Source organism: Cygnus olor, chromosome 7, assembly GCF_009769625.2.
Source record: "Cygnus olor isolate bCygOlo1 chromosome 7, bCygOlo1.pri.v2, whole genome shotgun sequence".
In the NCBI taxonomy this organism is placed as follows: Eukaryota; Metazoa; Chordata; class Aves; order Anseriformes; family Anatidae; genus Cygnus; species Cygnus olor.
The window spans coordinates 36,942,060-37,014,148 of record NC_049175.1 but is presented as its reverse complement, the minus strand read 5'-3'; the positions used below and the strand labels follow the sequence as shown (position 1 = coordinate 37,014,148).

The window sequence follows — 72,089 nt, the reverse complement described above, 5'->3', positions numbered from 1 at the left end:
AGCGCTATTATCTGAAACAAGAAATTAGTATCCTATCTTGCTCTCCTGAGGGACAATATTTCAAATAGCAAGCTCTTGAATAGGTTATTTTTGCCAAGAGAATAGCACGTCCAACAGAGAGGATGCTGCTCTGAGAATTGGGAGACCTACACTGAGCCCTTTGCTCTGCACGTATCCTTCCGCGTGCCTTTGACAAACCATTTGGACTGTTTCTCTCCGTGCTGCCACCTCGTTGCAAGGAGATGTGTGTTTGTCAAACAGGGCAGCTGCAGGACCCCACGGACAGGCAGGAGGACAGCTGTCCACCCTCACGGGTGAAAACTTATGGCAGACCCTGAAGAAAACTGGGAAATGTTGTGACCAACTGCAAACAATGGGAGAAAAGAAAGTCACATCATCAACCCCGGGCATTTTCCCAAAGACAAAAGGAGCAGGACCATAACCAGAACTGCTGTGTAAAGCAGTGATAAGGTCTCTTCTGAAGACAATCTTTAATCTCTGGTCCACTGAGCGGTGACAGAGCCAGGCTCTGCAGCAGGAAGGTGGACAGCAAGGAGAGGCTGCCCCCTCGTTGCAGGGATCTGCACACCCTGCCTCCTGCCCTGCCAGTACCAGACACACAGGTGCCTCCTGAATTTGTGCTACCTGAGTTAACGATCATTACTGAAGTCATTCTCTAAGGTACTGAGGTCAGCAAAGTCTAGGAAGAATCATGGCTAATGAACAGGACATCACTACTATAAAATGAATATTGCCGTAAGGCAGCAAAGAGTAAAATATTAAAATTGGCCATAAATTTGCAACTGCTAAATGCTATCTCATTTCATTATGGATAAAATTTTCACTTCGGTTGTTTTTTAAAGACTAAAGGCATATAGCTCCTGAACTTACTGCAATCATCTGCAAACACATTCTGAACTCGGGCTAATAAATAAATAAATACCCATTGCAGTTCACAGCCAGTTCTGGAGTGCCAACAGTTGAAAGGATTTTCCTGATATTTGTATCCCAGGATATACAGGCTCTCAATGCACTTTGTTCCAAAATGCTGCCTCTCACCCACCAATCTCCCCTGAATGTAACCACCTTGCTTCATGAAAAAATAAGCCAGGAAAGGTGAAGTAGTATGTCTGTTTTATCAAGCATGCAAGTTCAGTTTGTAGCATCTAAAATGGTAATAATCATCGTCATCATCCAGGAAGCAACACAACTGACATTTAAAAGACTTCGATGCTTAAGCCTGAGGGAAAAACAACATGGGGTTTCAGAAGGGGTACGGATGCTACTCTGTAAAATAAAGATTTTGAGACTTATAGGTCTTAATCCCAGAGAAAAAGAAAATGGAAATACTTCCCAGTATTTTTGACTTTTTTTTCCTCTGCAAGAACAACAAAAACAAACAAACAAAATTAATGCTATTGAAGATGCAGCCTCGAAATGGTAGGAAACCTTAACAGCCATAAAAATTTTGGCTACAAAACAGATTGTCTCCACAGTAGTATAGGATTTAAAACAAGCACATTTCATCAGTGGATTTAGCATGATGAATCAGGTAAATTGGAGGCTGAATCATCACTGTATCCCCAGGCATCTGCAGTGAAATAGAAAGGGAAGGGAAATAAAAAATAAGAGAGAAGCATCTAGAGGATGCTCAGAAAATCACAGGTACAGACAATACTGAGTGGGGAAAAAAATCACACTGGTGTGGAACGTTTGCAGTATTTTTTTGAAATGATAGGGAGCATTCATGAGTTATAAAGAGTCGAGGGGCTTCTGAGCCTTTCATAGCAGAGGCTAAACCCCACAGGGATCAGACCACCACAAAGCAAACTCGGGAAAAAAAAATGGAAAGAGAGAAAGGAAATCTCTTTCCTTTAGAAAAGGCATTAGAGCAGGGGACACCATGCTCATCCTCAGCAGGGGAAAGCATCTGCAGCCACCCAGCAGATGCTTTCATCGCATTTCTGGTATGCTTAGAAACAGCCCTGATGAAACATCCACTGGCAATGCCTTCTCCCGGTGTCCTCCCTCTGCTTCCAAAACATGGCTCTTCTGCCTGATTTTAGGGGGCAGAAGTAAGAAACCAGCCCTGCCAAGCCACAAGGCAGTCAGTGAAAGCTGTTCTGCTGAGCAGACACTGCAGGGACATGAAAGCACACCCAGTGCTATCCATGTGTGGTGTCCTCAGGAGGACTTGTGTTTTGACAACAGAGACACCAAAACCCCACACTGCACTAAGTGAAGCTGTGTGATTGTCCAACCAAGGGTTTCCAGGTGTCGTCCTTGTAAACTTTCTTAAACCAGTTGTTTTAGATGTAATGCTGAACCCATCCTGAGCATTACGTCAGAAGTGACTGCTGGCATCCAGGAAGCCTGTGGATAAACACCAGTTGGCTGTCGGGTATTAAACCTCTTTCACTTCTTGGTGTCATATCCATGTGGAGCTACAACCTCCCTCTGTATGTCAGCATGGACAACTGTGGTTATGCACACACAAATTTGGGGTCCACACAGGGTTATAAGCAAGTTTCCATCACCACCAGCCACCACAACATGCTCCACATCACTTGAACCCCCTAAAAATGAACAGGTAGGAGAACCTTCATACCTGGTCTGGGGTCAGACCAGAGCTGGCTGTGGACTTGAGAGTACATCTTGGAGATGGTACGGTTGGAGCTTCCCTCCTACACATTTCAGCAAAGCAATAGACTAAGGCACATAGTTTTCATACAGTAAGTTGTTTTGACAATGCATTATAAGTGTGTACTGTAAAGCACTTTTATTTATTTGAAAAAACTGTTTTTCTTCTTCCCCTCTGAGATTCACCTTACACATCTCCACAGCCGCAGTCAGGCCGCACACCCAGGCCTCAGGGCTCCTTACCAGCGCTGGAGGAAACCTGGGAAGCCTTCAGCACACCAAGCGATCCCAGGGAGATTTGAAATGTCCGTCTCCAGAGCGTTGCCCATCACCCACTTGTTGTCCATTCACACGGCTGCTCTGAATAAACGTCAATTATTGTACAGCTTTTGTTCTGTCTTGATTTTATTTTCCTGCTTCATCGCCAGAACAGACCACGAGAAGATCAGAAGACCAAGGAAGCTTTCTGCTTCTGCTGGCTGATCAAAGGCAGCACAGCGCTACCTGCAAGCCAGCATCGCTCCCAGCCTTTTAACCTCTATCAGAGGTTAACCTGTATCAGAACAGCCCTTCTGCAGCGGGCACCTGGAAAGCGCCCAGAACCCGCTCTGCGCTCGGGGAATCTGCACGGCAGGGCCTTTTCCTTCTGCCCATGCAGAAACCAGCTGCTGGCTGAGGAATGGTTAACTCCTATCATAGAGGTTGGTTGCTTTCCTCCAGTAAACTTCAGAAATCACTTTCAAGCAATAATGTATCCTGCACATTTTACACATTGTGAGGGTCAAATGGAAGAGCTGGGTGGCAGCACGGCCCCCGGTAGATCTCATTTCAGTTCTGACTCACTTATGGGGTGCCTTGATTTTAACTTCAGTCATTTCAAATACTTGCTGTTGGAATTCATCATCTGCATTTCAGATCTGCATGTCGTCAATTTATTGAAACTTTTGTGCCCAGAATAGAGCACACAGGACTTCCAAAGACCCTTTTTGGGAAGGACTACAGGTACTGCCCTGCCATTCACAGGCAGTCACGTTTACCTGTGCTCGTCCCCGGGAGAAAACAGAGCTCTGCCTTCAAAAGAGCCGGTCAGTAATTTCACAGATCCGACTGTCAAAGCACAGCTGCCGCTTGGCTTAAAACAAACAAAACGCAAGTTTGTGCCGTTTGCATAACAGAGGGAAAGCAGAGAGAAAACTTGCTCAGATCTCATGTGTTTGAACGCAGACTTCAGTGCAGCTCTGAAAACGTGATCTGAGGTTGGAGCCTCGCTGAGAAAGCAAAACCAGCCGGAACCCGAGGAGAGCCAGAGCCGTCCTCGGCATGGGCACGGGGCGAGCGTGACCAGCTGCGGGAGGGATCGAGTCCTGGCTGCCACCAGCCACACCGCAGAGGTGCTGGCGAGGCAGCACACATACGCGGGCACGTTGGTTTAATGCTTCCCTGTGAAGCCTTTCAGCCTTCAACCAAACAGCAGCTCATTAGCGATAGGTCATAACCACACGGCATTTAACTTCGGATTAAATATCACTCTCTTTCTCGGTGGGAAGCCATGGCATTAACATATGTCTTGTCGTGTATTTTACCTTCCTGTTACATCTGATTAATTAAACCTCTTTCTGAAATCTTTCCTTAGATTTGATGTGAAGTGAAAATCCATCTCAACGGGCAGAGGACAAGCCTCAGGAGAGAGACGGCAGTAGGAAAAATATTTCTTCCTTTTCCCCAGAGCTCCGTCCTTGCTTCACTTAGGCTGCAAGGAAACCCAGGGAAAGATTTTCTCTTGGTTGAACACACCTTTCCTCCTCCTACAGACTTCACTGATGACAAAGTGAGTCCCTAAATTTACAGGTTTCTCTGCTTCCCATATTTGCCATTTCTTTTTGCATATTACAATAAATATTGTTCAACTTGCTGACAGAATATTCCAGAATTCTTAAGTAAAACAAAATATTTTATCATTCTGCTAATGCAGAAGCACTAAAGCTCTCTCATGTTATGTTGAAAGCATTTTGACTAATATTTCCATGTTAGAAGCGCTGATTTTTCTCCTAGGAAGTTAGCAACATTATGGATGCAGTCGATGTCCACACACAACACAGTAATTATCGTATTTATCAAGTTCCATCCTCAGATTTTGAGGTGCAATAGCTTCTCTTTGAAAATCTGTTGGATGACACCAATTTATTTATTATCATTATACCTATAGAATAAGATTTGCACATTCAGCAATAGCTGAAAGGAGTTTTCTCAGCAGAAATAAATACTCCACAGGTTATCCAAAAACACTTTGAGCTAGAGATGTTCACCTTCATGTTAGAGTGGTAAATGCAGGCAGCAAGGTCAAACTATGCCATGTGAGAGGAGAAAATAAAAAAGAAGGAAAAAAAGCATTTCAAACAAAAAGCAAAGCAAGGTCAGGAAGCCTGCAAACAGTTGCCAGCCGCTCCTAAAGTCACCCACCTCAGCTCACACAGATCCAGGCACAAACTGCTTCCACGTCCGTAACTCACGGAGGATACAGAGGCTCTGCCTCCACACCACGCCAGTCCTTCAGGGAGGGTGCCCCTCATGACATGCCCTGGGGACAGCCTGCCACAAGTTCGCTGCTTAATACATGCTGCTCTCCTCCTGACTGCAAAACACTGGTGTAGAGATTCTGTATCTGGGGAGAAAAAAAAATCCACAAGAAAACATACATTCAAAAGTGGAAAAGAACTAGAAAGTGGAATGAAACTAGACTATACAATATTTATTATCTGATAATATTGCTGTTATTGATATATAACTATATTCATATATTATTATATTAATTTTATTATGATAAAAATATTATGTGTATATACATATATGTATAAATACCTACACTAAAACGTATTACTGCAGAGTATACAATATTTATTATCTGATAATATTGCTGTTATTAATACATGACTATATTAATTATATTAGTGTTATGATAATAAAAATGTTATATGTATATATACATACATATATATACATATAAATACCTACACTAATATATATTACTTCACAAGCAAGGAGTCAGAATTGGCAGCTGGCACAAAATCCAAAAAATATCAGCCAAAATAATGAACACCACCTCTTCCACCACAAATACTGCATGGCAGCTCGCACACCCTCACAGCACCTCCCTCTTCATTTCTGCTCTGCGATACGCGTGGTGCAAGCCCTGCTTACCTGCAGAAGACGTGACGCTGCCGGCGGTGCTGTTTTATCCCCCAGCAATCTTTAAAAAAAACTCCTCTCTGGGCACGTGTCAGCATGTGTGTGTGTGTCAGTCCTCATGTGCGGATGTAATTTAAGAGCGGGTGCCTCTGTGGTGGGTTTTAGAGGCAAACCCCAAGCACAACCATTTCCGCAGGCACAGCAGTGCCCTGCCCGTGGAAGTCCGGGATTTCACAGAGAGAAGAGCTTTATGGAAACCAAGGCTTTGTGGATTTTGTGAGGGGGCTTATTACTCCAGTAAACTGTCAAATGCAGGAGTATCACAGAGATAAAAGAGATTTCTAGGTTGTCAGAACGTTCTTTCAGGGTTTTTGAAATGGCCCTTGAAGGAGCAAAGATGTGTTCATGGCTGAGTAGAGGAGGTAGGAGGGGATTTTATCCCCAGTAATGCACGGCAGCTATTTATCAGGCACAAAACAATACTGAAATTCATAAAAGTAAGAGGCTGTATTCAATACCAAGCCCACCACAAAACCCGAGTGCTCTCTAGACTCCAAAACCGTCTGACACCATTAAAGTTTTCTCCTTTAATTCAGACTACAGACAGTCCTGGAAGGTCTCTGATTACATTAGCGGCTCCCGTCTATCACTTAAACACAGAGCCACTCTTTATCATCTCTGTGATCAGAGAGTAAATGAGCCTGACAAAACAACTTTATTTTTGATGTCTTTCTAATCTTTCTGTTATTACTGAGTTCTGGTTTTGGCAATAGCACTGTGATTTACAAGTTATTACTCTGGTTAGTGAACATTACCTTACGCAGCAACCACCACCACTTAATATCCACAGTGGTGCACGCATGTAAGCGGGTACAACTTTAGGAAGATTTGTGTTTTACAAACAAATGCTGCCGCTAAGAACCAGGCTGTTCCGCTGTCGGGCTCAGCTCAGCGGGGCAGTGACAGCTGGGGAGCAGCACCGCAGCGCCCACAGATGCTACAGCTCCGCACCAGCGCCCGTTTCACGCCGATTCCCTGCTGCTGCTCTCTCTGCTGCCCCTTCACAGCTTGTCACTGACAACCAGTGGAGTGACTGACCCAGCTCAGGGACCACTGGCTGGTCCATCCTCAGCCCCTCCAGACCACCAGGGCTTTGCTGTGCTGTTGCTTATCTCGCCACTATCTCCACTGCCGAAGCCGGTGCCGCAGCCTGGCCACAAGAAGGGTGGGCTCGGCTCCACTGCAGCACGCCACCACCGTCACCGCTCCAGCAGGAAATATAAAAAACATAGTTACCCTTTTATAAGCCATCTCTTTTTCCACCTCACATTCCATAAACAAAACTGTGACTTGCCCTGCACCAGTCTCTAGCCCGCGCTATTTGTCACTTCAAGGAAAGATGTCCCACCGGGGAGGAAAGGTTTTTGTGGCAGGACCTTTCAGGGGGTCACAGTACAATTGTAACACAGAGAACTGAAAAGCTTTTAACAAATAGTCCTTCCAATCCCCAAAGCCATCAAACTCTGCACCCTCAAAAATATCTTTACCAAACACTGTTAGTTTTCCTGTGTTTTATTCATTTTATATATAGGCAAGGTAGAGCCTGTTTTTCACCTTTTTTCACAACAGGAAGACTTTTAGGACAACTGCTGAGCCTAACACCCCAGGAAGCGCTGATGGCACAGTGAAGAGGGATCCTCAGCTCTCGTGTACCTGTCCCACGGGGCCCCCCCCTCGCTGCCATCAGCAGCGAATGGCCAGGAATCGGCAGCAGCTCCGGCACTCCGTGGCCCCACCGAATCCCAGCTGCTGCTGAGGTCTCTGTGCCAGAAGGAAGACCAAGTACTGGCTGACGAGCAGGAAGCTCCGCATCTCTTTATAATGCCCTTTGATGTGCTGAGATGTAGCAGATTACTTCACAGTCAAAAGATTTGGGGCCACGAGACAGCTCTGGAGCATTAGAGCTGTGAAAGCACAGCAGCTTCTCTGGCTTAAACTGTGAGTTAAAGAGAGCTCCCCCCCTTCCCTGCGCTCCTACTGACTTCCAAGCATCCTTTTTGCTTCTACATGCCAGCTCCTGCTCAAAGAGCTTATCTCGACCCAGGAAAGCTGTTCCCTGAGCTCATACTCCATTTTTTCCAGAGAGCAATTATTTTTTTTTAACTCGCATCTCTGATTTACTCTGTATCCCCTTTAAGACCAGTTGTGCTTCATGCAATGATGTCTGAATTTAAATGATTGCTTATCTCACCTCACACAATCTATAAAGATAACTCATTTTAAAAGCCCACTATTTTCATAGCACTCTCCAAAGCAGAGTGGCTTCTTTAGACAGAAATAAAATTATTGCCATAACTTTTTTTAGTGTCACTGAAGTTTCTGGACCTTTTCTTTTTTTTCAGGTCCAAATAAAAAAGAAAAAAAGAAAAATGCTGTTGTGATGCTAAAGCAGATTTCTTATGTGATGTTTTTAGTAGAGAGATTAATGTAGGTGCTCATACAGTTTAGCTGCTAGTCTGAAAGCCAAGATTAATTACTCCTCTAAAGTAACTGCGTGTAAGAAGTCCATCAGCATCAATACTCCAACGGCAGCAGCCCTTTGGTGGGAAGGCACTAACAGATTTTGCTGGATATTCTCCCTTTTACAGCTTAAGTAGGTGCAAACTCTAGGAGTTATGTAGATATATGACATATTTTGCTACAGAGCACAACGTGCTGGGTAAGTTGGCCCCGAGGAATCCGTAGCCTTCCCCCGCTATCTGCACAGTGGGAAGAGCCACTGCTGCGAATGTGCTGTGTGACAGTTTATTAAAAATAAATCTCACACCTGGAGGAGGAATATGGAACACTATTATCACATCACGCAAACAATTTTCAAAATTTTCTGTCAACAATGTCAATTCTAATGACACTGTAGAAGCTGAGGAGCAGCAGAGAGCAAAACGTCGGGCTCGTTCTCATTAAAAAGGAAGAAAAGGCAAGTCTCTGGAGGGTAACGCAAGGCCTGAATCCCGTGTCACATCTGCAGATCAGTGGCTGATCTTGTATCGGTGACACACAGCCCAAAGACAGCTTTCCCTTGCGGGCAGCAGGGTGGGCTGCCCAGCAGGGGCTGGGGTAAGCCCTGGTGCTCCCGTGCACCAGCACCCTGCTGGGAGCACACTGGTGCCCACTCAGGGTGGATATTTTTGGGCTCCGACCCAAGGAAGAGGATCTGTGTATGTGAGAGCACACGTACACCCCTTGTAACCCGTCCTGCTCCCACCGTGCGGCTGTCCTTGAGAGGACACGGCATCAGCAGAAGGTACAGCCAGGAAAATGAATTAGCACAGCGGGCTGAAAAAAAAATCAATTAATTGTTACAGGAGGGGAATAAGAATAGAAGAACAACCAATCCCCTTCATTTTCAAGGAACTTGAACACTCACAGGCCATGGCGTGACCCAACTGCTCTTCAATGCATCTAAGGACAAGGCTCCTGCAGCGGGACAGATTTTCCTCAGCTGGACACCTCCACCAAAACACGAGCTTCAAGATGGAAACCCTGCATGTGAAATGCATTCAGGAGCCTCTGATCCCATCTCCCAGTGAGCAGGGCCACTATGGGCATGTCCCAGGTGTGGGTGCAGTGGGGGCACCCCATGGGCTGGCCTGGCAGGGGCTGTGCACGCTGCATGGCAAAAGGGAGCTCGAACTAGACTGCTTTTGTTGGAAAGAGACACATTTTCCATAAGTTCTCCTAAAATTAGGAATGCTTTGTCCTGAAATCAGATCCCTTTATAGAAAAAGTAAGCAGAAAAAAATAAGGATAGCTTTTCATGGATAGGGAAGCAACCTTGTTATTGCAGACTATTATAACATAGAGGTTTCTATCAAAACCTTCTCTAAGGGAGATAAATATCACATTAAACCACCCATACAGTCCCAGAACGCCTACATTTTAAAATTGCCCTGGAGGTCAGAGGCATACACAATTATCTCTGCATCTTACTCTCTCTTATGAACTTTAATATCAAAAAGGAGTCGTTATTTCATTCAGGGTTAGTCTGGCTTCAAGAAAGACACAGTTTTAGCAGGAAAGGTCTCACAATAGAAACTTTGAGAGATGGGGTGGGTTTTGGTTTCAGACAGCAGTATCAAGGTTACACTTACATTTTTTAATGTGGCTCCTGCGATAGTTTAATATCCATCACAAAATGCATGTATTAGAAATACTATTTCTATTTGTGCTACTTGGATAGGTTTAAATACACTTTGATTTCAATCTCATTTATAACAAGCTGCGTTAGACTGAGTAGATGCCTTCATCCCTCTGCATATGCAGTAAACCTTTAGAGACAAGAGACAATATTGAAGAGTACAGATCAGGGTTGGTTTTGTTGTTTTGTTTTGGTTTTCCCCCAAGAGAGTTTAGTACAACGAATACTTGATTTACATTTTTGAAGATCATCCAAAATAATTAGTATTTAAAAGATCAGGAGCTAACATCTTGCAATATATTTTGTTTTAAGCAATGTAAAATTTGGAGGAAAAAGAAGATGGAAAAACACTTTTCCAATTGGCTTGTTCCTGACCCAGATGTAATTTTTACAGTTACAGCATGAAACTCCTTACATGTTCTACATTTCTGCTGATTTTACTTCCTTAGAATAGATATGGAGCAAAAAAATCTCTGACAGAAGTCTTAATACTTTAAGATTCAAGTTGTATTGACTCAAAGCTCTGATGTTTTTGTTGAAATAACACGAATACAACGATCCTCTTATTTTCTCCTGTAATAGGAGCAGACAAAATGCACTTCTGATTCTGTAGTCTGTCATGCAAGTGTGCATAACTTGCACTTTCCCTTCATGCATATAAACAGTCCTGTGATTTACAAGGGGTGATTGGAAAGTTGATCATTCCTGTTGTCATCTCATTATTATTATTATTATTATTATACGCTCCTTGTTGCAAAGGTTCCTGATGAAGTACCGCCATATCTTTTCCAAAACCATTACATTTGGATGGCCTTAAAAAATGCGATAGCAACGAGGTTTCCTTAGAAGTACAGGAACATCCTTTTGTAGCCAAAGCTCACTTTGTTCATTTATTTCTATTCATTCATTCCTATTTATTTGTATAACCAATTTTCCAACCTAGTAAGAGTTTCTGCACAGATCCTTTGGGGGAGGTCTGAATTCCAGCTTGCATCACCACAACAAGAGAAGCGCGGTGCTGGCCAGCTTTGAAGAGGCCAGCTGGGTATCAGCAGCAGTCTGGGCAGGAAAACAGCGAACAAGACCCGCGTTAATTTATGCTTACAGAAGGAAAAAATTGCCTTGTGCAGATCTGCTGCAGTTAGACTGCCTCTAATATCCAATTATCTCCATGTTTTGCTGAAGATTACTGGACAGAGTCTGGAGCTCTGACTTCTAATTCCCATTTTTACTGAAACCGTGTGCTGTCTTTCAAGCCTGACATTAGCAAGTTCCGTGCCGCAGTGGGAAGGGAGTGAGCAAGCATTTCCTCTGACGTGCAGTCCCCGTTGTTTTGACCTGTAACTAAGATTTAAATATAAAAGACAACTGAACAAAGGAATTATTCATATAGCCACTCTGATTCTTATTTCACTCAGCTGAAATTCTCTGAAAGACCGGAATTTTCCTCGTGTCACATTTGCAGCTGATAGCAATTAGGAATACAAGGCTAAAGTTGCGCTTGCACAAGGAGTGCTCCTCCTCGTATCTCCCGCACTCTGTCCTCTGCTAGCTCATTAATTAGTGCAGCCTTAGTAATCAGGGTGAACATGACACCGCAGATGAGGGACAAGCCCAGTTCCTGCTCTCCACAAGAGACCGACAGAGGAGGCCAGTGCACAACACGCAGGCAGAACAAAGCTCCCTGTTCTTTCAAGTCACCATTCCAATCCCTGCAATACCCATTCCTCGAGCAACCCGAACAGCCCCACAGCCCTAGCTCAGGGCACCCGGACACCGGGGCCGTGGGGCAGGATGAGGCCATCCGCAGCATCCCAGAGGAGCTGCTGCTGGCCGAGCAGAGCAGCCAGGGCTGGCAAGCGATGCCAGCTGCCCCCAGCTCCCCACCTTTCAGAGACGGCAGAGCCCCTGCTGCTGCCACTTTGCCCATCTCCCGTTCCCCAGGACCTCAGATTTTCATCTGCGTTTATCAACACCAACAGAAATCACCTGCTCAAAGACACACAGCTAGGCCTGTGTCCCATCTCGTTGATATACCTTACTTTCCTCAAAGATCTTCAGAATTTAATTGTGCTCTTCACTCAAAGCCATGCAGACATGGTCCTGAGAGATTCATTACCAGCTCAGATGGAGCCTTTACAGCACCCTGCTCTGCAAAATGTGGGTGAAGAATTTTGTTTTCAGTCCTGGCCCAGCATCCAGGCTCACTGGCAACACCTCACAAAGATGCAGAGCAACATTTCTAAGGATTATATTGTGGGTATTTGTCTCTATTTTTGTTTACTCGTGCTTTTTAAACTCAAAAAGCCTTTTGAAATTTTAATGCGATTCTCTGTTAATCACTGTTAGTTTTTTTCCCATCATCAGATAGAAACTTTTCTATCTCTAGATAATGCATTTCTAAGCTTTTTCCTTCCTGTTGGTGTTTTCCAGGATTAGTTTCTATGGCATTCACGATGGTGAGAGGGCAGCACAGCCTCCCACACCACAGGGCACGACGTGTGTGCCCCTCACACCAGCCCGTGGTGGCTCTCGCCCCCCATCTCCTGCCCTTCGCTTCTCCACCCCAGGTCTATACCTGTCTTTATCTTCCATGCCTCAGAGCTCCTGGCACCTGAATGGAAACCCTCATCTCAGGTTTCTCGTCTAACCTAGGTTTCTAAGCACACACACTTTAATATAGCAGGAGCTCAGAGAAACATCAGTTTTCCTTAAGTGGGGGTGAGGTACGTTACTTCTCCACACCAGCAGCAGAAAACAAAACAAAAACAAAACAAAACAAAAAAAAGTAAAAATCCCAACCACAGCAGACTGCATGCCAGAGAGGATGAATCCAACAACAGAGCCTCACAGCCTCCCAACATTCATCCCCACATCAAAAGCTGAGGACCCTCAGAGGAATCACAGGTGGTTCCAGGTGCTGCAGGGATTCACCCCCCACAGTGGGGTGTGGGAACACCCCGTGACATCCCACTCCATCAGCAGTTCATTAAGATCTGTTCATCACAGGCTGAAAATATCTATCTTTGGAAACAGTGCTAAAATCGTGGCACTTCTGTCTTTACATCCAGACTTGGTCCTGTCCCTGGAACCAGGCTCTGCATTTTCAGCCCAAACAAAGATGCGGCAAGCACTCAGCTTCCCAAACCCCGCTTCCTCCATTCGGTAGCTGCTACCCCAGCCCGCCCTCCGTGCCCGTCACAGAACTGAAGGCTTCTCTTTCCACAGCAATCAATACTGAACATTTCATCATTTCATCAGTGCGTAGGTGCTGGTGTTCCTTTTTTTTTGGTCTAAATCATTACCTCTGTACTTCCACATCTCAGAAATAATAGGAACTATATGCTGGTTTGGTGTTTTTTCTTCAATTTCAAAATTACTTCTAAATTGTGACCTTGAATACCTAGATTTTGCCTAAAGCAAGGTTTTATGGCCATGTTATCAACTCCAGAAAATAAAACCCTCACATTATAAAATGTAACAGACCTTTAATTAACCATAATGATAGTTCTGGGTACCATTATCACACATTTTAGCTACAATAAAAAGCTTTTAAGAGAGCCGACAGTAAGTTCAGCCCATATTTCTCTCCTTCCCTGTGCCCAGACTTACGGAAGGAGGCAAGCTCTCAGCTCCCTCCACAAAAAGCAAAATTCGGAAACATCTCAGACAGCTGAGCAGGTGTGCTGTGAGTGCTCCATTAGACTTGCTCGTGCGCCAGGGGAAACAAGGGGCAGCTCCAAGACTGGTGCTCCCATGAGCCAAGTGAGCAGCAGGGGGCTTGTGCTAAAGAAAAAGAAGATAATGGGAAAACAGCTGGGAGACAGGGAAGAGTTTGGACCGAGGATCAAAAAAAAAAAAAAAACACTGATAAACATTTACCTCAGTATCCTGAAGACAAAATGGCTTCAGGAAGGGCAGCCCCAGGGGAGCTCTCCTCCTCTCCACATCGTGGTTCTGCTTTCTCCTTAAGAGTTTGCAGTAATTCCAGGCTTTATTTCATGTTTCTTGGGAGAAAAAGTTGGGTAACAAGTCACATCTCACATCACCCTAGTTGCAGCAGACAAACCTCTTGAGAAACCCTTTTACTGAAAGCCATTCCAACTTCCAAATGTCAGATTTTCACACAATCGGGGAGGAGGGAATTCCTTGCCACTGGCTTTCAGACTTTTAAGCTCCCAGGTCTGCATGCCAGCCACAGAGAAGTTGGTTTCCCTCCTTCCTCCACAAGTCTCATCAGAGCACGTTGGAAAGCATCGACCATGCGGCCAGGTTCCCACCTGAGAACACAGCATCCACCACATGTTGTGAAGGGTCTTCACTTCCCAAAAAAACAAAGGCTGGCTGGGGTTGGAAGGGGACCCTGGCCCAACGCAGTTCCTTGGGTTGGAGGAAATGGTCAGAGGAAATGCCCTCAGAATACATCCTGCAGAGAACAGCACTTTTATCCACTAACATTTAAGAATATCCATTATCTCTTTTGACCACAGCCAACTCCATCACAGGGCGCTGGGCAGTATCCCATCCATACCCACCTTGGTTGCTTTCCAGGCACAGCATGCAGCGTAATGGTGACCTTCAAAACAGGAAGCAAATCTAACAGTTTGCCCACAAAGGCAAAGCATTTTCTGTTGTTTTTTTTTTTATTCTACCATCAAGATGGTTAGTCTGCAAATTATAATTTGTGTCAACATTTTTGCAAATTGCAGTTACATGGCATGAAATGTATTTACATGCTGGTTTTACTGAAATTGCAGACCAGTCTCAGCTTTTAAATGGACACAGTAAATTTAATGAATAAAAACTGAGAATCACGACAGCAATATCTAGCACACAAAACTCAGTATGCTATGGAAAGAGGAAGCACTGGGAAGGACTGTTGATGAAAAATACTTGTGTGCAGTTAGAGCAGCACAGGACAAAGATCCAATAATGTAAAATAACCTCTTAGTTTTGTGTCTCATTATCTGCACTTACCACATATCAGGCAACTCTGCAGTCACAAGGGAGCCGGCCCTCAGCTGGGACCACTGCTCTGCGGAGTTATCCTGGGTGGCTGGTAAGGACCCCAGGTCTGGGGTCCCTGCCCCATGGACCTGCTCGCCCTGCTGCATGGTTCTGGGGGCTGCGTTTTGCTGAGGCCATCCTCCACGCATCGGTACTAGTGCAGGGTTTAAAACAAACATTTAATGGACAAGCCCATTAAATCTATTTTTGGTTCTATTTGATTTCTTAAGTTAGTTTGTCCCATTGGTGAGAAATCTTCCCTGAGAAATAATGTAAAATGAACAAGGGAGAGGGAAGAAAGCCAAGAGTTCATCTGGTCCTTTCTGTCCCATGCTTCCCTGAATCCTCCATCACGGGAGGAGGCACATGGGATTCTTCATACAGAATTCTCCACACAGATTTTCTCCAAGATTTCTACAGTCCTAAAATGTAGCCAAATCTTTCAGTAAATGAATTCTAGTTGAGACTGCTTTAACTTCTACTGAAAGTTGCTACAGAAGCCATGCTGACTTTAAAAAGCATTTCTTGTCCTTGTATCTCCACTTTCTGTGATTTTTGTCTTAAAGGAAGCTTACCCTTGCATTTGATTTAAAAAAAAAAAAAAAAGAATAAAAAAAGAAAACAGCCAGAAACTATTTGTTCTCAATGATGTTAGAGATGTCCTTCACACCTGTGTTTTTTATTATTTTTTAATAGAAATAAAATATTATGGTTTAGAAAACTGATGCATTTTTTAATTTGGTTTTCCTAAGTCACTCTATAGCAAGTAATAATGATTACTTATGTACTTTCCCAATCAGCTGGACAAATAATCTACACAATATCCAAGTAGACAGTCGTTGGAAGGATTTTAACCTGTATGGTTTTGGTGCTCCCCAAACGTAACAGCCCCATCCCATGCCACATAACAGCTTCCACTGCAGTGCAGGACAGAGGTTATGTTGTTACCCTGAGCCAGAGCTGCTTCGGAGCTCACCTCTCAGTAGCTATTATTGCTGTCATTAGAGTAAGCAACATCAGCAGTAATTTATTTTCTTCATCAACTGCTTCCAAAATAGAAAGAATGAAATTAGATTTTTAGCACTCCGAGATTGTTTCAGCATCAACAAGGAGAAAACCCCTGCTAGTCTTGAAATCAATGTTTTCATTCTCTAGCAACCCCAGCATCTTAGTCGGGGGAAATAACAGAGGTGTTAATATAAAATACAGTACTTGACCAGAAGGAAAGCATTTCAATATTATGTAGAAAAGTCTCTCAAAGGGCACACTGTGATAAAATATATATATATGGTTAAAAATGAATTGTACTTTAATATGTTAACCAGAAACAGAAAAATCAATAACAGCAATATAAGTTTGCAACCAAGAGAAAAAGACATGGTTGGGTGAATGTTCAGAGTGCTCCACTTGCTGCTCGAAGTGCTTCATTAGATATTTTTGTATGCTTGACTTAAATAGATATAAGACACAGGATTTCAAATGGATAGAAAGAACCCAGAGCTCTGATCAGCTTTGCTTAGGCCACATATAGCTACACCACATTACTTTTGATAGTAAACGGTGAGCCAGATGAGAAGCACTTTTATTTGTACCCTTTTTTAATTTATTTTGATGCCACCTCATTTAAGCTCTTTAAAGAACTGGACATGTTTTGATGTTGTGTTTTATGCCTTTTTTTTAAAAGCCAATTAAAGAATTTGTAAATATTTCTGCTTTAAATTCAGAACGTCAGTAAAGGCACTCAGCTTTCCTAGGGGACACTTAAGGTATATCATTGCAAGTGGCAAACACAGAGCGACTGCCTTTCACCTTGTTGAGCCCTGTCACTCTAGGCAAAGAGATGTCTTCTCCTTGGGAACACTATTGCCCATTCTGCTTTCTCCAGCCCTCAGCTCACTGGGTCCTCGTTAATGGTGTGCTGTCATATTCACCTCTCTGCGTTTCGTTGCCTTCCCCCACCCTGGTCTTCACCTTGCTGTTTAACAGAGCTACTTGAGATGAATGCTAGCAGAGCAGCAGGATCTAAATTTGCCTTTGACTTTTGAACCCAGACTATAGTTAACACATTCCATCAGAAAACAGACATAGATTTTTCTTGATATCCCACACATCGTTATTTTTTAAACAGGCTGAGAGAGCACTGTATGAAGTCACTTCTCCAAAGACGGCAGCAGGAAAATAAAGATGATGTTACTTTTCCATGGGCTAGGCAGGGCAGAGCCAATTCCTTTGTGACAGAACGGAAGGCTGTTTCCAAACCTTGCAGAATACAAAGAATGAAGAAATATTTCTTCTAATTGAATAGCACAAGTGCCAGCTGATACAGAGACTATCCCTCAGCAGCCTGAAATAAATTCCTGCTAACCAAGGTGATCAATTCTGACTTCAGAAAAAGCCAAATACTTGGAGAAGCAGCATGAAAGGTGGAGCCAATTTTCTTGTAAAAGTTCATAAAACCAGGCCTCAATGATAAAGAAACCCCCTGGAAAAATTATTCCATGGTGTTGGATTACACAGAGAGGCACAGCAACACCTGCAAGCTGGAAAGGGCAAGTCAACAACGTGGAACAATCAAGACTATATTATTTGCTGAGTATCTTAGAAGTATGCAAGAGAGAGGGGTGACAAATTAACAATACTTGTATTTCAAGGCAAGGCCATTGCTTCCTTACTCCCAGCATTTTCTGTTATCTTAGTTTTCCTTAGCTAAAGTAAGTGTTCTCCAAAAACACTGATAAGAGACACAAGACTTGTTAAAGATTAAGCATTCTCCAACCATCTTTGCCTAGGAGCAAAGAGAGACCTTACTGATATTATCTTTGATAACTTAAATGATCTTGATAAGTCAAATCTGTTTAAAAAAAAAAAAATGAAAGAAGTTAACTGGGCACCAATTGCTGTGATGAAGGAAGAAGTTGCAGTGAGTTAGAGGAGGAGGGGCAAGGTAAACTTTCTGGAAATAATTAGGCTGTTTCTGAGTTAGTGATTTATTCTGTATTTTTTGGATTCTTACCCGTATCAGTGGCAGCTTACACTGCCTGAAGACCTGTCCCTCAGACTTAATGTGTATTACTGTCTTTAAAATCGGTAAAGTGCTTGGTTCTGTGGTAGAGCAGAGGGCTACTCTTGCATGCCCCTGTTATTAAGAACTACATTTTTGTTCTGTTTTGTTTTTTAAAAAAGTAACTTCTTGTACTATACGAAAACTTATTTTCCATTTTACTACTGACACAAATAATTCATTAGGACACAGCTAAGTCAATACATGATCCTCTGATGTCTGGCTGAAGTAGGTCTTTTCCTCCAGCACTTTTCCAGCCTTAAAATACTCATGTTGCAATGTATTTCCATAGAATTCAATGGTGAGGGCAAGCATTAGAAAAAGCAGAATGTCAGAAGGCCATCAGTGAGTTTTGCTGCAATCAACAGCATATTCCAAAACCAGGTTTTGCATGGAAAACGATAAATAAACATCCCAGAAGCAGCTGAGGCGCCATAGGAAATAAAAGGCCAGGACTCAAGGAACACTACAGTTTAAATACCCTTACGAAACAATGCTATGTTTTTTTAATGGTTTGGAGAAAAATATTCGTAATGAACAGCTATAAAACATTTAAGGAGGCACAAGGGAAGAAAGAGCATCACATGAAATGGACTGGATGAGGAGGAAATAATTACTGCTGCAATAACACACAATGTTCCAAAGTATCTTCTAGGTCTATTCATTCAGTGGGGCATTTTGTTCTTTCTACTTGTCATTTGCACTTTTTTCTTCCTTTTTATCATATCACCTATATTATCATAACCCTCTGTGATACATGACTTGGTTTTACAAAAGTCTAGCTAACTAAATTAAAGAATGAATAATATAGTATTTAACTATCCCTTCAGTAAGCCTTCTGGGCAATTAGGAAATAATGATTGTAAGTTGAATACTTGTCTAAGTACTATCCATCTCAACAAGAACTGCAGATTCAGCTACTAAGATTAGATTTTTAAAAACACACTTTCTTATCTCTTAAAGGAGAAGAAAATATCCAGAAGAAATTTCTAATGGAAATTCCCCACAGTTACCCTACCTTCCTTTAGGAGAGGACTCATCTCCAAACTGTTGTTCAGTTGATGTGCAATTGTTCTGGGGTAACCAATGTGGGTAACAACTGCCCACAGCTTGACATGCTCCTCCTCTTCACAGTGTAAACTCCCCACAGAATGGATAATATGCACCTCTTTTGCAGAAGCTACTTACTAAAACCCGTAATTCTGTTACTTACTCATGTTACTGACAATTATTCCTAACAAGTACACGTGTCATGTTGACATCATGCACTGAGCAACGAGATATACTCTGCACATAAATAGCCTTTCATTTCCCCAAGGTAAAGTCAAACCATTGCAAGGGGACTCTAGATAACTTGGCCATGAATGACAAACACATCAAAGTACCTGATTAACACTACCGAGGTCAACCTTCAGTATTTCCAACACGGCAGTAGCTTTACAGCTGAAGGTGTCCCCCAGCAGTACAGCACTAGTAACACAACTTCAGCCCCTTGCTTACACCTACCAGGAGAAGAGACTCTGAACCACAGTACTTTAGTTTGTTGCAAATTCATTTAATTGCTGCTTTCTCTACAATTACTTTTCTCCCCAGAGATTCAAGTGAAGTTGCTGGTCAGAAGCACTATCAACTCCAACCAAACTCTTCTTGATCCAAGGCTTCCTTTTTGAGTGAATATGTCCAGCTGAGTGACGTCTTTCCAAATTGTCCTTACAGTAGGAATAATAAAAATTAACTGACGTCAGCAGATGTGTACTCTATAGTACTTCACTTCTATTTCTACAGTTTTACCCAGTTTAAGAAATAGTGAGAAAAAATCTTACAAAGACAACTCGGTAGTCCCTGATGGTGATCCAGACCTACAAAGTCTAAAGCAAACTGAAAATGATTTTACATACATTGGCAACAGCACGGTATATTCTGAGGATGGTTCTCTTACTCTTGTATGTACAAATAATTATTGAAGAATTAAGATACAATGGTCATACAGAATTCAATAATGATTTTTTTACTTTGAAATGTATAAAAGAAAAATGTAAACCCCATTTATAGAATACCAAGGATCCCAAACCTCATCTGCCTTTCACAGCCATATTACCAAAGTTCTTTGCCGCACACATCTTGACACGATCTATAGACTTATGAATCAAACTTAATTAGCATTTATTCTAAGAAGAAACAGGTGCTTTTCAACATATTACTTCAAGACCTCCCACGTTACAGAATTTGATGTAGGAAGAATTAGATTTATTATGTTCTCAGGAATTATTCCACTATATTAACTACCAGTATCAAGTGATCTCATTGGAGACTATTCTCATACAAGCACTTTAGCATCTGCATGATGCAACATATCCCATGCCCTTAGAGAGGTAAATAATTGATAGGAAATGACTCATTTTTCATCTTTGCAGCTTTTTCAAATCCTTTTTTAATGTACATCAGAGTATTCCTAGGACACCACAGTGCTAAAGGAGGCAACTTTTGTTCAGGCAACTTGCTAATCAGCACTATAGCAAAAGCTGTATCACACCTTGGGTGTTTTGATGAGTGTTTAGCAACATGGTCAAAGCTGGTTTTATTATTATAGCATTTTCCAGAAATACTATGTGCATTGTCAAAGCAGGAAGTTGAATATTGGGTACGTACACCAAATCAGGAAATTACATGCAAATCTCTTTGATGAGGGTAAGTCTACTGTTAACTAGGACACAGCATGAGTACCAGCATACAACGTACTGCAAAGGCAGGTCCTCTGATTAGGGGAAATATTGAGGTTTCAAAAGGTTTTCAGAGGTTTTTCTGAAAAAAAAAAAAAAAAAAAAAAAAAGAAAGAAAATGTGTATAATCACAAAAATCAGGAGCTGGAAAGATTTTCTTCTCCTCCTTTCCCATTGCATGACTTCTTGGCATTCTTCTAATGTCTGGCTACTATGCAGTAAGTATTTGCAAAAGTAAATAAATAAATAAAAAGTAAAGAAAAATAAGTGAGAAAAGCAAAAGAGGTGAGAGAAGATTGAAGGCCACATAACAGAAACAGAAGGAAGTGACTGACCAAATTTCCTCTAGTAATTTTTGTGAAGAAAGTATAGTGTTGTATAAAGGATCAACCAGACTATCTGCACTTCTGATCAACCTGCCCTTCAGAGAGACTACAAAAAAAAAAAAATCATGCCATTAGCAATTCACTCTGTGCTCTGTAGGAAACCTAATTACACACACTGCTCTAAAGAAAGCTCTCTCCACCCATCATAACCAACGAGCACTGAATCTCCTCCTTGCATGCAGCACTTTCCAGAAAATGATGCATGTGGCATGATTTACAGTACATCCAGAGTGACTTCCCGTGGCCCTTTGAAATGCACATAAATCATACATCTCAGCTTTCTCCTCTTTTCTTGCTTCAACAATAAATCTACTCCTATAAAGTTCATAAAATCTAGTTGGGGGAGGGAGGGAGTGAGGGAGGGAGGGAAAAGGGCACCTGCATGACCAAAGTGTTGGCTTCCTGAATGATAATTAGTGGCCTTGTTTACATCCTAACCTGTGCCTTGCCGGATTCCTCAGTCTGATACAGCTTTCACATTACTGGTTCTCATCACCCTGCTCCTTTTTCTAATTCTCTCCTTTTTCAGACATTTTCCTGAGCCTCCCCTGGTGTTGTGCAGAAGATGGCAGGCCAATGAAGAGCCCCAGATCTCAGGCTGACAGGAGGAACATTGCTTCTGCATGGCCCTTGACACCTTGAAGGTTTCGAATTACTAAGGGCCTGAGACACCTCGGCAATCTCCCCTACCCAAGAGCTAGTCAGCTCTCACCCAAGTGTTTACAATCCAGCAGGAATTCCCCTGCACATACATTTCCCTCTGCTCTTTGCCGCATGTTTCTGAGCAGAATGGATGCAGAAGAGCCAAAGCCCTTCTGGCAGGTCCCCAGCCCCTCCTGCCTGGTCCTACTGGTAAGTCACAGCAACTCTCTCCCCTCCTACAGCCGTTCCTGAGCTTCTCCTGTGAGAAGGAGGAGGAGTATGTATGTACAGATGGGGACAAGTGTGCTTCTTGTTACTCTGCCCTTCTCTGTCCAGGTAAGAAAAACGCCTTAACCCTCACAGCCCTGAAGATCTTCATAAGTCTCCAAGAGAGAGAAACAAACCAGTAACAAACAAAAGGGTCAAACACTAAAATTCCCTGAACTCACCGCTACCTTATTTTTTTGTCATTCATATCTGACATTCAGTTCCTTTGCAGATCTATTGCAAGTCTTTTATCATGAATTATGAGCAAATGTGCATGGATCTCAGGAGTTACAGTAGCTCCCTACGTCGCTTTTCCTCAACTCAGAAGCTACATAATTCTCCACATCAATTAAGGGACAAGAGTGTATGACCTATTTTTGTACTTTCTTGAAGTCTGAGGTTTTAGTGCCTTTCAACAGAAAGGAAGAATAAGTAGAACCAGAATTAAACCTCTCAGACAATTAGACAAATGAAATTTCTCTCTCTGCTGTCAGCTTCTCTGACCTTTCATCAAATATTGTCAAACACAGCAGCACGTCTTGCATGCCTGATGCAAAGCACCCATCACTCAGATTGAACCCGAAACAATAGAGAAGGAAAGTGTTTAGTCTGGTTAAGACTGGGTCGTACAATTGCTAGGACTTCTGTACTCTACCATAAAGTCTAATCACATGTTCTCATCCCAGATGATAAATTATACATTTGTCAGCTTTATGAATCAAAGCTACCATAGATAATCTGTTTTGTTCCCACAATACATCTTTCTTCTAAATAAGAAACCGTACATTAGTCTACCTCTAAAATCAGATCTACTTCTCTCTGTATTGGAGAAAGAAGACAGATTGCTCATAATGGTGTCTAGTATCCTATTACAAAAGCCCCAGGAGATGTGAAATGAACAGAATTATATGTAACCAAAGAACACATGGAGTACGTTCACTAAGTTGAAAAGAATTAGAGAGAGGCTTCTTGATTTATAAAATGATAGGAGCGTAAGGCAAAAGAAGAAAGTTAAGTCATGAAAGGAAGATCCATCTAGTTAGGATAAATTAATTAAATTTTGCTGTCTTCTAATAATTGGGAATAATATATAAAAGTCTTAGATATGGATGATATTTCCCTCCATCTAAGAAAATAAGATGGAAAGGAAATGCAAAACAGAAATAGAGAGAGAAAATCTAAATACACTGAGGTCAAGCACACAGTGACAAGAGATCACCTGCCCTGTAGGGAACACCCAAATCAACCAGTGGTAGCAGTTACAAGCGCAGAAAAAGGTTTGCACTCACATCTCCAGATGCCTTTATTCACACACCTACACACCACGAATACAATCACAGAAGGTGAACTCATGGCCTTTCAACAGTCAGTGGTAAAACTACCCATTTTAGTAACTATTCCAATGCGAGGTTCCATTAACGCGAATTTGTACCAGGTTCAGACATGATGAGATTAGGATTCTTCTCGTATTTTTGTCTTTTTAGTTCACTAAAGCTTGTCCTTTGTTCCACTATTTCGCTTGCAACTGAAAACAAGCTATTACCTATGCCTTCTCCTGTAAGGCAGAAGATATATTTGAATCCTTTCTGGGTATGATTCTGCAAACAGCAACAGCAGCTTGTGCAGAGGCATGAGCAGGATGCTACTGGGCAAGGTAAGGCTGCATTTCAAGAGAGCAACAGTTAAGAGAAAAAATAATAGGAAGCAATCAAAGTTGCCTGTAAGGTACCTGACCTCAGCAGCCTATAAATGCAGTATGGAGGGAAAAAAAAAAAAAAAAAAAAAGGTGGTTTTCAAGCCTGACTAAATATAGCTTGCTCAATCTTCCTTATAAAGCCTTTAAAGATAGGAAGTGACAGCAGAAATGAGAACTCAGGAAGTCCAAGCTCAAACCGCAGAACGAATGAGGCTGGAACAGACCTGCAGAGATCACCTGGTCCAAATAACATCACAGTCATATTTCAGTCTATAACTCAAGCGAACATTTATTTTCTCATTTCCTTATATGAACACTTCCACTTTTGGATTGTATCAGCTAGGAAGTTATTTCCCTTCCTCTACCCCCAATCCAGACACATGCTGAATTTTCTTTACATCTTACCCATAGGTGATTGGAGCTGTTTTCTAAGGCAATGTAACATCTCAAGTTCTATTTATAGTTTAAAATCCTATATAATTTTAACGGTCTCTTTCCTTTCATTTACTGTGCTTTATTGCTCATTTATTATTGCAAGTTAAGCTTTCTAATATACACCTTCTAATATACAGCTAATTAATAAAGTTTTTATTATGATACCGCACCTAAAAGCTCCCACCCCTACCCCCCATGTCTTAAAAAGCTGAATTTTGGAGGGCTTCTCCAAATGTCTTTAATCACAAATGGGCAGTAGCTGGGCAGTCTTCTGTTACCAAAATCCAGAACATGGGATAACTCCCACAGCAACTCCAGCTCCATGTGCAGAATGAGATGTCAGATCCTGCTTCGTGCCACGCAGGTGTGCTGTGCAGTCCCAGAAGTAAGTGGATTACTGCAGGTGCCGTAATCCTTATCCTACGTTAATGCAGTCTTTTATCACCAGAAGGACCAGGGAGAACTCTGACTGTGTGTGCATGGCTTATCTCTGGAGCACTGCTCTGCAATCCGGCAGTTTACGTGCCATTAAAACAAATCATTAAACTGCAGAAGAGAATTCTGCGTCCGGGAACGACACGAATCCTCCTTTGTAGTCCGCCTTCCATCCCCAGGTGACGATGGTTAATTCTCACCAACTGCAACAGCCGCCAGCTCCGACAGCACCAGCATCAGCCCGGGAGGGTCAGAGCGTGGTCCCACACCCCTCCTGCACGCCACGGGCCCTAAGGTAGCTACAAGGGATCTTTCTGAAGGAGGTGATCTGCAGAGGAACCTTCTAAAGGTTCGATAGCTGTTCTCCAAAAAGGTTTATGAAAAAGCAGCTCAGAGACGTTCTCCATATTCCCAAACATCACATCCAACTCCAGCTGTCTCTACATTTTAAGGGAAAAGAAAGCACTGATATTTAGCTCTGTTCTTCCAAAAGTAACGGCATTCAGTTCCACGTGGCCTGACCTCAACACGTGCTAACTGCAGAGCCCTGCCGCTGAGCGTGCCGCTGCTCCCACGGCTGGGCGCCGAACGGGGCAGGCAGGCGCGTGTTACCACGGAGCACAGCAGGGCTGCACGGGGGACCTGATTTCTCATTTTTAGGGGAGATTTTGTCTCTTGGTTATTCGAATGGTGGGTGACCGGTTTTGTTTCCTGGAAGAAGAACCGGTTCTCAAAACAAGGAAGTTGAATCTTGCAGGTGGGTCTTGCTGAACACTAAAAAGTTTTCCATTGCTTCATCGGCTGTCAGTGAGAGACTTTTTCCTTGATTTCAACCTAAGCCAGCCCCAACTCCTAGAATTTACCAAAAGCCTACCAAAACCACCTGGACACCGCATGAAACCTAAACCCATGACCTCCCCAGAGCCCTGCCCCGCCTGTGCCCCGTGCCAGGACGGTGGCATTAGCACGGGAGGCTCTCAGCTGCCCCCCGCTCGCCTTGTCCACCACAACCAAAGCCAAGTGCTCACAGCCCTTAAAGGTTTCTGTTCGATTTTGCTTTCCAGTACATTTTTTACCCAGGCAAGCATTAAGAACAGGGTATCCACTCAGTTCTGTTTCCTTCTACAATTAAATACGATTGGATTTGTTTATTAACACAATATGTTCTGTTTACTTCCATTTGAATACTCACTCACTGCAATCGTAAGCACGTGGTAAAACAAACATGCCAAGAATCACTGCATCTTCCAGGCTACTTTCAGCAAGTTGTCTAACAACACTGTTTCTCCTTTAAACATCTTTATATTTTGGTACACTGATAAAATTCCCCCTCATTTACTCAGTCTTGTCGCATACATTCTGCTTTGCGCACTCCTGCATATTTGCAACTGTGCTAATCATCTCAGTCTATTCTCCTTTAGGCTTGAATGAGATGTACTACATTAATCAGTTGATTGTTATTAACCCAGTTACATTGTATCTTTGCATAATGCTGCTCCATCTCTAAATCCATAGTCTAATCAGGTACTAAGACATTTAATTATACTACTTGTGTACTTCACAATAATCCTCTGATTAAGTGATCAGGGTTTTCTGGTTAAAGCCTTATGAAATTTCAGCAATCCAAAGCACGGCAAGGATGGTTTATGGGTCAGGATCAGGTGCTTAACAGGTACGGCTGCTCTGTATTGCAAAAGAATACATGCATCATGTTCCCAGAAGACAGAAAAATACCACTCCATCACTCTTTATTACTATTTCCAGTCCAAAACAAATAAACATCCACTTTGATTCTGTTTAAAATAAACCTCAGAGGTTACTCACCTGAGCAACAGCCCAACTAACAGTGTCCACGGTCAAAGAAAAAGGCAAAACCACACGTTCACCTCCTACACCCACCAGGAGACAAACAGGTCCATGTGCCAGCAAACATGTGCTATTTGCTGGAAAACACATCAGGCACTGGAGACAGAGACAAAGCCCCAGGAGGCAAAGCCACAGGCAGGAGACCAGAGAAAAGCTCTGCAAACACACAGGCTGTGAGCTGGAAAGGGAGAGAATGCAACAAAAGATCACCCTTTGAAAGCAAAATAAAAATACCTTTATTTGCCAAAGTCTGCACTTACTGTTGTGCAGTGGGGGCTCACCACTGCTTATCCCAGCTGGAGGGCAGGAGGCCTCCAACGATGCTGAAGGAGCTGGAAATGTCTCAGCTCCTTTCCAGGCTCATGGAGACCAGGGGAGCCTCCCCAGGGCTGGAAAAAGGCAAACATTGTTCCAACCCCAAACAGGGCGAGCCCCACCTCAGCCGCTGGGGAGACCGTGGATCTTCAGAGCCCCACAGAAGTCATTTCCAGGGGCACGAAAGGCGAGAAGGGAACGGGGATGGCTTTACTGCAGACACACTGTGCCCACCCATGCTGAACTGCTGGGTGAGGTGACTGGAGCAGTGGGCATGGGAAAAACAAGGGATGTTCACTTTGATTTCAGCAACGCTTTCAAAACACGTATACCAATAACCAGCGCTAAAACAAATCCATGGTGAAGTGGGAGGATAAGCCACAATGATCACCAGCATGTGAGCCACCAAGCAATGCCCTCCGGAAAATGGCACGTATTGGAATTTCAAACATACAGCAAGAAAAACAACATATGGTGCAACTAAACACCGAAGGAGCAATAAAAGCTTCAGCCACAGACCAAGGCATCGTCGTCTTCCCAGCGGTGAGGTCGGGCCTCCCCACAACACGAACAGCCCGATTTAACTGCTGATCACAGCTAAGCCGCAGATACGCCGTCGCCTAACCGCAATCAAGATCAAGTTGTGCGCATGTTATTCCTACTCCTCTTTTATTTCAATTTTTATCTAATTATGCAAATTTTGAAGCACATAAGCAATTAGAGTCAAATAAACGCATCTTGATTGGGATGGTTATTCCTCAGCATAAAGTTACACGTCTGTGCGTGAGTTTCTAGGATCACAGTCTTAAATAATTGATTATTTGGACCAGATAAGTGTTTTCCTATGCGTCTTCCCATCATATCCAGACATACTTTTTGAAAAGCCCAAATTAAGGGTTTAGTATTTTCATTTGCTTAGAAGTGCATTGCTTAAAATATGCACGGCTCTTTGCAGGATTTTGGCATATACAGACAGCCATAACCTAGTGATACATTTTGGTATTTTATATTTATATACATTTTACCTCGTATCACAGGGTAAGTGAAAATATGCCATCTCAATTTTCGTTCTTTTTTTTTTGTTGTTGGTTTTACAGTAGACAGCCCACAAAGATCATTTACAGAAGCAGACTATTTTGTCAGTGTGTGCATTAAATATTTTGTTTTTCATTTTTATTGCCTGCAATTCTAATCAGACTTTTCATGGTATAGAATCTAATACCAAATAATTTAGCTACCAGACATCTTTATTCCCACAAAATGATTTTAGGAAAATGCACATTAAGTGACACATTAAAAAATGTAGTTTACAAAAGAATTATCTTTATGTGCTTTTCTGCAAAATATGCAGTTGCTGTGAATACCAAAAAAAAAAAAAAAAAAAGTGCTAAACTTGGGAAAAGGATTTGCAGTACCTACATCAACCTTCTCAGAGTCATTAATGTATTTTAATAACCATTGCCACATTAACCAAAGGCGCACTACACAACGTAGATGCTGCTTAATTATTAACATGTTTACAACAGTTTTGCAGATAATAAGCTAATTACTACAAGTATGTATTTTTTAACTGTCTGAAGCTGCTCAGCTTCATTTTCTGCACGGAGGGCGGATGCCCTTGCTGGCTCCATGCTCCCACCCCGAGCACAGGCCCGGTGGCAGGACGCAGAGGGACGCCCAGCCCAGGGGCCGCGGGGATGGGCAGCGGGTGCCGCGTGCTGCCGCGCACCCGTGCAGCCGGTGGGAGCTTGCTCACGTGCCTCGGGCAGCAGGCAGCTCCACAGCATTCAAAAGCTGGCCTAAGCTGGCGTACAGTCCCTGCAAAAGCAGCATCAAAGGCTCCAAAGGCTGCTGTTTGTTTTTGTTGATCATTGATTTTATGCCAGGATTTAGTAGGAATCCGTTTTAACTGACGGTCTCGTAGTTCATCCCCGCTTTAAATTATTAAGGAGCGCTGTGTCTCAGTCACCTGCTTGCAGTCCTGCAATGTCTCAGAAGTAGCCAGCTTCAACACGTAACTACCTGAACACAGACTGACATTTTTCACTGCAGTGGCTCACTGTGAAACTTCTGCTACATCTGCACTGCTGTAGCATGAGGAAACCCTGGGCTGCTATAAATAAGCGAGATTTAGCACAGGCGTACGTGGGTTTCCTACTCTTCAAACTGCTACCGTGTCCTGCAGGCTGCTATTAAAAGGACAGCTGTCAACATTTTTTTGCATGGACTTAAAACAGTAGTAATAAGACTAGACTTTAGGTGAGCCAGGTGTAAGAGATCCTCAGCAACCTTAAAGAGAAGTGGAGGAGACAGATTTTCCCAAATAGTCACGATTACCCACTATTTACTATTAAGAAGTGCCAACACCTGATGAGGAGGACAGTCTGGGCAAGGTGGACAAGAAACGTAACTAGGCCAACAGTAAAAAGCTTGAGCAGAAGGTAGAAGTCTCAGGGATGAGCATTAGTGAGACAGCCATCAGGATTTGCTCTTTGATTGACTGAAGGAGATCTGAAGGAGATGCACATAAAAAGCCTTAAGTAGACGAGTGATGTAAGCAGCCCAGTAACATTTTATAATCTAGAAGAAACTGATCAATTAAAAATCCATATGAATGCAGAAGACAAGAATTGTTTGAAAGCATTACCATTAATGTGAGTACGATAGAGTCCTCTTGTACTGAGGGAGCTCGAAAAATACAGATGAAGTGATGTTGGTCTGCTGGGATGAAAGTGTAGCCTTTTTGGTAACCCATTCCCAGGGAGCCAGATCAAACATTTTCCAAAGAAATTGATTAATGAGATAAATAATATGAGGACATAAGGATACAACCTAGTAACAGTTTACCCTTTTGAGGAAAATAAGCAAATGAAAAGTTGAATGAGATAAACAACGTTTGTTCTTGGTAGACATAATCAGTTAGAGAAGAGCAAGCAAGGATGAGTTCAGAAGTTACCTCCCTCCCTCCCTCCCTCCTTCCACAGCCTGCCCCTTCAGCAGCGATGGATCTGGAGATCAGCAGCATGGCCACGTGTCATTTACGCCACTGGAGGTGTGAGATGTGCCTGGCACCCCCAAAGCCAGCCTTTAATGACCAATTACTTTCTACTGCTGAGAAGCTCATCATGCCCCTCAGGGAACGAGAATTATCTGAGTTAGGGAAATAAAGTGTGATATAGTTTCATTTTGATGCAAGAAAAGGAGATATTAAAAATTTGGAAAAAAAAAAAAAAAACCTCATTGGTTTCTCATATCAAATTAGGGATACAATGAGAAGGGACAACTGCAGCTGGTGCACGGCTGTGTCAGCACCTACCACCGGGACTATTGGCCAGAACACTCGGTCTTCAGCTACAGGGGAGTTTCGGTCCCCACATGGCACTGCAAGTTTCATAGCAGCAGTTTGTGTCAGAAAATGCAGCAAACTGGCTTGGGAGCAGAAACGGTCGTTAGGACCATAAGGTTCAGTAGTAAAAGGCTATTTGCATGAACAATGTCCTTACCCACAAACCGAGGGTAATGACGACAGTAAATGCGAGAACTAGGAAGTGGGGTTTTTGCCTAAGTAATTTTCTTATTATTTGAATTGTTTTTATTAAGATACACGGGGAAAAATATAGTTCAATCTAAAATGGAATTCTCATTACATTCTCTGGACCAATTCTTTGTAACGTTTAGAGCAAAATTCAGCAAATAGCCAGTAAATGGACCTGTTCATTCTGTTCAAGTTTAAAGCCGATAAATACAGTTTCATAAATTCCAGAGGAATCTCCAGATTTTTATTCCAGCTGAAAAGACAAAATCACCAAATCAGTATGCTCATCTCTACAGTTTCCCACACCTTAACCATTCACTAGCACATCTTCACGTTCGCTCCTGAACTGAACACAGGATCGATAGTTTAGATTGCCTCCTCGCGTGTATATTCCACGCTTGCCGTACCTGCTCTGCACTCGCAGGATTGCGTTAGTACAGAAGACGCCGCGTGCGCCAGCCTGGTCCTCCCCCAGGCCTTCTCGACCCAAAGCTTTCCCCCTCCGTTCTGACACGATGCCATAGGTCTGTGTAACTGTGTTTGCGGCTTGTTTCTGCTGTGAGAAAGGGAGGCTGTGAACCCATAGCGCACCTTTACACCCATGCCTCCTCCCGCCCCGGAGGACAGGAGGCTGAGCCCCTACAGCACTCCTGCATAGGACGGAGGCAAAACCTGTGGGGCTCCAATAAGCCAAGGCAACACACACAGCCCAACCTCTGACTTCTCATGCTTCCTACGAAACCTTAAGAAAAGCAGAATCTCAGTTTGGTTTCCCCAGCATATAAAGCGTGCAAGCCTGAAGGGCTCTGGTGACCCCAGAAGACATTAGGAGCCCTGAGCCCATCAGGGTTGGACAGACCCTGCATTGCCCAGCGCGGCTGGAGAGCACAGCAGGAGGGTGGCGGCCAGCATCCCAGGCACCGAGCGGAGCAGCAGGTCCTCGAGTTTGAAGGGAGACTATTTGCAAAACAAAAATTGAGACTACTCGATTTCAAATTTGAATACTAGTTTTAATACTAATGCTGTAGATAAACATGCTTAACTTCATTCTTTGTCCATCAAACGCAGAATAAGCTATGGCAAGACACACTATTTACCAAGACCGTTCATCAGCAAGCAGATGGCAGATCTGCAAACAGATTCTCACAGGTTCAGTAAAAAATATTGGGGCTTGAAACAAACATTGCCGAGCATTTTGTTAGTATGAAGTTTATTATGAGTCCTGTAATTTTCAGGGATACTGTGTTTTCTCTGGCTGGAGAAAGTCCTAGTACATGAAACAATTTGTCCCTATGAACATTAATTGTTTAACATCAGATTTTAACGAGTTTTCAGCTTCAAAGAGAGAAAAATTCCACCCCTGGCAGAAATAACTGTCTATTTACAGGGAATGCATATTGCCAGAAGAGAACGCTGAAGGCTGAAATCGTATTTCCTTAAGCCAATGATTTTCTGAACTTTCTGAACACGGCACACAAGAGGATTTTGGCTGCTGTTGGCTGTTTTGTTTTTGCACTTGGCCAGTGCACTGACATCCACTGTCCCCGCGCAGGCTCTCGGTGCCAGCCGTACTCCCTGCCCAGGGCACAAGCTGCCAGGCAGGGACACAGGCTCCAGCCCGGGAATGAGATCATGATTATTTCAGTGCATGTGCACCACGTTTCTATTTTAAAGCATTCCAAAGAATCTAAAGTCTGCATTCATTTCTGTGCTTCATCCGAAACGTGGCTGCAGTGCTGCACGGCCCTGCAGGCACAGGTGACACCGAAGTTCAGCCAAGAGGTAGGTGAGTGAAATCCAGATCTGTCACTTGGTGGAGAAACAAACAAGGTACTAAAATACCAGCTTTCCAACTCAAAGTACTGAGAAAAAAAAAAAAAAAAAGAAAAAAAAGGTAATACAGGAGTTACCATTGCCCGCTAGAGTCCATAGTGCCTAATTGTCTCATTAAACGCACTTTGCACAGATAGGAAAATATGATTTAATCTGAGCTCTCAGGAGAACAGAGGAAACAGAGAATGCCGTGCACTACCAGGATGCTGTGTTTGAACCCTGTGTTGCCATTTCATGTTTTGCTTCTCCCGAGCATCAATGCCCACTGTATTGTATTTGTTTTAAGAATTAAGGTTTCACTAATGTGAAATGCCTTTTCCCTCACGCTGTTGGTTTCCTGTCTCCCTTTTCTTCTTCAGAAAGCCACGTCCCACAGACGCACACCACAGCTTCCCGCACACCGCTCCTCGGACGCTTTAGCATGCAGGCACGGCTCTTCCCTGGGGCTGGGAAAAACTTTTCAGGTGAAGATTGTTCCTTTGGAAAAAGTCATTTGAGGCGGGCAAACCTGTTTAAAAACTCAAAATAGATTTTCAAATAGTTCTTAGCTAAAGAATTTGAGAACATTTCCTGAAAGACAGAAATTGTAGTGTTTGTTCTCAACGTGACTGGAAATGAATTCTGTATAAAAGTTAAGTGAGGGGAAAAAAGACACCTTTCAAGAAAAAACATTTTTTTTTGAAAATTTCCATTTCAGGGATGAGATTGTGTTGCATTTGAACTGAAACTAATAAAGTCTCTGCTCAGTTATTTGGCTGTCCTACTGAACTAAACCAGCCTCTTATTCAGAAAGTTCTCTCTTTGCACTACCTTCGCTGAACAGATACATTGCGTTAAGCCAAGGACAAAAAAGATGTGAAAAAGATGGCAGATGCCATCCAGATTCCAGATGCATTCCAGATATTCACCCTAATGATACATCAACCATTGCAAGCCTAAAATCGATTTGCAAGCCATTTTCACACAAAAATTAAGGCGTAGACTTTAAATATGGACATTCAGGAAGACAAGAAGTGGGAAGCTGACTTTGTCCCCCCCTCATCACTTTAAAAGCAGCTCCTTGCTGGCACGTTCAGACCGCAGCATTCCCCAGCGATACCCCGAGACAGCAGGGACAGAGACCTGCACCTCCTCTGCTTATCGGGAGCCTTTCACAGGGTAAAGGAGACATAATGCAAAGGACGACTGGGAAGTCTGAGGTGTTCAAAGATGCCTCCAAAGGCATTTGATAAAGTTCCTACCTACCTAGAGGCTGCAAAGGAAACACGGTTACCGCCGGGTGAACGATCAAGTCTTGTCATGGATTAAAGCAAGCTAAGAGATAGGAAAGAGAATGGAAATAAATGGCCAATTCTCAGCATGGAGAAAGGTTAATAGTGTAGTGCCCTAGGGATCAGTCTTCGGGCTGCTGTTTTTCAATATATTCATTAACAGCCTGCAAGAAGTGGCGAATAGCAAGGCAGCGAGAGCACCTGACAAAATTGTTTTAGGTCAGCTGCAAGCGGGGGAAGCTGGGCAGACTCAGAAGGGACAACGGCCAGCGCACACCAAGCCAGCTGTGCTCTGCTCCCTGAGCCCAGCAGTGGGAAAATGGGGCAGGGATGCCTGAGAGCGCCTGGGATTTCCAGACAGTTGTGAACACGTAAGAGAAGTTGCCTAGCACCCTGGAAGAATTCGCCTAATGCTGTATCTGCCATGCATCTGCTAAAATCCAGCAACAATCAGAATTGACAGCATAAAGAAAAAAATATCTGGAGAGAAACCGTTATATAAAGTACCTCCTCACCTATTACCACTAAGATTTATTTATTTAAGGTGATGACAAAAGAAAGCGAGCAGAAACAAAACTATTTTGAAATATCACAAAATCCTTAAACTAGGTCATCCCTTCCACGCCTCTGACCTGCTTGGTGCTCTCCAGTCCCCACAAGCTTCGTCCAGCACATCCAAAAGTTGTCCTTGGAAATCATCCCAACTCCCACATTTCCAGGATTTAGAGATCAAGGCATTTTCTCCTTTATCTGCATTAGAAGCATCACGCTGATTAATTGGAGGCAGCACATTATTCGTAGGGATAGGAAGTGCAGTGAATGTTTGACGACAAGAGACTAGTTTGACCTGAGATTCATCACTACTCGCCGAGCTCCAGTTCTGGAGAAGCCTCCTCCCAGATGGGAACAAACAGTGGAAAAATAGTGCAAGGAGTCGGTGCCACTGAGGAATTCCCTGAATCCCCTGGGAATTCGCACAGGGATGGGTGCACACCCAGGGAGGTAGTTTGCAGTAAAAGCCTCTTAGGTACTGGGGACAGAGGAGGTCAGATCATCCTCAATAACATTCATTCCTAAGAAAAAAGTATAGCAAAACTATGCATGTACATGACCAATACCTAGCTACCTACAGGGTGATCGATCTCTCCAAAACACTTACGTACTCTCCATCAAAAAAATTTATCAGCAAGCTTCAGCAGGCATATTAGGAAGAAAGCTTCACTGGCCTTGTTAGGAAGGTGCCTACAGAAAGGAGCCACGTACCCAAACACACGCAGGAGTTGCAGGCTGTGCAGCTCACACGATTCAGAGCTTCGCAGAGGTGTCCGAGCAGGCTGCCGATAACCCAGTACAGGCTACAGGGGGTCAAGCAGCCAGATGTGTGCTCCATCCCTGCAGTAATCCCGCTACATTTTCATAGTGCTCCACCTGGGTTACTCATCCCCACTACCCACCCCTGTGCCCTAAAGTCGCTGTAAATGACGGCCAGCCTCAGAACTGCCCGCACCCAGCCCCAGGACAACAAGGGACTTTGAGCAAAGACCCCCAAAATGACACGTGAAGATGCACCAAGGAACTCCCAATCTGTAGCTTGCAAATGGCTTAAAACCGCTTTCCCTGCAGCCCCTGGTGAGAGCAGCCAAATATCAGCTCCACAATTACTTGTTTGCCAATGCCTCGGGGTATTATCAGTATCAAGATCTAGACAGCAATATTTTCATTATGAACACATCCCCTATCGCTACCGGAATCATGGGTAACGTTTTAATACAAAAATAGAGTAAATTTTATGGACTGGTTCCACTAATATCTCTCTACCTTGCTACTCAGCACAGCTGAATTAGGAAGAGTGCGATTTAGGGGAGAGGGGATGAATGTCAGCTTTGACAGGTTACTTCTTCAATTGGCTGCGATAATCTTTTAAAAGGGCACTGAAACTCTGAGCAGCATGTGCAAGTCATGTTCACCTGGAAACAAAGGGAAAGCTACTTAGTCAAAGCAGCCTGCATCTGATGACTTACACCACGCAACGCAAACTCAGAAGGGTGCAGGCCAATTCAGGTGGTTTAGGAGTAGCATGATTGTTCTGAATTACTTATGGAAAATCACTGGAAATTTAACATGCTGTTGGCAACGAGTTTAATTTCGAAGACAAAACATGCTGTGGATTGTTTTGTCATTATTTTCAACTTTTTCATTACTTTGCTAGATGGATTCCCTCAACCAAAAGCCTTACGGAGTCTCTCGGTTGGTTGCTGAGCAGGGGGAGCAGTCAGTGTGTTAGCTGTCGCTGGAGAGACTCGCAGCCCTTTTTATAGACTGATTGCAAAGTCAATGGCAGCCTCTGCTGTTACATCCCTTACTGCAAGAAGCCAGTGTCTTGCACAGTGCAAATGCATGTGAAGGTAGAGCAAAGCATATGACGGTAGAGATGAACTTGAATTCTAAACACGTCTATTTTTTTCTTTTTCTAAATAAAAAGGCATTTAAGCATTTATTTGCTTAAATGGAAGAATCAAAAAAGTATGTTCATACATGTAGAAGTATGCATGTTTTAATTATCTTTCCTTTTTTTTTTTTTTTTCCCCTTCTTCACTAAAGAGGCTGTCATGAAGTGATTCTGGTAAGCATCCCTTCCTGTAGGTTTGAAAACTGTTGGTAATCATTTGGTTCAGAGGATGTATCCCTTGCATGGCACCCTTCATCCATCAGAGAGTTTTCTACAAGAATTTCTCTCAGTTAACATTCTCAATACAAACATATTTAATTTGCCTAAAATGTTTTATATTTGCATTGTCTCAATATCCTATAACTGTTCTTGATGTCAGCAAGATGCACCCATTGTTTGTATGCAGCCTAAAACTTGCAGAAAATTAAGACGACATGGTTCATTTCATAATGATGTTGCAATTTTGTCTTCTTGGAAACTCGTCTTCTGTAATCTACTTTCCTGGTTGCTTTCAGAGGCTGTGTATGTGCGCAGAATGCTGACACCACCCAGCTTCTGTAAGAGTAATATTGAAGAGAGCTTCCCAACACAAGCATCGTCACCGTTGCGTCATTTAGAAAGATCAGCAGCCAGCGTGCTACACGACCAACACCAAGGCTGTAATGCAAAATAATAAGCAGCTTATTAAGGAAACGTCAAACGACTCAGCATATTTTGAATAATTTTTCTAAGGAGAGCTGCAAAAGCAGTCAGGGAAAGCCACAGACATCCGTAGGACAGAAAGAATTCTCCACACATCTATATGCAGGCACATGTTCTGAAAGCCACAGACACTGCCCTTCCTCGCCGCATACTTCAAGAAGTATTTTAAAATTGATGTGTACGTAACCTTGAATGCTATAACCATTCTAATTCTGAGATCTGATGTGTTTTTCACATAAAGGGAAACACCACAATTTTTGTCTTCTGTTGGTGCAAAAAGGAATTTCCCACTGTGTTTTTTTCATTAAACAACACCCTTATTGCCAGCGATACTTCCATTAACGCATTTCACAAGACACTGCTCTAAGTGAAGGATGTTTCTCTGAACTCTTCAGTCTCCCCAGTTCCTCCAGTGCACAGAAGGCTCCATCTAGTGTTAAACATGTATAATCCAGGGGAAAAAAATGAAAGGGGAAAAGAGCCAGCTGGTAGAAGTAATTGACAGAAGTGTTTAAGATGTCCTAGCAAAACAACTGGACTTCTCTGCCATATCTGAGGAGTTCCCTGTTTGCCCAGTGATCGCAGAGGTGTTAAGGGTCACAGGTCTCCATCCAGAGATGACTAATGGTGGATTTTTTGTACCTTGAACCTGGTACAAAAAGCCACGTCACAGATAAAACATGACACAGCACCTCCTAACAAATGAGGGATTATAAAAATAAGTGTTTACGCACCAAGCCAGCTGAGGACCATACCTTATCATCCCGACTCACATGTAGCACCACTAACACTGTTGCCACCCTCCAGTCACACTGTAAGGTGCACCGCACTGCACAGTGCTTGGGATGGAGCAAGTTTCCGTACAAAATGCAGTTCCCAGCGTGCAGACGGCATCCTGAGAGCGGGGGATAAGCCCCAGCAGCCGGCGGGTTAGCCCAGGCACTGAGCAGGCAGAAGTGCCAGCTGGATTTTGCTGGGAGCCTGAACTTGGCTTATTTAAGGGTTTCGGTCACATTCGTTGCAGTCGGCCTGATGTTCGGACTTTTAATTTCACATGAGTTTTCCCAGGTCAGAAGACAACATCGTGTGCCCATCCCTCCTCCAGAAGGGCCCGTGGCACCACAGGGCTTCGGGGTTGCTCCCGTGGCGCTGCTCCCACCGCTCGCCCAGGCTCTCAGGACTCCCTCCCTGGGGGCTCAGCACAGGCCCCCAGTTCCAACCCCTCCGTTTCCATCGCATCTGCCCCCGGCTGCACACCGCTGCCCCGTCGGCCTCCCCTCAGCCTGGGAGCAGCTCCCGAGGCAGCTCGCCGACCGACCGAGCGCGTCGTCGCTTCTAAAGGCACGGGGATTGCGCAGCACGCCCTGAAAGCAGGCACCTGGAGGATTTACCAGGGACTTCAGGCAGCTTTTACTAGCAGTACTATTATTACTCAGCACCCAAGCTTAAAAAGAGCTGAGAAGAGTCCAAAGGGCCCTTAGCAGACACCTGCCTACGGTTTAGGCTCAAGCAGGCCCAACCAAAGAGCAGCAGCACCGCGCTCTCTGGCGGCCGCAGCCGCGCAGCCAGAGCTGCTCGGTGAGCTCTGGAGCACCGGTAAAAGTGGCTGCATCACGTCCAGCTCCTCAGGCTCACTAGCTGTATGTGCTCGCCCCAAGCTGGGTTGCTGTAGGAGCAGGCGCTGGCTCGAGGATTGCGGGACACCGTCAGGTCCCAGCAAGGCGCTGCCTTCCTCCCACAGGTTTGTCCTCAAGAAATCTGGCTCTGGCTGAAAGCGACAGGGCTAGCTAGCTCTGAACCAGCTCTCTGAACACAGCCCTGGCAAGGAACAGCCCCATATTGCCACAGCCTGCATGCAACAAAGCGATAAAGAGGTGGCGAAATTCCACTGTTTTTCTGAAGGTTGATCTCACGGCTACGGCAGTGGCTGCGATGAGACCAGGGCAAAGGCGCTGAGGGGCCGACTGCAGCACCTGTAGCCCCCCAAACACCCTGACCTGACCCTGCTCCAGCACAGGACACAGCTCTGCCTGCCCAGCCCTCGCTCCGCTCCGGGTCCAGCCGGGCACCTGTGCCACCACGAGGCAGGCCCGGGGCTCTGAGCCCACCTGAGCGGTTTTGGAGTTGACTGTGCACCAGACCCACTGCTGCCTTGCCTTGCTCAGTGTTCATGCAGGACACGGGAGAAGTGTTGGAAATGTATTCTTTCACGTAGGAGGCCCTAACCGCTAAGATGTGGTCAGTCTGCAGCCTTTCACCAGGTGAACTCAAGCAGCACCTTCCTCTTCACCTTTACAGGAGGCTGAGGCAGTCTGTGACCCATCCTTCCCCATTCTTTCACATCTAAGGAGGATCAAAGCTTAAACAGATCTCAATTTAAGATAAGAAATAAGATGGGAAACGGCTCAATGAGAAAGGCATTTTAAGAGACCCAAAGGCCACGAAGCAAAACCACCCACTTACCTGCTCTGACAAACCACGACCCACGTCCTACCGGCCTTCTCAGATCAGCAGCACCACAGACACCTTCACCTCTGGCTCACACCTCCCTTTCCCCGGCTCTCCTGAGAGCAGAGAGCCAAGGGCTCGTCCCGCATCTCAGCTGTGCTGGCCGTGGCCTGGAGCCCACCTGAACCTGGGCTGCCCGTCAGGCACCGGGTGCTCAGGGCCCTTGAGGGGCAGGTCTGGTGCAGCCCTTCCTGCACGCTTTATGTGGGGTTTTAAACATTCAGTACACGGGCAGTAAGGTCGGTAGAAGTGCTGGTGTGACTGCAAGTATGCTTGGGAGCAAGCAGTTCCTGTACTGGGGGAAGCACTCCCCTGACACACACACAGCTCGCAGCCACGCTACGACAGAGGACAGCGGCCACCACAACCTAACGTCCCCACTCCTGCCCTCCCTGCAGGAGGGCAAGCACAGCACCTCTCAACGCCCTTGTCAGCAGCACCAAGCAGCTCGGTGCTGCACCACAGGTGTCACCAAGTATCCCTGGTGCTACCAAAGGCAGCTGCTGCTGCCTGTTCTCAAATCCTTTGCATCTGAAGGAGAAAAACAGCTACAGCTGAGAGAGACGCAGCAGGAGGACCTACCCGGAGGTAACTGGGGATGGGACTTCTACGAAGGAAGTGGTACGGACTGTACCAGCACCTGCCTCCTCGCCCTCTGTGTCACACTTGGCAGCACTTCTCTGGCTTGGAAAGGGGCTCTGCTCAGACTGACCACACACGTCAGGACAGAGCAGGTGAATACAGCCAGGAGAATGGGCAGACAGTTGTTTCCCCTAAGCAAAGCCGGGAAAAAGTCATTACACTCCTCACTCGTGCTGCAGCAGAGCGGGCTACAGCCACACCAGGAAAACGAAGAAAGTCTGGGTCAGAAATGGGCTGAAAGCAGGCTCGGTAACGCTGTGCTCACTGATTGCTCTCTGCGTAACTCGGTAGTCTCAACTGAATGAGCTGCCTAGAACTACAAAAGAAAAAAAAATAAATCTTTAAGAAGCTCTAAGCTTTAAGAAAGCTTATTTTCTAAGCTTTAAGAAAAAAATAAAAAGTTTTCCTCCACTTCTGCCTCAGTACTATGAGATACTGCATCTTTGTGATTACTTTAAATAAAATGCTCCCCCAACTAAAATTGTTAACTGCATCGCATTTCTCCTTGGACTGTCTGAAGCCTTTAACCAATGTTCACGTAGTTCCAGACTAATTTTTAATTTAAAAATGATATTGCATTACCTATCCCAGCTATATGGCGCTTACCTTGAAAAAAATTTCATAGCATTTTCAAAGTATTTCTTATTCAAGTACAGAAGAAGTGACAGGGGAAAGGAGCTTTCTGGTTAGCCAGACTTGTTGCATATAGTTAATGCCATACAGCAGGCAATTGCTGCGGCAGCACTCAGAGCTGGCACTCGGGGCAAGAGAAGTCCCGTTCTGCACTCTGTTCTCTAACACTCTTCACTATTCACTAGCACTTCACTGCTGTATCATTAAAAACAGACTAATTTAGGCTGGAACAGACCCCGCAGGTCATCCAGCCTGACCTGCTGTCAAATTAGATCAGGTTGCTTGGGGATTTGTCTAGTTGAGTCCTGAACACCTCTGAAGAGCCCCAACCTCTCAAGGCAACCCAAACCCATTTGAATATTCTAATTTTGTTTTGGTTTTGGTTTTGTTTTCTCCTTATGCCCTAGAAGGGAAGTATAGGAAAACAAGAATCTAGCTGAAATCTTTGGACAAGCAAGGGAAAGAAAAGGGAGAAAGAAAAAATAAGCAGGATATAAACTAGGTGATGTTAATCACTGCACCAAACATCGATATCAAATACTTTTCCACCAGTAAAAAAAAATATAACATGCCCCTTTGGCAACCATGAAAAGTATGAGACCTCACCTCAGTTCAGCTGGAGGGAGGACTGTCGCTCTGACACTATTGCTCTACCCCTTCTGTGCAAAACGTGCATTTTTCCTTGGCGTCTCCCAGCTCAGTGACCCCATGCCTCACTACGTCCACCCCCAGAAGCCTGGGAACGCCCCCTGAACTGCATTGCCTAACTCATCCCCATTTACAGAAAAACAGTCAAGGAACTCAGTCAGTACTTTTCCATTAGGAGGTCAAAGGACCCAAAAGACCGACTTTGAGAAGAGTACCAAGAAATGTATTTGTAGAAGGCAACATATATGCAGGAGTGCATAAACCTGAAATAAGAACCAGCACCTTAAGAGGTTTCAGGTACCAACCGGGGAACTCTCGCTGGCACTTCTTAACCCCCAAGCTGCTTCAGTCCTCAGTGATAAATACCTCATCTCACAGTGAGTGCAAGCTACACATCCACTGTAGGATATGTAGTGGGATATGTATAACAAATTTCCCACTCATTATAAAGCCAAACTGTAGGGGTTTGCGTGTGTCTTGTTGTGTTTTGTTGTGGGGGGTTGCTTTTATTTGTTAGCTGTTAGTAGCAGCAGCGTGTGCCAGAGGCAGAGGGAAAGGCTATTCCTGCAGAAGGACGCTCGCTATCCTCTTCCGACAGAAAGGCAGCAGCAGCGTACAAGCCACGCTCCTCGGCAGTCCCTGGAATTAAGGCTTTGGCCATATGGCTGAAAGTGTTTTGGAGCACATTTGGTGCAGTTTTGCCGCTCTCCCCCTGAGCCAGGCGGGGATTTCAGGCCCGGCACATGTGTGCGATGTACACCTTCCCACCACCGAGAGGCAGCCTCCACCCACGCATCCCTCCCTGCGCCGGGGAAGCTGAAAGCAGACAGTTCTGCAGCCCCTTAGACACAAGCAGATCCCAACCAAAATTTCAGCTGCAGGAAAGCCCGCATACATGCTCAGTACAAACTCTTAAATCGCACAGCTGCAGGGGTGGAACCACACCACACAGCAGCGCAGGCCCCACGCAAAAATAGTCACTTTCTAACGCTTTTTAACTGCACCAGCACAAAATTCAGATGTGATGATGCTTCACTCATACCATAAAGCCACAGGAGGCTGATGCTCCAGTTGCCATACTGAACACCCTGATTTGGAGCAGCCCTGCCCAAGCCGGGCTCCTCAGCGACGCACGGGCACCCCCCCGGCACTGCGTCCAGCCACGGGCAGGACAGCCACTTAGAAATGTGCTCTTTGGGAAAAGCACTTTTAAAAGTGCTTATTTCCAGAAAGTCTGGCTTTGTCTGAACAAAGTGCCTTTTTGACTTAAAAAGAGTTAGCTTACAATGAATTCTGTTAAAAAATTAGTACCATGTATTTCAACTGTTGCTCATTACCAAAGCACGGGCCCACAATTTAGCACCATGAGAAGTTAAAAAAAAAATGCCAAACAAGAAAAAAATAATCCCAGGTTTCTGAAGCAGCACAATAGTTTCACTTCAAGAATAAATTCCATTTTGGTGAAAGAAGTGTAGCACTGGATTATATGGAATATAGAAAGAAAATCTCAGAAAAACAACTGCTGTTCACTGCTGGTCTTTCACATGTCTATAAATGTATTGTGAAGACTCTATAAATCCTGAGAAGTTAAATTCCACTAGAATGAATTTTTAAGGAAAAGGCTTTTAAAAAGAAAAAAACTATTACATAAGAAACAGAATTTGTATTTAGTCTTGTTTTTGTTAAAGCTTCTAATTCCTAATTTGACCCCAAGGATGTTACTTTTTAAGTTAGGTTTGTTTATATGTATTTCTTTTTCGTTGTTGTTGTTTTGTTGTTTTTTTTTTTTTAATAAAGTAGGTTATAATTACTGACAACTGCCTGGATGCGTTTGCAATTCACTTTGAGACATTGATTAAAGCTTGTTCTCAGAAGCAGGGCAAGATTTTTTTAAGTAGATATTAAAACTAGTTTAAAGTTGTAATATATACTTTTAAAATAGTGACTAAAATTATTCTCACAAAATTAATACTTGAATTAAATACAAATCATTTTGAGAATTACGTAACACAAGTAACTTTCTCAGTAGTTTGGGACTACGTCTAATAACAGTCTTGTTTCAGGTTCCACTAGATTTACATGGAATTTAAGCAACAAAGCCCAAACTTGTTTCCAAAACCTTCTTCCTCGGCTGCTGCCTAAAACCTCACATCACCTAACTCACCAGGTACATTTAGTAGAGCACGCATTCAGTCCTGACCCCTCCGAACAAGGGAGCAACTTCCCAGAAACATTTTTGGCCATAGATCTGAGCATACAGGTGTTTCTCTGCAAGCACAATCAACACAAAAATAGTGAGCAATGGGCTTTCAGCAATACCTCTCTGCTCAAAGTTTACTACTGGCGAGGTTCGGGCACTTCTCTGCTCGCCAGCATTTCATTTGCTGGGTTTTGTAATCAGAGCCTGCTCCTCTTCAGGTTCTAGACCTCCCTAAGAACATGGTGTCCTTCTTGTCTTTATTGTATACGGCCGATGCCCTCAGAACAGTTTATACCAGCATTTCACAGCTGGAAATCTGTAGCAGCTGATATCGCTGTCACACACAGCGGTCTCTGTGTAATTCACTAGAAGTATTTCAGTATTTCACTGACAAAACCATCCTCTGCAATAAACAGCTCAATAATCTCAGTGCAGAGGCTAGGAACTCAGACTGAAAGCAAGAAGTGCTTCCCTTGAAGAGAAATACCCTCCCCGTCAACACTGCAGAAAACATGGACTGCACTGTATTTTGATTTTTGAAGCTGTTTTGCTTTATTTTTCCAAAAGGTAAAACACCCAGTATACACTTGCAAGTATACCTGTGCTGTAGCTGGTTTCATGGTCAGCCCGTTGTTAGAGCTCACTCTGTTTCTTAGTATTACCAGTACTGAAACAAAGATCAAAAAAATTTTTTAAACTCCAGAAAAAAAGGATTTCTATATTAACATATTAAATTAAACTAAAGTTGTAGCCCAGAAAGTAAACCTTTCCTTCTAAATGAAAGAACATTGAGAATACATCACAAGACTGGCCTAATCATTGCATTTATTGGCTCATTTCCACTAAAATTTAAACATGTCCAAAAAGCTACATTAAAATTGGTCTAATTTCTGAAATTGACAATTACTGTACCTGCTTAGATAATGAAGATGCACAGTATACAGCTGAAACTCATTAATAACAACTTCCTAATGGTGCACTGGATTAAGGTTTCAACAGCATTTTCTCACTCACGAGACATTAAAATAAATATTAGCAGTGACAGAAAGTTATTACACTCCATACCACAGAGGTATTGCCATTAATATTCTCCTAATGATAGCTGGGCCCCAGAAAGATGCAATTTAGTCCTATACAGTAGTGCAACGCATTACTTGATTCTTGAACAGCTGAGTGCAATGAATACATTGAAATCAAAATAAAAACCCCAGACTTCTTCAACATTGTATTTTAATTGAAGAACTTGACTTTATCTTCAGTGGAAATACATATGTTCACATGTAACATGGTCTTGTGAAATACAGAGTACATGAGAAGCCTTTATTTACTTCTGATCAGTTCCACAGGGTTTAGTAGTATATTGCTCCAATATAATCTATAAATGAGTAATTGTTCAAAGTACTTCAGTTCCCATTGCCGTCCATTGACATTAATTTTCTCCCTTCAGAATAGGCAACAGTTCACCATTTTCTTTTAGCTCCTGTAAAGAAATGTACAAAACAATTATTCTCTGTACATTTTGTGATTACACTAACACAGTTTCAATAGGGACAGTTTACAGATCAATTCAGTGGCTATTAAGGGGATGAACTACACGACCCACTAGAGGTCTCTCTTGACCAAGACTCTTTAAAGTTCATAATCTTGAATTTAAATTCTATTTTGTGTCTATCAAGTAAAAGAGGGTGCTTATTTAGGGAAAAGAAACCTTCAAAAAGAATTGTTATCAACTTTAAGAGGTAAACATCCCCTGGTACATCTCCATCTAAGCATATACAAAATTTTACAACACCCAAAATGAAAAAAACATCACCCACTGTTTTAACGTGTGCTGGTAACAAAATCTGTCAAACCAGACAATGAGATTTATAAGAGTTATAAATAAGAAGTACTTGTGTGTATAATCTTCACGGCTTAATTCAAATTTTGAGGCTTTAACTTACCAAACAGATAGAGAAAACCAGGAAATGGTTTTAAAATAACGTGTTGCGGAGTGTATTTTCTTTTCCCACATCTCAAGAGAAACAGCTCTATCTCAGTTTTATTTCATATTATGCTGTATAATGGAATGCACTTTAAAGTACTGACAACATTCATCTACCCATACAATTTACTGGGAACCGAATACAGCCTAACAACACAAATAGACAAATTATATTTAAATACCAGTGAGAGAAGTATTTTGTAGCATCTCCGCAATGCCCAAGACTATACTTACTGATCACTGAAGTAACCCACACACTTGTTAAATAAATAAAATTAAAGTAATCTATATAATTTAAGTAATACCAGTATTTTTAGAACTAAATGAGATTTATTGATTGCATCTTCCCAAGAGTTACAATGTCTGAGGAATTGGCTATAAAACATTCAGACAAGAATGGGCTCAAGAGTATTTGGGGTTTAGAACACTGTGCCTGCTGTTACAAAAATCAAAAACCACAGTAACAGATGCAGATCTATTTTTGTTGCTTCAGGGTCTGTTCAAACAACTACAATAAACCTTACTTTTTTCCAGGAATGAGACTCTTTGGTAGGAAAAAATGTCTCACCCACCTTATTTGAGAAAAGCAATGTCAGAAGTAAAACTAAGAAGAGAAACCTGTAAAAATACACCCACAGGGTGAAAATGGTCTTTACAGTAACAGTAACTGACTGCTGTCAAGAAAATACATTTCACTGATAAATCTTGGCATATGAGAATGGTAGAGATTTAGAGCTCCTTTCAAGTGTACGTTGAGCTAATGGAAGTCACACTAAAAACAACCAAGACGCTCAGTTTCAAGATCCACGGCCACTACACAGACATTGCCGGGTGTTATAGGCAGAAAACATTTTTCAAGTTTTAAAACAAATGGTCAATTTACATTGATTCTGCCATTCTTACCTTAACAATATCCAAGCCTCCAACAAGTTCACCTTTCACATATAACTGAGGATACGTTGGCCAGTTTGAATAGGTTTTTAATCCTTGCCGCACCTAAGAAAAACAACCTTAACTGTAAACTTCAACTTTAGGAAAAGTAACGACAAACGCCACAGTGATGGAAAGACTTAATTACCTCTTCATCCTCCAGTATGTCAAATGTCTCATAATCAACACTAGAAAGGGAAAAAAAAGGGTTTATAATGATAAAGAAAAACATCAGCTCCATAGGCATCAGGAACTAATCTAAAAAATATCTAGTTTCATGGGAAACTCCTTACAATGCCCAGATGACAACATAATGTGCTAAAAAATTAAGCTGTATGGCTTATACTGTTATTGAGCAAACGTGTTCAAAGCAATTCTGGTCAGTATTAGCTTAAAAAAAAGACAAGACATACTTTGGAAGTTTTTACTGAGGAATCATCCAGCTACAACTATTTCATTATCTTCATATATTACTTGCAAAAAAAAAGACACCCACAATAAAATGCCAGTGCAAATTTGAGTACTGGTTGATTCATATTTGAGCTGTGTTACGCAATTCCTTGCATCCAAAGATCTGTCAGTCTTCAGTGACTGGGAAGGATGTAGGCTCCTTCCAGCAGATAGGGTCAATGACAGGGAATAGCAATTTGAGTAACTGCTACTTATTTCCAAACTGTATATTGATATATACAGTTCCTTTCTAGTCGTCTGTCATCTAAAACAATAAGTCATTCTAACATTTAGTTATCGAGGCAACTGCTTAACCTCACACTAGCAGTACAAATGGCACATGGGTTTATTCAAAGAAAGATGATACTAATCTCTCTCTCTCTCACTACAGAAGTCACTGCTTTGAAGATGAAAATTGAGACTACATAACAAGAGGCTCCAAGATTAAGGAAACTGATCAAGAGGGACCTCTAAGAGGAGCTGCTTATCAGATTGGAAGGATTTCTTTAATGTCAACAGCAAAAAAAGTTACTGTTGCAATAACCTGTTCAATCAGAGCAAGACAATCACTACGTAGCAGAGCTAAAGCAGTGCAATATCAGACACACCACGTTTGACTTGGTATCAAATGAACGGAGTAGGGATTTACGCTACTGGCTTTTATATAGGGATACTCAAATACTTCTGAACAAAGAAAATGACATTCTGGGAAGTCTTCCACCATAAATAAAGAGTTTGGAAAATATCCAACTGCAGTTGTTAAAACAGAACTGGCTTCCTAAATTACATAGACTTACATACCCAGTATTATTTATGATTTCTATAATTTGCTTGCTGAATCCACATTTTGCAGTCTAGAATGCAAAACACAGACATTAGCACATTTCTGCTATATTTAATCCACAACGTTCCAGCTCCAAGTTACACTAAAGCTATTATCAATTTCTTGCTAATGGCAACCTTACTGAATGAGCAATACTACTAATCCTTTTTTCATTCTTCTTTCCACGCTAAGCTTCAAACTCTACCGAACATCTTTCTTTATATACTTGGAAGTAAATGAGAAGTCTGAGAATATTAACCACTTTCCTCAGCTGCGAAGTGATACAAGGTGAATCTGTTTTCTAGGTTTGGTGATATTATCTTGGAAACTAGTGGGGCTTCGGAAGTTTCTTAACATTCAAAAAGCCAAAGTCATACATAGGTTGTGTATGCCCGGCATGCATTTGTAAAACAGATTATGTGGAGACTTACTCCACCCTTTACTTAACCATTCTGGAGAGAGTAGCACACTATGGTCAACCGATAAATAGTGTACGTGTACAGTAACGCCCACTTCCAATTATTAATTTGAATTATGTACTGCAAACTCTTTACATTGACAGTGTAGGGACACAGAGCATCCACGTTTTTCAAAGCAGTTGTGAAAGCATAATAAAATCAGAGAAATTGCAATTTTGACCAATGCAACTAGGTCACCAGAGGGAAACTTCAAAAAAACCCATGTAGACAAAGTTAAAGCATCAGGTACTAGTCAAAGAGTATGTTTCAAGTAGGACAGACATCAGAGACAGCACTCGGTACACCAGAAGAAAACCTGTTATCTGCAAAGACAATCAATACGGCAAGACCAAAACAACGCGCACAGTTCTTCCATTCATTCCTGCACCGTAGATCAATTGACAGATGTCACTAAAACCGGAGAATTTCATGCTTGGTTTGTAACAACGCTATCAACATTTGAGCAATGTATTTCAATCAGCTAAAATATAGACTGTTCTTCTGTTACTCACAGAAGTACCAAATAAAGAGACATAACTACCCAGAACCACCGATTTTTATTAAGCAAGGAAAAGTAGTAACCGTAGCTGTTTAAGTGTTGCAGAATATATATACTTTTTTTTTTTTAAACTTACCTGTTTGTTTCCCTTCATAAAAAGCATCACAGGAGCTTTGTTTATCAAGGTTTTAAGCCTACAGAAAACAGGAAAAAAGACAAAACAGCTCAGTTATTTCGCAATCTCAGTTTCAACAAGAAAACAAATGCAAGAAGTGGAAAGACAGCAACCTACAGCTTCAGCAAATGCATTTAAAGCAGTACTATAAACAATTCCATTTATATTGTTTACAGTACTTCTACTGAATGAAATTGAACAATCCTGTTACTTTTAGAGCAACAATTTACTTTTCTAGATTGACCTCTAAGTATCAAGCGGCAACAAATTTAGGAGAAACATCCTTTTAGGATATTTTTCACACAGGATGCACACTTACTCATATATTGCTTTTCCACACACTGAATACAGTGATGTTTCTTGTTCTACATGCAAGACCGTCTTCCGAAGAAGAAAAGCCATACCTAGAATCAGTCACAATCACTACGGACAAACCACTACTGGAATTCAGGAATAGGTCCACTCTGCCCTGGCTGCTGCTGGTTCACCCACAAAACCAGACGGTCTCCACCTTTCCCTGTCCTTTTAGTTAAGCCTTGCTGTGACAGCTGATGAAAAAGCAGAACCTGCTGTCCAACAGTTTCTTGCTAAAGGCATGTTACCCTCTATAAATAAACGCATGGCAGCTGGGCATTTTCTCTGAAGTTTCACACAACGCGAAGTAATCCTAGACTGGAGGATCCAGGGGCTTTGCAAAATACCGAAGTTTTGTTGGTGACCTACAGCCTGTGCACATACAAACCTAAAGCCAACAATCTTTCCATCCAAGTCACCTCTAGGGTAAAAAGCAACAGTTACACTAACATCTACAGTGAGGATGAACTACTGCAATCTGAGCTGGTTCCCCAGGCTCCAGATCTGCCTCACTAAAGTAAGCCGACTTCCAGAGCCCATTTTCCAGGCGATTTTCAGAAGATGACAGTTCACTGATTAGAAGAGATCAAACACTGAGTAACGGAATGCAATTTGGCATTAAATAGATTCTACTACCAGTTTCCTTCATTTTATTGAGTCTTGGGCAGCTAGCCCATCGGTGTTTTTTTCTTATGAGCGACTGATAGAGTGCAGCTTGAAAGAGATGGAAGTTGCCCCAGAATTAAGTATGAGGTTAACTACAAAGAAAAACTAACGTGTCAGAGTAAAGAACTTCCCAGTTGTCAACAGAAAAAACTGTTACGTGTTAACCTCATAAACTAGCACCTAACTTAAAGAACAAGAATAAACTAGGCAACAAGAAGCAGATTGCGACTCATCCAGTTTGCCTTCACACCATTTCTACGTCAAAATTGGATAAAATTGATAAAATTCACATGCCTGTTTAAAAGATGCCGCTGCTCCTTTAGGGAGACATTTGCTATACCAATAATTTTGCTCTATTAAAACCAAGTGTAGGACACTTCAAATTATCTTCTCCCCCTCAAACAGACCAGGCAAAGCAAAAAATTATGTATAAATTCAATGAAGTTACAGGTTATGCCATTTTGCAGAAAGGTTAAGAAAGAGATTAAAGGAAGATTTCTAGAATAGATTTTTTTAAAGTAACATGGTCACAATCTCATTTTCAGACATAATTTAGTCTCAAACTGCAAAAGGTGAGGATTTCTGTGATCTCAGTGAAACAATTTACAAGTCACCCTCCTAGAGTAACAATGCATGAACTTCAGGCACAGTACAAGTGAAAAAGGAATTTATAACTTCATCACTGTTATCAAAACGGGTTTCATCACATTAGTTCTCCACTGGGTGGAGAAACCAAAAGACCAGCACCAGTCTCATCTAGAGCTCCCTAAAACTTGCTCTTGCCATCTTCAGACAGCAAGTGGGAAATCTCTGCTTACATATTTGCCTTCAAGGCACAGGCCACCTTGCCAGTAAATGAGGCAAACCAGAAAGGAGCGCCACGTATACCAGCATCTTCTCAAACAGAAGGACCTGTCAGATATACGGAGCTTGACTGCCTGGGGCACGTCGGAATTTCAAACAGGAGTGAATCTTCAAGCAGGAAGGTTAAAGGAGGACAAATTGGTTTCTAGATATTACCTCTGATTCAGGAAGCAGCGCTGCCTACTGATGCAGCATATGCTTATGTGGCCAAGGTGAAAGAAAACAGGAGCTGAAGGACAGGAGTAATCAAGAAAAATGAGCAAAAGCCTAAGTACTTTGCCTACAGTAACATCACAGTTACGAAGCCTGCGTCAAATGAAGCTAGCAGAAGTTACTAGCGTGTTCAGAAGGGGATTTTCTCAGTTACCTTCAAAGAATAAATTCTTTTAAAAAAAAGACAAAGATCTATATACTCCTGCCATAATAAAAATTAATCAATTATAAATGTAATAAGCAAAGCCTGTAATAACAGTACAGCTTAGTAATTTCATATAAAGAGATGCTTACTGTATAGAAAACAGAACACGTTAAACAACTTGAAATAAAGATTATAGGATTTCTGTAATTGAAAGGAAATTTGGGGACCTTGAGCAACCTGATCTAGTGGAAGGTATCCCTGTCCATGGCAGGGGGGTTGGAACTAGGTGATCTTTAAAGATGATCTCGAGTCTTTCCAACTTAAACCATCCCAAGTTACTGATAAAGTTAAAGAACGGGAATTCAGAGGGTAAATACAGGTATTCTTCTGTAAAAATGAAAAGACAGGAAGTCTCAAAAATAGACCTCCTTAAAATAATGACAATACATCATACCTGTCCTCTAACTTCTGTGCCTTCGGACAGATTGTATCCAGTTCTCCAGAAGCCTCAAGTTCCTAGAGAGATTGGAGGAGAAAAATCAATGTAAGACAAAAAACCCCCCGTGCTTCTGACAATTACCAAGATTAAGATATTTCTCATTATCTAACCTTGATAATATCAAGTCCACCTATAAGCTCTCCAGCTACGTACAACTGTGGATAAGTTGGCCAATTAGAATATGTTTTCAGCCCCTGACGAACTTCTTCATCAGAAAAAATATCAAAACTGCTAAATGAAATACCATGTTTGTTCAGTATCTCCACCATTTGTTTGCTGAAACCTGCAAACACAAGAAAAGAAATATATATAAGTATAAGCACAGTATTCCTGTATCTGCATTAAACTTCATTCATTAAAAAATATGCAATTCTTCCATACAGGAAATTCCCGATAAGTTATAATGTGTTACATATCGCTCTATTAATATTCTCAAATAGTATAAAGGAGGAAAAAGTGTATTTATTACTGGGATTACAAGTACACAGACAGCTTGGTGAGTCTGGAGCTTCCCTACATGCAAAGCCACACAGCGACCTTCATATACTTGTCTGTTGTTCCAACACAGCTTTAATAAAAGCTAAGCTAAATGCACTCTCTTATTCTGTCTCCTCCAGCTCTTCTCCACGCAGCATTCCTAAAGAAGAAAAGCTGCTCGGTAGCTGTAATGGCATCTTCAGTAGCCTTCATTTCATTCCTCCACTGGCAAATCACTTTCTCTGCTGCTGTCATTTCTTTCTCTAGCTACTACTGACCTTCCTTCTACTGCTCCAAAACCAGGGGAAGTTGACAACACAGAACTGGGATTCAAACCCACTACTACATCACCAATTTAACTTAGAAACTTGCCTTTAATGTTTGTTTCCTAATACTTTTATTTTAAGAGTGTGTCCTTTCCTCCTTCAGGGTGAAAATGCAGATTCCTCCATTTTTTTAATCTCTATGTTCCCATGAGTATATAATATTATTTAACCACCCTTGTGATACTTGCATACCATGCTTTGTTTTTCCTTTTATGACCAATTTTCACTGAGCCCTACTCCGACGTTTTTTTCTGAAGGATATTAAGCACTGAATATTACAGTGTAAACATCCAGATTTTATAAATTATGAGGCCAACCTCAAAAAAAAGTTATTCCCTTCTGTAACTAAGAATCTTCTTCCAAATTAAGAATCTTCTTCGAAATAAAATCATCATGTCTTATATAAGAAGTTGCATTTGTGAAAACTCTAGTATTACAGAACTTAACTAAATCTTCTTACACTCGGGGGAAACGCACATAGAATTTCATTTTCCCAACAATTCTCCTTCTATTTTAAATTCGCCATTCTCTTTTATTAAAGTGAAACATGAAATTGATGTCTCTAAAAGAAAATTTTAAGACAATTACTCTCCACAGAAACTCTTTGAAATTACTTAAAAACCACAACCCCACACCCCAGGCTGTATCCTTCAAGTCAACAAGTCCATTCTTTACGGGCTAATGCAAAAAGAAACCTTAGCCTTTGATGTTCAACGTCACCTTCATCCATTTAACACTTCCACCAACGCAGAGGCACAAATGGTCCTCTGCAGGAGACATCGGCCTACTACGTGTTTCACAGTCCAGCACAGACATTTAGTCTGTAAAGCAAACGGCTAGGAACAGGTCCGCTGTACTTTACAGCACAAGGCAGGCAAGGATTGGATCTTTAGAGCTAATGAGCAGATCTTGATCCACAACTCCGCTGCTCCTCTACTTGCCCTTCTATGAAAATCATACTACTGAGAAGGAACTGCTAAATACATAGCCACACACTGAAAGATTCTGGAGCTGTACTTCATTTTTAACACGTGTTCTTTATCCTAAAGTATTTCAACACCTACTGCTGTTGTATTAGTGAACTTCCCTTCTAATGAAATACAAACCCGCTAGATTACACTGCCGTACAGTTTGCAAAAGCAATCCCTGAGAACCTGTCCTTAACGCAACGTGATAATGTGTTAGATCTTCACCAACCCATTCTTGCATAGGCAAATGCCCTTGCAATCCTACTAATTTCCCTAAAAGAACTCCAACAAGCGCTGTGCAGACAGATGAAAACCTCTATACAAATGTTTAAAAAAAAGATGCTTAAAGGCTTTAATAAAGGGAAAAAAAGAAGCTTTAAATTAGAAAAAGAATCAGAGCGCCATACAAGAATAACCTTTGATTTCAGCTTGCAGGACCACCTATTAGTTTTTGAAATGTGGATTTTTACTACAGCTTTCTGCAGTTTTCATGATCTGCAATTTATTGAGATATGAAGTAGCAGTATTTATATGTATGGCATCTAAGTTGCTTTTCTTTCTACAACCGAAGTGTTAAGTTCATGTACAGCCTGAAGTAAAACACAGATTCTGAATTTTTCCATACATCTGGGAGTTCATTAGCAAACAGCTAAAGGCTGATTGCTGATGGTTATTCTATCACCAATATATTAGCTCATTTCTACTGTAAGAGGCAGTGGGGGGGAGCTTGATTTTAGCTGTAGGCAATTACATGCAAACTAGAAAGATTGATTGGTTGTGTTTCATTTTGAAGGGTTATGGTAGCAGTCTGCAAGTATTATGCTTCGGGATGAAGTGCCAGAACAGCTTTACTTCCGTAACAAAAGATTTAGGTTGAATTTCTGAGGAAATACTATGCACATATTGCACGGAATAATCAAACTGAACAAAACATTTTAAGCAATTATCTACAAAGTCATAAATGCCACTCAACCTAAATAAATGACTTCATCAACGAAGCAAATAAATGCTATCACAGGCTGAAGGGATCTGATGAAATAACCCAATGACCACAGCAACCGCCTACAGCTGCCAGGACCCACACAGCTTACCTTACCCTATGCTTAGCTGTTTTTTCCAAGGGAGAAGCCACAAACTACAAAAAGATTTCAAGTTACGCTGGTGGACAAGGTTTCCCACTACTTGCCAACTGCACTGAAGACACCAGGGCACACCAATTATTTGTATCAAAATAGGTATCAGTCACAAGTATCTTCACCTTTTAACAGGTACGGCTCCTTTTATTTAATCGTATTTATATTATTCCTACTACTGGTATAGCAGATCCATATTATCTTTGACAAAACATTACCTTATTTCACCCTGAAAAAGGCTGCGTCTATTCAAGGATGTCTGCCAGGAGCTATCAAAGCAGTCTACAGCAGGCACAGTATTTAGCTACAAAATGCAGAGCTGTATGTTCAGATGATCTTGGGTGTTGCACGACATTTTAATACATGCATCATTTAGGTAAGCTCCTCTTTTGTATTTTTCAGGGGGTACCAGGGATCAAACGCAGGAACTGGAAGTTTGAAGAAATACCTACCCTACCGCATTAACGCAAGCAAATGAACCTGCGTTATACTTTTAATCCACTTTCCATACTGAGTTTATGCCACAGTACCTGACCGTCCTCAGTTCTGATGCCTCAAAACGTCCTTTCGGTTTGCGTTTTTAAATAGACTCTCCCATCAACAATGAAAACACACAGAAATCCGGAAGGGGTCTTTCTCCTACATAACTTTAAATCTGCCCGGCAGCCTGCTCAGCACCCGCAGAGGAGCTGTGCCGTGCCCGTGCTGCCAGCTGGTGCTGCCCCGGCGCGCGGCTGCCTGAGGCGTAAGGAGAAGCTGGGCACGCAGCGGGTCGGGGCACAGCCGCTCCTGCCTGCACAGCGCTCGTGGGCTCACCGCGGACACAGCAAGAGCCGTGCCGCCCTCACGGCCCGTGCCCACCCTCACGGCTCGCCACACGCCCGCCAAACTCACAGCACAAGCGCAGCAGGCTCGCTGACAGCACTGCCACGTCAGCGTCCAGCACAGCGAAACCTAAACACGCAGCTGAACAACCTGCCCCGAACAGGCACCCCAAACGTACTCACCAACAGTCAGGGCTCATCAGAGCACCGCCCTATGACTTGGGGTTATTTCAGGATGTATGGCTGCACCTCACAGATCTACTTGGGAATAATCCAAAACTTTGTCAAGCACTGATCCTGACCCAAAGCTACCTGAAGTTAATGAAAAGACCTACTTCCTCTACGGACCTAATTGACAATTGCAATAAACAGAGCCACAGCATAGCTCCCGACAAGTAAACTGCTCTCCTGTAAGGTGAAGCCTTCGCAGACGCAATGCAGAACAGCAGAGGCTGTTTGCAAGTCACGTATCGCGAGTCCATGTTATTCTCACTCCACCAAACCAATGTGTCCTGTAGACGTGGAGAGAAACGAGGAATGAACGGTTGTGGTTGTTTTCCCACACTGCATTTTGCTCCTTGGTTGCTTTAATTATTTATTTCTCCCCTCCTCCCAAGGTGGGATATGTGGTTTGGGGAACAGGCGCATCTGAAAGTAACAGCACAAACTAGGAGCTAAGCGTGCACTCCTCTAAGGTATCAGCAGAAAGACTGGTGGGTAAGGAGCAGGTTGACAAGTGAAGATGAACTTCAAGAAGCTGTTGTCCTGACATCTGTCCCCAGAAGGCAGGTGGGGATTACGCTCAAAGCGGACAACCTGGAGAGCATTGTGTTAATTGCCAAAATGATGCCCACAGAGCTACACCAGAACAAGAGGAAGCCAACACCAAGCAAGCACTGCCAAGAGCGCTGCCTGGTCAAGCAATCCCCACCCTTCTAGTTACCTCCCGCAGAGCATCACAGAAGGCTCTACAAAGTCAGTTCCCCAACGCAACTTCTTGACTGCCTGAGCAGAAGGAAGGCAGCTTCACAGTATGTAACAACTTCACTCTTCAACATTTATCAGCTTTCCCAGTACAGATCAACACTTCAAGGTAGCTGGGAACCACGCACCCTAAACAGTGAGCAGGGATTAAAAGCACTAGGTTTAAGAAAAAGCATTTCCACCCTGGCAGAATCATGCTACTGTCTTTCAATTTTACCAGCTAGAATGGCTTCATTTTCTTTTTCCAAAACGGCAACAGCAATGCCAGATGTCAGTCAATTCTTGTTACTCCTTGAGCTGAACAATTCTCCTCAGAGAATTTAACACGTGTAACAACGCACAAAATACACTGCAACTGAACCTCAGGAGAAGCATCCTAGTTCAAGGATAGCACTGCACGTGTTCTTTGGAAAGCACCTATTCTGTCATTCCGTTTCCAAAATTTAAGCAAGGGAACGGCAGTTTTCTAGCTGCAGATAAGCAATATGGTAACACCTTCGTGTTTCTAAGCATGCAAGACACTGTTAGGCTGTAACTCCACAGAAGCGAGTAATTCTGAAAAACAGCCTAAAGCAAGCATTGCCATATTGAACACGAACTTCAGAAAATCCTTACCACACCGAGGCTCTTTCGGAGAGCCTTTCATGAACAGCATGCAAGGGGCAGCATTGATGAGTTTCTTCAGACGCGCGGTCAGATCTTCTTTTGTGCTGTCGTTAGAGGCAGCAGACACAGAACTGCTGGACGCGTGGCGCTGGACTTTCTTGGTCAGCTCTGGGGCATGTGCACCATCTAATCTGTCGACTTTCTGAGAGTTCTAGGGAAGCCAACATACACGCTTGTGTTAAAGGATTAAATCCAGAATTTGTACTGTCATAAAAAATAGTAAAAACCACCATAAAAAATAGAGATTTTCAGATGCAGAGGGGATTACTGTATTGATCTTTCAGCCAATCTTTAGTTCCAGCTGACTCAAGACTCATACCATTCTGTTAGCTAGCTACTCTTAACACTAGCAAAGTTTGCTATTAAAAGAGTGATAAAATATTTTGAATTTTATCATCACAGGCAAATGCGCTCCATACACACTTGTCATTTCTACCAAAAGATTATTTGCTCGTTTATTTTGTCATGTTGTAGTACAATAGCTAGGGAATATTACCAAAACATATGACCCGAGAAAGTATGACAGCTAACATAAAACCTTTATACAAATCCTAAAGCAACTAAGTTGGAACCTCTGAAATATTACACAGAATCATTTGTTTACTTTTTTAGGTTCGACTGGATAGAATAGCTCAGACACGCAAACGTTTCTTCATTGTGAGAGTTCTTACCAAGTTTCTGCTTTTCCAGCAGTAATAAAAAGAGTATACATATTAGAAGCTCATTTTCTCTTAAACCCATTTTCTCTTACCTTAAAGAATAAGAACGTTGGAACAGAACTAATTTCATATTTTTCAGACACTTCAGGCACAGCCTCAGCTTCCAGCTAAAAAACAAGAACAAGGAGAGAGAAAGATAGTTTTATTTTCATAATCTTCTTTAAAGCCCAATTGTGGATGTCAAACCTGTCTAAAATGTTCTTCAATACGTTTTATACATTTTAAAAGGAATTTGATGCAGAAGTTTGTGACATATTTGCATTTAAATGAGACTCACTGGGTTGGCGTGTCATCCACTGAGCCTACAGTGTCAAAACAGGTTCAGAGGTTTTTATTTTGTTGCACATTTCCAAAGATGCCTGGAGGCTGCGAATAAAATTTTTGGTGCACTGGTGACCTAGTAAATTTTCAATCATATGCAGCTACTACTATATTGAAATCCATAAATCATTGACCCCAGTTATGTCATGATCACAGTGCTTATTTTCTGCCCACAGCAATTCTCGCTGTTTGCTCTATTGACTAATTTCTAGGGGCTGTACATCACGACTGACTTTTGCAGCCTTCTGCAAATTATGAAGCAAAAAGGAGCATTTCTTCAATAAGCTATCGATGCCTACTAAATTTTATTTTTAACTCCTACAAGGCTACTAAGTATTGAGTGCAAAGCTTGTTTAGATTATTGGTTCTAATCTCATTCAGCCTTCAAAGGCATACCTTGAAATTACACAATGTAGTAAAATATCAAGAAAATGCATCTTTTAATTGACGCAGATTTATGGTTTTCTACGCATGGGCTAAAAGATTACTTGAGGGACAGAAGTTACAGCGCAAGACTGTTTAAAACGCCAACTCTATAGCAACTGCAGAGTTAATGGTAAAAAAAATGCTAATAGATATGTTTCAAACAGAAGCCTGCGATCGAGGATATAGAAGAAAAAGCCTTTCAAAATCTTCTTCCCCAAACCGCACAGTGACACTTCAGGAGCAAGCACTGAGAGCTACTTAACAGCTTGCTCCCGCCCTCCCGTCCAACCCTACTGCATTATTTTAGACATTACCGATCCTTCCCACTCAGCTGAAACGTAGCAAACCTCTGAATACTTTAACACTACAGCACGTTTTGATTTGCCTAAGCCATACAGGCTCTTAATGAACTTGCTGAACACGGAAACAACCCAACAGAGTAACTCAAAGCAGAGTTCATCTCCGCCTCTACTCCTGTAAATGCTTCAACAAGAGCAGAGAAACTAAAGCTGTAAACTGAAACCTGGAAATAGATTTCAATTAGCTGGTCTCCTCCGAGGGGAAGATGATTAAGTGACATATCCATATCAATTTTTCTTTTCCAGTAAAGTTTCCTGCTTACCTGATTATTTATGTTCCACTCTGGTGAGGTTCACACACACACAACAGATTTCATTTCTTATTCTAGTAACTTGCTCTTATTGTCAGCTCTTTTCAAAGCAGTGTTTCTAACTATTTCTCACCATAAAAACACTTCCGTTTTAACCACGGCAAGGATCTTAAAATTAGGATATGCAACAACTAAAATGAGAAATTGCATTTAAAATAACTGCAGTATTTATTGTCAGTGCTGAAGTTCATTTCGCTATTGCTTAGCTCTGTTGCAGAATGCGACTGTTCAGGATTTGCACTGTGGCACACCACTCTTGGTTAGCCAGCTGTAACCATTTGATGAGGTAAAAGGCCAAAGAAAATTCAGATTCTGGCTACTCTGGAACATGGACCAAAATCAGACAGAACCTCCAAAAACCAAACACATCCCCACGAGGAATCACAAAGAAAACCCATAGCAAGAGAATTTACCCAAGACTTTCCATAGATTGCTTCCTCTAAAGCACTACAGGAGTTTTGGTGGGGCAAGGGGGCAGGTGCGATTACCTCAGCTTCGCAACACACGGCCACGAGGACAGAAAAGAGTTTTCACACTTTCTTGGAGCTACTAAAAGCTACAACTACTCTATAAAAACACGCATCTCCGATTTTCAAAATGTTGAAAATTAGTCCTTTGAAGCTCTGGTTCATAAAATAACCCAATTAAAATAGTTCCATCCTCCTGTTTTACAGGAAGAAATACCAACTGAGAGAGGGATCATTAAAAGACACTAAAAGCTGTCACAAATCAAATGAAAATATTCACAAACAGCTGGCTCTTCCATTACTCCCTGCCCCCATAATCAGAAGCGTCTCGTTAACAAGAGTTCTTTTAAAGTAAACAGCACATGGATGAAGTGTATTCGTTTTCCCCTCCACACTGGTTCTTGCTAGGATGTGCAGATGACCTCACAAAGATACAGCAACTCCTTTGTGTACACACCATCCAGCACGACAGCCCTGCCACCTTAGAGCATCAACATGTGTAAGCTTAAATTGTCTTTCCCACAAACTACACGAAGATCACAGTTCATCTTAAGTATCAGACAGAAAATCAACTAAGATATCCATCCTAGGATCTATGCAGCCAACTAGTACCGTCATGGGAACAAAGGAGACCTCCAGTAATTTAGAAACACCGTTCTTTTCAAATGTAATCTCAAAACCACAAAGAGAGTCACGCTGCAAAAATACAGCTGCACACAGGAAGGACGGACTGAGACGCTGCAGGCACAAGTTTAAAGGCTGATTTGTTAGACGAATTAGCTAATGAAAGAAATTTCTTCATTGTATCTTAGCAGACTGATTTTTTTTTTCCCATACCAAGATAAAATGAAGACGTTATTTAAGCTTGCGGTGTCACGTTTGGATGAAACTGGAACTTCTATCCCACTAAATTTTCGATATACCTCTTCCACACATTCAACTCTTGTCTTCAAGCACGAAGTCATTAAAGAACCTCCAGAACAGCTGTACTCGTACTTCGCAGCACTTTGTTCCCTCTTGGCAATAACAGCTCTCCTCCGCATAAAACAAGCCCAGCTCAGCTGGCCTCGGGGACTTACCGTCACGAAGGTGACCTGCGTGTGCTCCTTGGCGAGCGTCGCCATGACCTCGTTCATCTGAGCACACTGAGGAGCCCATGGCGCCCAGAAGTGGACAACTACAAGGGACCTATTAAAAAAATAACAGCATTTATTTTTAAATTAGAATTACGCAGTATGAAAGTTGGATTTGCCACGCACACAAACCCACCTATCTTCCTGAGAAGGAAATCAACTGAAACCGAAAACATTTTCTACAGCTCGCGGAGAAGACAACCCCACTGCTTCTTCGGGAACCGCACCAAAACCCAACGCTACCGCTAAGGTGATGCACAGAAAGCGTCATCACGTGTTCTGATAGCTAAGGATCGTCCGTGGGAATGTCAGACAGCAAGACGCCGGAACGGCAAAGATCAAGTGAAACACCACAGGATACAACGCAGGAGGTGATGGAGGCCAAGCCCTCAGAACCCCTCTCGGGCACCCCGCATCTCTCCCCTGTCAGGTTTTGGGTTCAGAAGCCCTGGGAGCCACAGGCCCGGCTCCTCTCCTCGGCGCCACGACTGCCCCCTGCTCCCTATCCAGGAAACAAAGTGGGAACTTTTCAAGTCAGCTGGGACTTTTCTGAAAACACCCTACTGTAGCGACTGAAACACCATATTGTGCTTCAACTTCTTATTCCAGGTTTCCTTGAATGTTTGGTATTAATCAGACACAGCATTTAAATGATTTATTCGCAACTTATAAATGGGATTTGATACAGACTCCTTGAGAACCCTCAAGTCTCCCACGACCGCTCAATGTAACACACGGATCCCAAGCTCTGCTCAGCAAATCCCATCACACTGGGTACATGAGGTGGCTCTCACGAGCTCAACCAAACAGCCTTTGATGACAACAGTGGCAACTATTTACGTTTTATTTTCAACTCCATTTTCCAGGTTTGCTTAAGTCAAAGCTGCGGGATAACAGGAGATGCAGAATAAAAACCACGCAGTGTACTATCTTTAATGTGCTTCAGAAGAGATACAGAAGTCAACGCACCTATACCCTAGAAGCCATTCAGTGTCTTTCATCAGTCAATAATGGAAGTTCACTGTAAATTGTAATAGCCTCGCGGGCAGCACAACATCCATATCGGAACAGCAGCTGTGTTATCTGAGCACGTACTGTGAATACAAAGCCGAATTCAATTCGGCCATGGAACTATAGAATTCATAAAGCTGATTTTCCAAAGCAATTCCAGGAAACCTTGGTAGAAGTGCAGAATAATTCGGCCAGTCTTTTTCCCCATCGTGCCACCAGTCAGAGCATGGTTCTGCTCTGAAAGCTGATTAAAACTTGGCAGGACTTAGAGGCTAGCGACAGCTGAAGGGAAGGAACAGCAGGACAGCTCTCTTTTCCTGCAAGCACCAGCCTTGCAGGCTTAGACCTGAGCCCGGGGACAGCTCAGGACCTCCTGCGCTGCCACCTGCACACATTCTTCCAGCACTTTCCTACGAGTCACCAACAGCAACGATCCCGAAGACAAACGGTGTGTCTTTAATTACAAGAAAACAGCCGTGCTATTTACAAGAACTACAAGCTCTACTATTAACTACAAGAAAGCAGCTCTGGACCGCCTTCACTGCCCACAACTGACACCAGCACTGAAATCCTCATTTAAATGATTTATTCTCTACTTATAGATGGGATTTGATACAGACTCCTTAAGAAAGCTCAGGTCTCACGCTCGAAGTAACACGTGAATCCCAGAGCTCTGCTCAGCACGCAGGTTTTTAAGCCTGCACGGAGGGGAGACGTCCTCTGTCTGTACACGAGGGCCCAGTCACAGGAGACAATTTTAAAACGCCAGAGGCAGCAGCAGGTCAGTATTTCGGGGACCAGACCGCGCTCTGATGCAGAGTAATCGAGAAATTTGCTCCAGGGTTGGTTTTCCTGTACTTGCCCGTCACAACCTTCTTGTGAAGTTCCAACCTGGAGACCTCCTCCAACACTGTTCTTCAGGCACACGCTGCTTACTTACACTTACACCGGGAAGAGCTCAGGGAACTTGCTACAAATGGACCAAAGCCAAACAAATTGCATTTAAAAAAAATCAAGTTTTACGATGTCACTGTAGTCATAAAACAGGCTACTCTACCTTGATCTGTTAAAGCTTCCAGGCTTAATAAAAGAACAAAGCGGATGCAGTTGCCAAGCTGTCACGGCAACTGTACAACACCCGCACACGTAGGAAGAATTTGCATCTGCTGAGCTGCAAGCAGGGCAAGGGAACGCTGCCGGGGCTGAAACCACGCCGGGGAAGAACGGAGGGTAAAGAACGCAGAAGCAGTCCATGGCTCCGCATCAGGCCAAAGCACCAGTAACTGACTCGAGGCACTTTCCTTCTATTACCTGAACGCAGGAGGAACACAAACGCTTCCCCTGCTAGCGAGACGCATTTCACAAGTGCTCATCCTGACGCAGCACGCACAGAGCGACACGTCTCATCGCACCAACGTCTGCGTGTGCCAAGCAGAGAGGAAGGACAGTCACAGCTATTTCACATTCGCTTCCCCAGAACCTAGTGTTTCCTTGCCAACATACAGCTGCAGTGCACTTCACAAAGATAAAAATTATATATTTAAAATTAATTTCCACCAAGGGCTTTTTTTTAAAAAAAGTTCACTCAAAATCTAAATTCTGTAATTACCCTCTTGGTACCTGGGCGTTTTAAATGAAGCTTGAAAAACACAAAAATAATTAAAAATATTAAGAAAATTGAGAGTTAACAAAATGAAGCAGGTGATTCTAAACAACATACTTCCTATATTCAACCATAGTATTTCTAAAAAAATTATCATTACCTATAAAATAGAATAGAAACAAAAAGGTTATAACGTGCCCCAACGTTTCTCTTCCTGTATCATTCCACATTTCATGTTCTTGGGGATAAACTTTGGGCTCAAAAATGAAATTCACTTCCTCCATCACCGATACCTTTCTTAACCTTGAGTAGCCGCGGTAAGTTAGAAGGATGTGTCACACATTCTGGGCTTTTTATTCCTCCACAGAAAGTCCTGTTTCTACCACACAAAAAATTTGTGCGAGACTGACGCACAAAGCACACCTTTAAAACAAAGAGTCTGTTGACCGTAGAACCGGAACAGTGAGACATTCTCTACTTAGGAAATCCAGAAAATAATTGCTCCATAATTCACCCACTTTTTCAGCCTAGACAGCAAACGTTTTATAAGTACTTATATTCTTTCTTTCACCAGCAGCCCAAATCACTTGGGTTTATACGCTGACTTTTCTAAAACGTAGGCTATGCAAAACAACAGACTACAAAATGATGAGAGAAGAGACTCAAAAACTTTGAAGACGCTGACTCAGTTTGTCTTCTGAAACTCTAAAAATTTAAATGTGTTTTGGAAAAAAACAAACCTTCAAATTCACACTTCTTCCATAATACAGCGCTTACCAGTAAGTTGATGCAAGAGATTAATTTTCTTAAACTAGAACTCCTGAGAAATTAAGTGTCAACATAAAATGACGGCATTTGCAACTGATTAGTGGCAATCCTATTAGCTTGGAAAAAACAACAATTCCTTTAAAAACGCAAAATTATCAGTAAGATAGAATTAGGATGATCCTTAGAAATTCTGCACGTTTCTGATCTAAACCTTTATCTTTAAAAGAGATATTAAGAAACTTTTGCCTTTCCCGTTTCATTATTTAAGCCAACGTTTAAAATTATTTTGACGTCGTTCACTTTCACGTTTTGATAATCTAAATATAGGAAGTACGCTAAGTAAGCTAATGTATTTTAAATTCTTACATTATATTCTTATACTCTCATATTTAAAATTCTATCATCATCCAGAAATGAGACCACTTTAAAAAAAATCTATGATCTGGGGGAGTTGTTACGTGCTGTTAGCTCTGCGAGTGAAGGTTTGTGTGCTTTTTTTGGTTTCTCAGCGGAGACAAAAAGAAAAACCAACAAAGCCAAACACTTCCAAGTCAGAGAAGGATCCCAGAATCATTAGGGTTGGAGAAGCCCTCCAAGGTCATCTGATCCAACCACCCCCCTGCTGCCAATGCCACCACCGAGCCACGTCCCTAAGCACCAGGTCCGAGACCATCACCAGTACCAACATCACAGAACCAAACGAGTGACCGCAGAACAATCGGACGCAATAAAGAGCAGACCCCGCCGCGGCGTGGGCACAGAGAGAAGGGCCGAGTTCCAAGGCCGCTGCCGGCACCAACTCGAAGGCGCTCGGTTTCTTCCCGAGACCGCCGCGGTTTCGGCAGGCGGGTGCAGGCGCACACGCGCGCGAGCCTCCCGCCGGCGTCCCCACCGCAGGGCCGAGCAGCGGGGCGGCGGCGGCGCGACGGGCCGCCCGTGGCCCGCCCGGGCCCGCCCCGCAGGATCCCGCCGCCCCCTCAGGCGCTGCTCCAGGCCGCCCCCAGCGCGCGGCCCCGCGGCCCTCCCTGAGGCAGCGCCTGCCCCAGACGGGCCGCGGCCGGCCCAGCGGCGGGACAACGCCGCCGGTGCCCGCTCCCCGGTGCCCCCCCGGCGGCCGCTCACCCGCCGGGCTGCCGCAGGAGCTGCCCGAGCTGCTGGGCCGAGCCCGCCGCCGCCACCGCCCCCGCCGCCGCCATGGCCGCCGCCACCGGACCGCAGGGGCAGGAGGAGGAGGAGCGGCGCCGCCTCACGTGGGGAGCGCGTCACGTGGGGCGCGCGGCGCGCGGCGCGCGTCATATAGGGGCGCAGCCCGCGCTGGCGCAGCCCGGGCTGAGCAGCCCGCGCAGGCGCAGAGCCGCCCCTCGGCGCAGGCGCTGAGGGCGGGAAGGGCTGAGGCGGGGATTGGGGGGTGTCCCGGGGCGGTGTCACCCGCTGTGGTAACGGCGGCTGGTGTGAACGGTCGCAGTCCGAACGGCTTTCCCGTTTGTGAAGGAACAAAACAACCGCATATCTCAAAAGTCTTAGAGATATTTCAAAGTAAAATAAAAAAAATCAGTCAGTGGTCTATTCCTGAAAGGTTCCTGTCCATAAAGCGGTCACCAAATCAAGACCACTTACGTTCTGGATGAGAATATCCATAAAAAGAATTAAGGATATCTAAATAAAGTACATATATGGATTAACTTCATTAGTTTTCCATAATTTAAACAAGACCTCGAGTTTGTCTTCACCTTTAAAAGTTATTACTCAACACTTTTCTTACCAAAATAATGAACTTTCTAGTGAAGCAAAGACTTCAATATTTCAATTTAATGTAATTTACACACTAAAGGAACTCAGAAGCTTACAGTATAAAAGACAAATTAGAACACAAAGTTTGAAAAAGGAGTAACGAGGGTGTAAGAGATGTGCGTCCAAAGTCAGCTCTGAGAACGGATGCGGTATGTGAGGGCAGGAAGGCTGCCCAGCAGTATCTTTGGCTCTTGCTGTGTGACCTCTTGCTTCAAAAAACACATCAGGGCAATAATACTTCCAAGCTTCCAATACTTCCAAATGTACAAAAGGAAAGGCTGTTTATAGTTCTTACCATTCGTATCAGGTTGCTGTTCACAGAATCGCAGAATCGTTAAAGTTGGAAAAGCCTTTCAAGATCTTCTGGTCCAACCACCCCCCTACCACCAATGTCACCACTGAACCATGTCCCCAGGCACCACGTCCAACCTCTCCTTGAACACCCCCAGGGACGGTGATGCCACCACCTCCCTGGGCAACCCGTCCCAACGCCTGACTGCTCTTTCTGAGAAGAAATGTCTCCTCGTTTCCAACCTGAACCTCCCCTGGCGCAACTTGAGGCCATTCCCTCTAGTCCTATCGCTGGTTATCTGTGAGAAGAGGCCAACCTCAGCTCCCCACACCTTCCTTTCTGGTTGTTTAAGAGAGCAAAAAGGTCTTCCCTGAGCCTTCTCTTCTCCAGACTAAACAACCCCAGTGCCCTCAGCCGCTCCTCACAGGACTTGTGTTCCAGGCCCTTCACCAGCTTCGCAGCCATTCTCTGGACACGCTTCAGGGCCTTGATGTCCTTCTTGTAGTGAGGGGCCGAAAGCTGAACACAGTACTTGAGGTGCAGCCGCACCAGAGCAGAGTACAAGGGGACGATCATCTCCCTGGCCCTGCTGGCTACACTATTCCTGATACAAGCCAGGATGCCGTTGGCCTTCTTGGCCGCCTGGGCACACTGCTGGCTCACGTTCAGGCGAGCACCGACCAACACCCCCAGGTCCTTTTCCTCTGCACAGCTTTCCAGCCACTCTGCCCCCAGCCCGTAGCGCTGCATGGGGTTGTTGTGACCAAAGTGCAGGACCCGGCACTTGGCCGTGTTGAGCCTCATCCCGCTGGCCTCTGCCCATCGACCCAACATGTCCCGGTCCCTCTGCAGGGCCTTCCTACCCTCCGGCAGATCAACACTTCCCCCCAGCTTGGTGTCATCTGCAAACTTACTGAGGGTGCACTCAATTCCCTCATCCAAGTCATCAATAAAGATATTAAAGAGGATAGGCCCCAACACTGACCCCTGGGGAACACCACTGGTGACCGGTCACCAACTGGATTTCACTCCGTTCACCACCACTCTCTGGACCTGGCCGCCCAGCCAGTTTTTAACCCAGCAAAGCGGGTACTTGTCCAAGCCATGGGCTGCCGGCTTCTCCAGGAGAATACCGTGGGAGACCGTGTCAAAGGCCTTCAGGGCCTACCTATTACCATTATGTTACAAAGGCCTGTCGCCATTACAAAGGCCTTCAGGGCCTACCTATTACCATTACATTACACAGGCCTATCACCATTACAAAGGCCTCAGGGCCCACCTATTACCATTACCTACAAAGGCTGTTCAGGACCTACCTATTACCATTTTCCTTCCATTCCTTTGCCAAGATACTCTGTTGAAAAGAATCAGACCTAATGTCAACCTGAAATTAGATTTTCACTCCAAGCTTACTGCCTGTAAATATGCAGCTGCTACAATTTGTGCCACTGAAACCAGGATTACCACAGGTGAAGGAGAATCACATTGTGCAGAGGTGGAACAGGATAAGAGTGAATATTTTATTTGATTTTGTCTAATAATACGTTTATCCTTTTGATGCAGAAAGAGAAAAAAAAAATCCAAAATACTCTTATCCCTGTGCTGTGGAAAAGATGGTTATAAAGCATCCTGAAGAATTTTACTCTTCTTATAAATAAAGTCTTCATACACTGCTGAACAACATTTTGTCTGAAATCTTAAAAAGCATAACAGAAATTAATCCAAAGTAAAATGTTTAGTCCATTGAGTTACTGTCTGTTCTCAAGTCATACTTCTAAAAAAAAAATTATAAGCATTTCTAATGACAACAAAGAAAAAGTAAGGTGTAACAATATATGCTCTCCCAAAACAATTTCTAGTTGACATAAAGTACACTGCTACCTCATTAAACAAATAGGGAAAGACCTGAAGTCAGTGGGTTACACCACAACACCTAAGAATAAATGCAACTTTAAGATTGTTATCAGACCACTCAAAATCTTCAACATTCGACAATGTTTCAACAGCTTTTGAAAAGCAGCAGGAGAATGCATCTGAAAATTTTGATCATTGAAAATATAGATAATTTATCAGGAAATATGTTGACAGGACATGTGACAACGGTTTTAAACTAAAGGAGAGTAGGTTATGATCAGACATTAGCAAGAAATTCTTCCCCATGAGGGCGGCGAGGCCCTGCCCAGGCTGCCCCGAGGGGCTGTGGGTGCCCCATCCCTGGCAGTGCCCAAGGCCAAGCTGGGGAGATTTGGGCAGCCTGGGCTGGGGCAGGGGTCCTGCTCATTGGGGGGGGGAAGAGGGTGGGAGGAAGGTGGGGGGGGAGGCGGGTGGTCTGTAGGGTCCCTGCCAACCCAAACCATTCCATGATCATGAAGCGAGATCACCACAACTTGTCTTAACAGTCATACGTTCATCTTAACTTTTGTCATGATGAAAGCAGTCAAAGAGACTTTTCGCAAGCATGATTAGAAGTATGAGAACTTGATTCTGTTTACTGATCTCTGTGTCTCTTGTGATTTGAGATGAAGAGAGGGAAACCAGTCCATTCTGTACATTTTCTCTTGACATTTTAACCTAACAGAAAATCAGTGACATGATCAGGAATTTTCAAGAATAGAAAATCTGTGGGAAAGATGTACTTGGGATTTTACATCATATTTTGCTTTTAAAAATTACTGTTCCTTTCAGCTACAAAAGAAGCAAAAACTTTTAAGGTTTTCCCAATAAAATATTTATTAGGTTCAAAGTAAGAAATTAATTTTGCTTAAAACCCAAATTCCTTGTGTTAGAAAAACATCTTACAGATTCCCTATTTCTATTTTAGATTTCAGATTGTAAAAAATAAATAAATAAATAAATAAAATAAAATAAAAACCCTTCCCATATGAAATAATCTAGAACAGAGGGCAAATAGTATGTAACCTCCACCTTCATCTCTCATGACTAAGGAAAAGCATTAGACTGTGTAGAGTGGCACAGGCCACAGGCCATTAGTAAGACTACGGAATGTTATTTCACAGACAAATCTATTCTCCAATGGTAAATTCTTTCTCCTTTTGTTTCCCAGTACCACAGAAAATGTGCATTCTGTTTGACCCAATCTAAGGCCCCTTCCAAACCGAGCCGTTCTATGATGATGATTGCGGCTGATAGGGCAGGCTTAAGTGGTCGGAAAAGACCATAATTTTGGCAATAAGAAAACATGGCACTATAGTCTAACTAATCGTTTTATTATTTGTCACGTACTGTTCTTTTTGTCGATCCCGTTGCCCACTTCCAACAAATGGAGCTCCTTTTTCACGGTGGAGGCATTCAGCTCGAGATCGCGCCCTGCCCGCTGTTCAGACCAGCACGATGCGGAGCCGAGGGTTAAAACTCTCTCTGGCCAAAGCTCCTTGTGAGTGACTCGCCCTGCTTCAACTGTCGGATGTAACTTCTCAGAATAAATGTCTTCCTCTGTAGCCTGTGTCAACTACAGCCATGTCCCATAATTTAAAACCTCATTCTTTAATAAGGTTCACAAGACCTTTTCAAGGTTCATTTGGAAGGTAAAAACAAGGATTGCTGTTAAAAACGTATAGGCCCATTGAGACACAGGAGACCTAAATCTCCCTAACATGAGGCTATATTTCTGGGCATCCCATATGGAGTATTTGGCAGCACGGTCCCAGGGAAACCCAGGGCTTCAACGACTCCAGATTGAACAACAGGCAGCAGGCCAAATTAATCTGGCAAGCCTCCCATAGTGCCCAGTTGATCTACTACTCACCCCAAGCTGCAAAGGACTTGATTACAGAGGCGATATCCAAGGCTGGGTGAAACACAAGCTGAAGGAAGGTGCAGCAGACCTAAGTGGCACAAGCAGGCGCGCTGGAGTGCCGCTCACGTCTTCTGGCCCTGCCTGAATCACGTAGTCAGCTTACAAAAGAATTGCATGTCGGCTTTACATTTGCTACTTACTTTATTTTAGAGCCCCGCTGAAGTACTGAAATGGATATTCCTTACAGACACGGGTTTTATTCTGTTGTATTCAAACTGGGAATTCCCCGTAAAATATTGAAGTGTTTTAACGTGGTTCTAGTTCTAGCTAATCCCTGAACGCACAATTTTATGTGTAGGGAAAAGTTACTGCTGCTTAACACTATTTTCCTGAGCCATGCTTAGGCAAAGATATAACAGTAGAGAGACTACGTAATTCCGGTTTGAAGAAATTAAAGTCCTGAAAGTTGCTAAGTATTCAGGATACATATAAGCTATGTTTTTTTATACAGAAATAGTATTTATTAGTACATGTACAATATAAAATAAAAATAAATAGCTTTAAAGTGTGCCTAAGCAACACCTTTTCTTAACTGGTTACATCCTTTCTCTATACCGATCTGTACCATAATCTGTACTTCTGGGAATTTAGCCTCTCCTTTGCTCTGAAAGAATTTTTTATGCACTAATTTGGCATCTTATTTTTACAAAGTCATAAAGAATAGCATATTTTTGTTGATGCTTGTAAAAACATAGCTTTTCGGGTGTCTGAACTAGTGAGATTTTAAACTGCACAAACTAAGCTTGTTCCTAGGGAAAAAAAAAAAAAAAAGAGTTAAAGGAAATGAGGGTTGCATTCAAAGACAAAATGAAATATATATTAAAACAGATTACTTTTATTGATATTTTATTTTTGAGATTTGTTTTCACCCTAGGGGCCTTGACTATGAGCCTTATACATTGAATGGCATGGCTAACACACAAGGGTCTCTCCCTCCTTAAAAAAATCATTTTAAGTCAAGGCAGAATTGTTATCCATGTAGCAAAAGAGCTTTCACACTTTTTACAGAGCTAAACTTTTTCTTATTCAGAAAAATATCCACGGAGGAAGAGAACTAATACTAATTCTGCTCAACCAGGTACCACTTAACCCTGCAGTTTGCATCTCAGAAGATGCTTTCCTAATGCAACTGACATTTCCAAACCTTGCACCTGCAAAAAAGGATCCCCTGACGTATGCTGACACATTTAGATGGATGCATCACAACAGGCTTGATTTTTATAGTGCGTCCTATTGTTCTAAACGTGAATGTAACAGGGAAGCCAGTTCACAATGCTAGCTATACTGGCGAGAAACATAAATAGACTCTAGGGGTGGAACTGGAAGGTCGTTTCGAAATAATTAAATAAATCTGAGTCGACATGAATGGATTTGGGCTTGATTCAAGCTCAGAAATGAGTTATGCTTCAGATGCTCTGCAAACTGGATTACCCAGATTTAGGGTTATTTTTCCATCCGGCATGTCAATTGCTAAATTAAAAAAAAAAAAAAAAAAAGACGAAGAATCTATGGATTTATTTGTTGTGATGATACACCCTCAGGCTCAAAGAATGCGGTAGAGCATATAGTGTAAGTACAACTGGATCCCTAGCGAAGAATAAGCTCTAGAAGGAGTGCCAGGATAGACTGACAATACGTGTGCCCTCTTGCAAAAACAGCTTGATTTAGCAGAGCAGAAAAGACAAGCAGTGTATTAGACCTGACAGGAGTTACGCCTGTGCTGGTCTCCAGACCCACCAAAAGTAAAAGGAAGGGCTCGAATTTTATCTGTGACATACAGTGCCAGGGAGTGACGAGCACTGCTAAATTCTGCTCGGTCACGCGTCCTGCCGAGCATTTTGTCTTCTCCATTTTGGTAGGAGACGGCTGGTGCAGAAGACACTTTGCTTCTTTGAAGACGTGAGTCGTCCTCTAGCAAAGAATCTCCTGTTGATCATTTTCAGAATGAATCCGAAACAACTCTCTGCCTGTTTGGGATTGCCTGGGCAGTTTGTATGGCCGTCGGTCATACAAACTGTGTCCCCGGTCACAAGCCCGTGCTAATGCTTTTGGTCTTCCGCCATCATGGGTGGGAATTTGCAGATGATGCTTGGAAGCTTCTGAATTATTCTGTTTGGAAATTGGACGTTTCAGTAGTGAAACTCAGGCACTTTCCTGCGACTTAATCTGAAATGGTCACGGAAGTAAATAGTTTTTAAACTGTGTGTTCTTAACATGCATTAGAGAGGTACTCATATAGCTAAAAGTGACTTTATAGAATTTGAGTTACGATATACCAATTCTATTTTCTTAGCTGTACTGTATAAGTAAAACCCTGCTCAATTATTTAAATTGACAGAATGCGAGGAAAAGTACTGC

General features: G+C 43.0%; 1 protein-coding gene and 1 long non-coding RNA gene across 2 annotated transcripts; both read right to left on the bottom strand.

Annotated features, from left to right (window-relative positions):
- Positions 1-24,452: 24,452 nt before the first annotated feature.
- On the bottom strand, positions 24,453-40,344 carry LOC121073488. Its single transcript, XR_005821744.1, has 3 exons — positions 39,108-40,344; positions 26,573-26,717; positions 24,453-25,384 (listed from the first exon to the last, which is right to left on the bottom strand). It is a non-coding gene; the product is annotated as an uncharacterized LOC121073488 (long non-coding RNA).
- Positions 40,345-44,523: 4,179 nt separating this feature from the next.
- On the bottom strand, positions 44,524-65,106 carry GLRX3 (glutaredoxin 3). The gene is made up of 11 exons (XM_040563096.1): positions 64,954-65,106; positions 60,396-60,504; positions 57,465-57,539; positions 56,663-56,864; positions 51,446-51,618; positions 51,291-51,352; positions 48,556-48,613; positions 47,441-47,493; positions 46,338-46,377; positions 46,163-46,255; positions 44,524-44,755 (listed from the first exon to the last, which is right to left on the bottom strand). The coding sequence occupies exons 1-11, from the start codon at positions 65,025-65,027 to the stop codon at positions 44,705-44,707; spliced, it is 990 nt and encodes a 329-aa protein (XP_040419030.1). The 5' UTR covers positions 65,028-65,106; the 3' UTR covers positions 44,524-44,704.
- Between the last annotated feature and the right edge of the window lie 6,983 nt (positions 65,107-72,089).

Coding starts and splice junctions, on each gene's coding strand:
- GLRX3 (XM_040563096.1), bottom strand. CDS start 65,027: ATGGCGGCGGCGGGGGCGGTGGCGGCGGCGGGCTCGGCCCAGCAGCTC. Junction 56,865..57,464: donor CAACGTTCTTATTCTTTAAG/GTAAGAGAAAAT, acceptor TGGCTTCCCTAG/AACTCTCAGAAAGTCGACAG. Junction 51,353..51,445: donor GTGGACTTGATATTATCAAG/GTTAGATAATGA, acceptor CAATCTCTCTAG/GAACTTGAGGCTTCTGGAGA.